Source organism: Nymphalis io, chromosome 7 (assembly GCF_905147045.1).
Source record: "Nymphalis io chromosome 7, ilAglIoxx1.1, whole genome shotgun sequence".
NCBI lineage: Eukaryota > Metazoa > Arthropoda > Insecta > Lepidoptera > Nymphalidae > Nymphalis > Nymphalis io.
The window spans coordinates 12,373,756-12,445,844 of record NC_065894.1 but is presented as its reverse complement, the minus strand read 5'-3'; the positions used below and the strand labels follow the sequence as shown (position 1 = coordinate 12,445,844).

At 34.6% G+C, this 72,089-nt stretch overlaps 2 protein-coding genes and 2 pseudogenes across 2 annotated transcripts; 2 read left to right on the top strand and 2 right to left on the bottom strand.

Annotated features, from left to right (window-relative positions):
- Window positions 1-987: 987 nt before the first annotated feature.
- LOC126769781 (hepatic leukemia factor-like) lies at window positions 988-22,563 on the top strand (annotated as a pseudogene).
- A 56-nt stretch (window positions 22,564-22,619) lies between these two features.
- On the top strand, window positions 22,620-23,203 carry LOC126769780 (hepatic leukemia factor-like; annotated as a pseudogene).
- A 20,905-nt stretch (window positions 23,204-44,108) lies between these two features.
- Window positions 44,109-53,451, bottom strand: LOC126769544 (uncharacterized). The gene is made up of 7 exons (XM_050488407.1): window positions 53,406-53,451; window positions 51,280-51,322; window positions 50,091-50,155; window positions 48,736-48,857; window positions 47,769-47,901; window positions 45,806-45,866; window positions 44,109-44,234 (listed from the first exon to the last, which is right to left on the bottom strand). The coding sequence occupies exons 2-7, from the start codon at window positions 51,282-51,284 to the stop codon at window positions 44,123-44,125; spliced, it is 498 nt and encodes a 165-aa protein (XP_050344364.1). The 5' UTR covers window positions 51,285-51,322; window positions 53,406-53,451; the 3' UTR covers window positions 44,109-44,122.
- A 1,994-nt stretch (window positions 53,452-55,445) lies between these two features.
- LOC126769543 (uncharacterized) lies at window positions 55,446-64,239 on the bottom strand. The gene is made up of 2 exons (XM_050488404.1): window positions 64,109-64,239; window positions 55,446-55,990 (listed from the first exon to the last, which is right to left on the bottom strand). The coding sequence occupies exons 1-2, from the start codon at window positions 64,115-64,117 to the stop codon at window positions 55,496-55,498; spliced, it is 504 nt and encodes a 167-aa protein (XP_050344361.1). The 5' UTR covers window positions 64,118-64,239; the 3' UTR covers window positions 55,446-55,495.
- Between the last annotated feature and the right edge of the window lie 7,850 nt (window positions 64,240-72,089).

Genomic DNA, 72,089 nt, shown 5'->3' with positions numbered 1-72,089 from the left:
GAGTCTTTACCTAGCGATTGTTAAGTTAGGTACTTAAGTCCTGTGTTTGACAGAAAGTTACTGTCTAACACAGACGGGTTGAAAAATACTTATCTAATTATGTATTTAAAAATATAACATTTATGTTACGTTCTTATAGATCACTTCTCACACATACTTTTATCACCGAAATTTAGTTGAAAAGGTTTGATTTTTGATTTTTTATGTGAAACTTTGATTTTTAAAGACGTATAAATTCGTAAGTACATATTTTTTAATTGTTAATTTTAAGGCTTAGTGATAACTTGACGGTGTAATTATTTCAGTAAATAAATAAAATAAACTCAATTCACAAATATCAACGTTTAATTTGTTCTTGGAGTGATGTTTAAGATTTATTTACTGATAGCTTTTGCGTCAGTTTCGTGTTAAGCAGAAAACTCGGATGATGTCACTATTGTTTACAGCGACCGCATTGCGATAAATTGAACACAACTCGCTCAGTCTATACAAGAGCAAAAAACAAAGGTTTCGAATTAAGATAAAATTGTATAAAAGGCAAATAAAGGTTCTCAAATAACAAAATGTACTCAAGTTCTCGGCTGTAGTTCAAAAGCTGCTGTAATTTATACTAAGTAAACATGTCGCACGCGACTTTGTTAACGCTAACAATTCATAAGGACATTTTTTTGATCCCGCTATAAATATATGACATTAAGAGACTGTAACTGATTTAAATAATTACTAATTATATTTCTTTGCTTATTTTATTCCATTGGACATTCCTAACTGTAATATTTGACTTACTCCCAGCAAAAAAGTAATAGAATCCTATTGTTTAAGGGGAAATTTAATATTTATGTCGCCTACAGTCCCGTTACGAGTCCCGCAGGTAGAGGATTACCCCTTCCACAACACCCTTTTACGCCCACAAATGAGACAGACGCGTTAGAAAATTGCATTCAGTGTTTACTGACTATTTGTTCAGAAAACAACACATGCTAAAAAATGGCTTTGTGGACCCCCTACGCGGAGGAACCTTTGGACTTAACTACAAATGTTAAACAGGAAGTCTCACCAGACAGTACCTCAACACCTGGTTCCAAGGTTCCTGACTATAGATATTCATCAGAGCCATCGAGTTTAGAACATGAAAATAGATCTTACAATTGTTATGAGTGCAACATCCCGCCGTCCCAAATATCTCCGGTCGAGAGTTAGAACTACAGAAACGCACCTTCAACATCGCAATCAGAGGACTTAGATGTCGACTCGCTGTCTGATGATGCCGAGTATCAAGCCTTTTCAAGCAGGATGCATTTCGAGCTATGGCCGAGAAGAATGGAGGCAGCTTACTTGGAAATAATCCGAGAATGAGGCGAGCGGTCCAGAGGAATCGAGACGCTGACGACTCGTACAGGAAGCAGAGAGAAAAAAACAATTACGCGGCGAAACAGAGCAGAGACAGACGAAAGTTAAGAGAAGTTCGTCACGCGTTTCAAGTGACATATCTAAAGAAAAGAATTGCGAAATTAAGGCCCAAGCTCAGAGAACGAGTATGTCAACCTTGTCAACATCGCAAACAAATACGGAGCTTCCACCGCATCCGTGTATAAGCACAGTGCAACACAGTGTTGAACCGTACCCATACATCGGGTATGTCCAGCCCATGTACGTGCCCGTTGTTGAACCAGCGTCTGCGTCTTCGAGTACAAATATGTCGCAATCGATGAGTGTCTCAAGGAGTACGTGCGTATTTTCGCCACCCAAGTCTCCGGTATCAGACGAAAAAAAAAAGCGTCCAAGTTATATGATAGATGTAGACGCTTTATCAGACGATCCGGACTACCTTGCGTTCGAGAGGGAAGCCCTCAGAGCAATGGCCGAAAAGAAAGGAGGGTCGTTGCTCGGTAATAATCCGAGAATGCGTCGTGCCGTGCAAACTAATCAGAACGCCGACGATTTTTATAGAAAACAGAGAGAGAGGAATAATTTTGCTACAAAGCAGAGCCGTGACAGGAGAAAACTACGAGAGATCCACAATTCACTCAAGGTCACTTATTTGAAAAAATACCTGTCTAAGATCATACGTCTGCTGTCTTCGAATAGGTGTATAGTGTGTGACCAGACGTTCCTTTAGAGATTTAGAATTATAATAGTGTTTAATTTTTTTTATTTTGAACTATAAGTTCTAAACTCTAAGGTGTTTGTGCAATGATGTTTGTGCAATCTTATAAATAGTATACTTGGAGTATTACAAGGTTGTACATAATTTTCCGTGACTGCGTTGTCGGCTAAAACTTAATATATATAAAATTAAATACAGTTACATCCGGAGAGGAGCCATACGGTGTCATTTGCTTCCTGTTCTTGCATGAATAACATTTATGAATCGTTCGAATTATCTTTCATTATTCACGAATGGTTTAACTTCTATTTGACCGAATGTTGCAACTAAAATCATATTCTCCAACAATTTTTTCTGCAATGGTTATAATAAATTACTTAAATTAATATCAGTATGAAACCAAAGAACACGTAGAGCATCGTACATACAATAAAATGAAGAAATTATTTGAAAACATTTCGCGATATTGTATCAGAAAATTGTGACATCATGATATCATTGTAATCAACCTTCACATTTTTCTATCTATTGTGTCAAAAACAAGCAAGCTTGAGTAGCAAATTAATAGCAAACGCAAATTCTACGCAACTCTCATAATAGACCGAAAGTCACCCCATTGTTCTTCCGATGTGTCCCGTTGGTTCAGGTAGCGGAAGTAACCCGTGCAGCGGGGTGGGGGTGCCCTGCACAATTAGACCACACCCCCGAGAATAAAAGACCGGGGCGACCAACAACATCATTAGTTACTCGCAGTCAACCGTAACTACTAACCGTACTAACTAAAGTAATCATGGCTCTCTGGACACCATACGCTGAGGACTCAGCATTAGATCTATCTGTAAATAGTACACGTGAAACGACATCGCAAACAAATACGGAGCTTCCACCGCATCCGTGTATAAGCACAGTGCAATACAGTGTTGAACCGTACCCATACATCGGGTATGTCCAGCCCATGTACGTGCCCGTTGTTGAACCATCGCCTGGGCCTTCGAGTTCCGGGTTGCAGCAATCGACTAATAATTATATAAGTACGTGCTTGATATCGCCACCCAAGTCTCCGGGATCAGACAAAAAAAAAAAGCGTCCAACGGAGCTTCCACCGTATCCGTGTATAAGCACAGTGCAACACAGTGTTGAACCGTACCCATACATCGGGTATGTCCAGCCCATGTACGTGCCCGTTGTTGAACCAGCGCCTGCGTCTTCGAGTACAAATATGTCGCAATCGATGAGTGTCTCAAGGAGTACGTGCGTATTTTCGCCACCCAAGTCTCCGGTATCAGACAAAAAAAAAGCGTCCAAGTTATATGATAGATGTAGACGCTCTATCAGACGATCCGGACTACCTTGCGTTCGAGAGGGAAGCCCTCAGAGCAATGGCCGAAAAGAACGGAGGGTCGTTGCTCGGTAATAATCCGAGAATGCGTCGTGCCGTGCAAACTAATCAGAACGCCGACGATTTTTATAGAAAACAGAGAGAGAGGAATAATTTTGCTGCAAAGCAGAGCCGTGACAGGAGAAAACTACGAGAGATCTACAATTCACTCAAGGTCACTTATTTGAAAAAAGACCTGTCTAAGATCATACGTCTGCTGTCTTCGAATAGGTGTATAGTGTGTGACCAGACGTTCCTTTAGAGATTTAGAATTATAATAGTGTTTAATTTTTTTTATTTTGAACTATAAGTTCTAAACTCTAAGGTGTTTGTGCAATGATGTTTGTGCAATCTTATAAATAGTATACTTGCAGAATATTATTCTCTAAAGAATTGTAAGTTGAAATAAATTTAATAAATGACCAAACATAAATTGACCTTTTAATTATTTAAAACCTTTTAGTTTTGTTACAAAATCATAGAAAGTTATAATCAATTTGAAGTTTACACTAACAATATCTATATCGAGTCAAATATCTTCAATAGATTTTTCTATCTTGTATCATAAAGATAAGTTGGACTACCGAGCTTAACCCCATTCAAGTCCCCATTGAATAAAAAGTTAAGTACATACCATTAAGTTACAATAGAATGGGTGCGGCTTGCGCAAGCGCCGCTTTTTGCTTCTTTCCGACCAATCGGGTTCAGAATGAGTGTTTATTGTGTATTCAAAGATGATCGATAGATATACATAATTTACTTTTATATTTACTTTAAATGGGTTTAGTGTATTTTTAATTTGTAGATAATCAATATAAAATGTTTAAAAGCAAATACGAAACCGTTCAATATTTTTTTTGCCTCTGTTCATCAAACGATTTGTGTTATGTTTATTAGCTATTAAGATGCACACGGAATGATATCAATAAATAAATGGAAATAAGAGTGAAAAAATAACAGTACGAAACTTGCAAATTCATATATGTACTACTCAAATTTTCAATAATCCACCGCGCGAACATTAGTGTTATATTAGCTTCTTAATTAAAGTTATTTTTAGGTTAAGAAATCTAAAAATAAAACTAATTCCTGTACTTAAACTAGATTTATTTCGCTACAAATAACCTTACACAACTGGATATAACAGACTACTATACTTTCTGCTTGATGACGTGCGGCAAGTCGAATTTACCTCGGACGCATTTCAGCTTCACACCGGGACAATCTTTAACTCTGAAATTGATAACCAACCCAAATTCATCATACATTATTGGTGGCAGACGCAGCAGATACTTGTTAAGTTTAATATTAATCCATTTGGTTTTTGGTTAGTTTGATGGATCGCTTATAAAGCTAATCACAAGGTTGATAAGTAGTCACCATCGCCCATGAATTTTGAAAATATTAACTATTCCTTACATCGTCAACGCACCAATAATGGGAACAGAGATATATATCTTTTGCCTGCATTTACACTGGCTCACTCACCTTTGTAATTGTAAAAAGATCTATAGCTAAGTATATTTATAGTCAAGATGTGCTGCAGTATTATGGCGACTGCTCCATTTGTCATGATGAACCACATCACTCACCTGCGATATTGTGTTCCTGCAGGTTGTGTCCGATGCCCGGCACGTAGGCGATCATCTCTCGCCCGCTGGAGAGACGCACGAGCACGCATTTACGGTTAGCGGAGTTCGGCTTCTTGGGTTTTCTGATCAAGGTTTTCAGTATCACACCCTGAAATTATGTTCCTTATTTAACTAAAAGTAAGAGCCTGTTTAGGGAAACATAACAGGGGTTCTGGGTTATGCTTTAATGAGAAGGTTTGGAGCTTAATTCATCACGTTGCTCCGTCGACTGTTCGTGAATACACACACACATACACTTGTAGGTTTTTCACGTTATTTTACTTCAAAGTAAAGCACTGTATTAAAAACACAAATTAAACACACGAATATTCAGTGATGCTTATATGCTTGGTACAGATTTACTCGATTTAGCTAAATAATCGAGGTTTTGTAAAACACATTGTTAGGAGACTATGTAAAAATATATATCTTAATATTCCGTATGGGTAAATAAAAACCTTCATAATATAAGAGATATTTGTGCACATTGTCTTTTATGCATATTTCTAATGCGCTGTTCATAGCAGTAAGTTTTGGCATCCCTTGTTCATATGTTACAATTACATCCTAAAGTTGAGAGTGGTGTTTCAAAATTTTTTTTTTAATTTTATATTTGTATCGCAGACTGGAATCTAAGATGTAATGTCCTATTTGCCTGTTCCTTACCTAGCTTCTTAACTCTACAAAACAAACGATATACGACACAAAGAACGATACAAATTATTGATATGAGGCGGTAAACTAATGAGTGGTATTCACACAAGCGCGCCTGACCATATTAATAGTGACATTTAACTGAAAATTGTAAATTAATAATTTAAAAAATACCTAATACTGCGTGTATTAGGTATTTTTATAGAATTATTTTCTTCCAATTTTGTTTAATGTTAGTTTAGTATGGAGAGTGTTTCTGAAGGGACAATATTAGTAAAACACCAGTGAGTTTGTTATAGCCCGGTTTCTATATTTAACGAATTATTTTTTTACATCTGTAACCGATAATTTTGATATGACTTCAATACTTACGGAACGTTATTTTTTAAATGTTTTTTATTCATGCATAAGGCAAAACGAATTGTTTTTTTTTAAATATAGTAACCGGATATGAAAGAATAGAAGTATGTCAGCATATCTTGGCGAAAGGATTTCCATTGAGCGGATTTCTTGATTTTCTCTTTTTGATATGTGTAAGCTCCAAACGTTTTTATGTAATATTTCTAAGAATGGAATAAGAAGGGTCGTCACTTGCATTACTGATTTATGTTCTAAATAGCTGCGACTCGCTATTTTATCCACGTTAAATTGTTTTTACGTATATATGTACGTAATCTTTAAGTTATTATAACTTTTGATAGATACAACCGATTTTGTTGAAATAAAAACTAATGTGTGCCTTATTCTTGCCTATATTAACTAAATTACTAACATTTGAATTTAATTGTTATCAATAATGAACGAACGAACGAACAAATAATGCTTGTTTTCGTTTTGACAACTCGGAAATATTCATATTAACTCAATAAATAAGTTATTTTTAATTTTATAAATAAAATTAATTGTGGATACAGACAAAGATGATAAAGATTCGATGTGACCAATATGTATTAGAGGGACAACAATTTCAAATACTCTTATTATTTATTTTGAAACATAAAAAAATTAAATAGGTATTTGTACGGTTTTCTTAAATGCAAAGAATACACATTTGTACGCTCGTTATGTTTTTTCAATACTTTAGACAGGAGCGTTAGACACCGTTTGTTTATCAGTTATTAATCTCTGTTGAGATACCGGAATGAATAATGACCAGTGGTTCAGATTAAATACTTATGAAAATGTATAATGATGGTAAGTACGAGTGTGTAGTGATAGTAATATAGACTGCCTCGTTGGTCTAGTGGCTAGATATAAGGCCGCAGAACCCGAGATCCTGGGTTCAAATTCCAGGTAGGGCCGATAAAAAGTTAGGGAGTTTTTCAGTCAAAGATTCTCAGTAGCTTCCCGGAGTCTGGAAGTTGGAAGTGTGTACACTCCCGTGCCTCAAAGAGCACGTAAAACTGTTGGTCCTGCGCCTGAATTCTTTCCGGTCGTGTCGGATTATGAGAGTGAGGGAATAGAGAATGCACCTGTGTTTGCGCACGCACTTGTGCACTATAATATGTCCTGCGCCGTTAGCTAATCTGTTGAGATTGGCTGCCGTGCCTGAAATCTATTAGGAGGACATCAACATCTTCAAATTTTGGTTAATAAAATTATTTATTTTTTAGCTTTTCTTCATATTGATAAAGAAAGTAAGTTATAACTTGTATACGCTAAATTCTGGATAAAAATTTAAATCTGAATATTATAACCATAATGATCTTATTTTTTATCTTTTTCTATTCTCCATTTATTATATTTGCGTATCATTACCAATGAATTATTCATTTAAAAATATAGTTTTAGAAATTATTGTGATCCTGTGGGTATTTATGCAACTTCAAGTAAGTCCCTACAATTTAAATAACTAGTCTTAAAGTATTAATACAAAAAACTGACAAAATGCAGTAGATAAAAATACAATGGTAACTGGCACAATTGCTTAGTGTATCTTGGTTGACAAAAGTATTAGCCACGTTATCTGTTCTTAATACTTGCACAATAGCGACAGATTAAAAAAATCCTTTACAATACAGTTACGGTGGTCTCGCTCATTCGACCAAATGCTAATTCGTTTACTTCTCTTACAAGGTAGAATTCATTCTCGTCATTTATTATTCAAAAATGTTCAATAGAAATACACTTTTCTAATTAAATAAGTGATAACGAAGTAACAGCCTGTAAAACGTCCCAATGCTCGGCTGAGGTGCAGGTGTTGTAACGACTGGGCCATCTTCAATCTTTTATGATTAATAGGTATTTTTAAAACGTTAGTTATTAAGCTACCTACAAATACTAATATTTAAACTTTCCTCCTTACTTATGTGAAACATGAAGCTTTTGTCGCATTAATTAAACAACGCTATCGTACAATAAAATCTTAATGCTAATTATTAAGAACTCTTTATTAGTTCAAACCTTTTTGTGAGCATACTCGTGTACCTGAATGTATGTAATTAATTATAGATATATATCTTGGTCAATCGGATATTCTAATTGGTTATTTGATTGCAATGTTTTATTCTTTAGCTCCTACGGAATTTCAGTAACTACACGTTAAAAGCCTTCCAGTATTAGATAACATAGCGACAGCTGTCACAAAATTATATTATATAAGACGCGGTGTGATATTTACATTAGATATTAAAATTATGAGGCAACATCAGTCAACGGTAACACCTGCCTGTGTTGCGAATATTAATCCTTTAAGTGTGGGCACTGACCATACTCTACAAAAATGACATGCATTATTCCTTCTTATACATACAGCATCTTTATCCGAAATAATATTATATTGAATATAGATTCTAACGAGAAGAACTGACAACAAACTCAATAGTTAAGTACTCTTTTCCACCAAGTTAGTTTTTTTTTTATTTAGGTATATTAATAATAAAACTTTATTGTTATCCAATACATACATATTATAAAAAGTAGCCCTGACTCCTGAACTGGCGTTACCCGTGCGTCAGAAGTCAGTTCCGTCCCATTCAATTATTAAAAAGTATTACAAAGGGTCTTATTACTAATTATTGGAAGTTAATCCAAACCGTGTGCGCGTGACTGCATAAATGTGTGTATGTGTGCTATAATTGAGCGTGTGATGTGAATGTTCATTTATGAGGTAGTTAATAGTTTCTCAACGTCTTCATAATTAAGTTGTTTCAACCATGTTTTAGTTTTGCCTTTTAATTGGGTAATGTCCTTTATTCTTGAAAATTGAGTATTTTTTATAAAATCTAGGTACGAGACTGTTATATTGTTGCTGTGCAAATTTACTTTTAACTTTATTGTAAGGAAATCGATGGAATATGAATTAAATACAATTAAATTTATTAGTTATCCGGTATGAAAATCAACGGATACTAATGTTTTCTTTATAATCGATATAGTCTTTTATTAAGTAAATAATTTTTCTTTATTAATTACTTTTTGACATGCGATTTAAATTTATTAATAGGTCAAGTAAATTTTTTTTTTCTACTGACTTTGTTTATTTCATTACATCAACTAAATTTATTTAATATTACATTGAAACATAAATATTATATCTAAGTTAACATGTTTTACACGTTAACACAGAAATATAACAATGTCAATTTTTTTTTATTGTTTAAGTCAAATTTAAAATAGTACCACCCAATTCCCACCCGACGCAAAGCTGCCCATAATGCAGACTGCATTTCCGCGCTGTACGTTTTTTTTACAAGAAGTGTTCATTTATTATTATAAGAATTACCGAATTGTGGAATATTATTTGTTGGTAATGTCCCAGGAAGGTTTTCATTTATTAAGTTGGTTACATGGTAAAGTTAATAAAAAACAATTAAATTTGTACCTATCCTGCCTGTAAATAAACAAATATTAACTCGTTGTGGTTGTGGTTCAAGCTCCACTTGGTTCTTCGGATCACGGCCTTATATCTACCAAAGTGCCACAGGCCAAGCTGCCGCCATCAGCGGAATGCAAACGTCGCGTTTGGCAGTATAAGTCGGCAGAATGGGACGGTATGCGCGATTACTATGCGTCAGTCCCATGGAAGGAACGTTGCTTCAGTGGGAATGACCCGACAGCTAGTGCCGCTGTTGTTGCTGATGAGATCATGTTAGGAATGGAATACTACATTCCTAGCTCAGATCTCATCAGTAGGGTACGCGTTACCGTTGGTTAACTCGTGAATGTGCCGACGCTGTATTATCTAAGCAGGCGGCATATCGCGCGTGAATCAACGGCTGCGTTAGCGGGGCATCTAACATTGACACACTGAAAGCAAACTACAATGAAAATTCCAAGTCCTGTAGGAAGGCATACACGAGAGCGGATGCACAGCGCATTGTACAGATTGGTCATGACCTTATTTCGCATCCTAGGATTCCTCGCATTGCAAAACGATTTCCACCGCTCAGAAATCCGGACGGATCGCTAGCTCACAGTCCGCAGGAGAAAGCCGATCTCCTGGCTAAACTCTTCGCCGACAACTCCGTGATCGATGATTGTAGTGCGCTGCCACCAACAATACCTTCATATGGCCACACGATGCCTGACATCAAAATCAGGCAACGTGATGTGCGTGCGGAGCTGCAATCACTTGATATACGGAAAGCTAGCGGTCCCGATGGAATACCAACCATAGTGCTGAAGAAGTGCGCGGCGGAGCTGTCTTCTGTGTTAACGCGCCTGTTCCAACTTTCTCTCTCTTCGGGATGTGTGCCGGAGGCTTGGAGAAGAGCTAATGTGCAAGCGGTTCCCAAAAAAGGGGATCGGTCTGACCCGGCAAATTATCGACCAATAGCTATCACCTCAGTAATTTGAAAGGTGATGGAACGGATTCTTAACAACCAATTGATCCATTACCTAGAAGATCGCTGTCTAATTAATGATCGTCAGTACGGGTTTCGACCAAAACGGTCCACAGGTGTTCCTCTAGCGTACGTAACACACCTCTGGGGTGAAGCTATCGACAAGCATGGAGAATCGTTGGCTGTCAGCCTCGATATCTCCAAGGCTTTCGACAGGGTCTGTCACAGAAGTCTTCTCTCCAAGCTACCGGCATATGGTCTGCCTGCTCAGCTATGCACCAGGATTGCCAGCTTCCTACACAAGCGTAGCCTTCGTGTTTTAGTAGATGGTTGCGCTTCACAATTCTATGTAGTGAATGCTGGGGTCCCCCAGGGATCTGTGCTATCTCCCACACTCTCCCTTTTGCATATCAATGATATGCTCTCTCTTGGGAACATACATTGCTATGCAGACGATAGTACAGTGCATGGTGGATACCACGGACGCGCAGTGGCTGGGCGGACGGAAACTGAGGAGAGGCGGAAGAATCTTGTCATTGAACTCGATAGGACATTAGAGCTCATCGCCAAATGGGGTTCTGATAATCTTGTTGAGTTTAATGCCAAGAAAACACAGGTTTGCGCTCTCACAGCGAAAAAGTCACCATTTTCCCCTCTTCCCTTCCTCTGTGGCACACCGCTGATGATAAAAAGCAAAATCGCCATGCTGCGGATGGACGTTCGCTGCGACCTTAGTCCAAGGGATTACATCGAGGCTATTTTAAAAACTGCTTCGTTATAAATATTGCTCGCACCTTTGGGATGGCTCCGCTAAGTACCCACTGGAGGCCTTGGACCGGTTGCAGCGATGTGCAGTACGCATTATTGGCGACGTAAAGGTCACAAACACCCTTGAACCTTTACAATTGCGTCGCGAGATAGCAGCACTGAGCGCTTTCTATCGACTGTATCACGGCGAGTGCTCTGAGGAATTATTCTCTCTAATTCCTGCTTCCCCCTTCCTTCTTAAGTCCACGCGAGCTGGTTCTCGATGTCACCGCCTAACTGTGACATCAATTCCATCGCACACAAAGAAATTTGGCAACTCCTTTCTGTGTCGCACTACCAAAACATGGAATTCCTTACCAGCTCACGTGTTGCCCTCCTCTTACAACCCGGGTTCCTTCAAACGAGGCGTGAAGAGGCATCTTGCGGGCCGGCAAAGCGGGGACGGCTAGTACAGAACATTCTTCCCGACTGTACTGGCCGTCGTCGCGTTTGGACTCTACTACCACTTACCATCAGGTGGAGTAGTCATATGCCATCCCCGCGCATATTTAAAAAAAAAACTCGTATTGTAATATATGCCTATTTTTAACATGTGGTTTAAATTTATTAATCAGCAAAATTTAAAATATTCGCTAATAAATGCGGAAAGATAAATGAGCTGACGTCATATTTCAGTCATTTCGGCTATCATCATAAAGCTACTGTAATGACAAAACTGTGTACTGTACATAATAGCACAAAAAGTTATATTTTATTAGTATAATATTCATAGCTTTAATTTATTCTTGGTATCCATAATATCCTCTATAATAAATAATAATAGGTCCTTACATATGAAATTAGCGTTTTGTCGTACTGACCACTTTGATCTGAAATATCTCCTTTTTGGTTCCTTCTTCGTCGTGACACTCTTGTCAGAGCGGTCGTGGTCGCCATGAAGTATCATGAATTATTCGGCGCAGATGTTATTCGCCTCACGAGCCTTCGCCATATGTCCCTGTTAGTGGTAAGCCTCGTGCATTCATGCAAGGGACCGCCAACAGTTGTTTTTATTTGGTCGGTCCATCGCATGGGCGTCCTTCCACGTGGTCTGTTGCCATCCACCTTGCCTTGAATGACAAGGCGCTCTATGGAGTTATTTCCTTGCCGGGAGACGTGTCCAAAAAAAGTTAGTATGCGCTTTCGAACCAGCGCCGAAAGACGCTGTTTGATGCCGAGTTCTTGAAGAATGGAGATATTGGTGCGAAATTCGGTCCACGAAACTCTTAGCATTCGTCTCCAGCACCACATCTCCATAGTATCGATCTTCTTTTTTTCGACTTTTTTTCGCCGCAAAGTCCACGTCTCCGCAGCGTATAGAAATATGGGGAAAACAAGCGTTTCTACGAGCCGGATCTTGGTTGCTTTGGTAATGTTTCTGTTCCTCCATATTTTCTTCAGCTTCTCCATTGCAGTTCTCGTAATTGCCATACATCGCTTGACCTCATCTACGCATCCGCCATTATTCGATATTAAAGCTCCCAGATATATATAGGATCGGACGACCTCACAGTTCGCAATCTGAGTGATCTCAGGCGAGTTTTTTTTTGCCCGGCCTCGGTCAATCATCATCTTCGTTTTACTGCGGTTAAGCTTTAATCCGAATTCTTGGCATATGCGCTCCATTTTAAGAAGCAATTCTTCCATATGAACTGCGTCAGACGCAAACAGGGTCGTGTCGACGGCATAGCGCAAATTTGTAATATTGCGCCCACCAACTGCAACACCGTCACTCCAGTCCTCAAGCGCAGTGCGCATTACCAGTTCTGTGTAAGCATTGAACAAGAGCGGTGATATTATGCATCCTTGGCGGACTCCAGCGCTGGGATGAAAGTCTTCAAATAAAACATCATCCGTCCGCACGGATGCAGTCCCATCTTCGTAAAGACGCCTAAGACGATGAACTAAGTGTTTCGGTGTACCCATGTCCAGTAACACCCTCCATAGTTTGGGCCATTTACTGAGTCAAATGCCTTTGAGAAGTCAACAAAGCAAATATAAGTAGGCTTCTCTATTATCTGGCGAACAATGAGGATCTGCTCACGTGTACCCCTTCCTTTTACAAAACCGGCTTCTTCTGGTGCAACTTCCTTGGACAGAAAGTTCTTCAGTCGTTCATTGATTATGTGTAGCAGGATTTTACTAGCATGAGATATGAGGGCTATAAGGCGGTAGTTGCTACACTTCTTAGTTGAACCCTTCTTGTGCAAAGGAACGTAAGCCGTGTGAGACCATTCTGTTGGCCATGTTCCTGAATGCCATATCTTGTTGCATATGTTGTGGAAGATATTGACACATATATATGTCGCCTAAGGCTCTTATAGTTTCGATCGGTATAGCGTCTCTTCCTGTAGCTTTCCCCTTCTTTAGATGCATAATGACGGCTTTTACTTCCGATCGAAGAATGTCTGGCTCTAGGTTTTCATTTCCGGGCTCTGTATCAGGAAAGTTTTTCGACTGGTTGTCCTGGAACAAGGACTGGCAATATCTCTTGAAAATGTCAGTTATGTGGTTTAACTCATTGACTTCTCTACCATCACTATCTTCAATGGCCCAGGTCTTGGAAGGAAGTGTCTTTGTGATGGATCGAATTTTATGGTAGAGATCTCTGGACTCATGTCTATTTGCATGAGCATCGATTTCCTCACATATTTCCTCTTTGATTAAGGAATCCAAATTCAAATTTATAAATTCATTTAGCTGGTACATTTGACTTTTGAAAACAGTCATTCATTTGTTTTTTCCTCATTATTTTTTCTTTGGCGTCGTTTATTACCGCACAATGGAAAACATGAAATATGGGTATATTAACGAGTACGAGTTCTACCGTGGCACCAGTGCTGCAGAAACAGCTCGAAGGATTAATGATGTGTACGGCGCTGGTATCGCAAAAGAAAGCACTGCGCGTTTTTGGTTTTAACGTTTTCTTTCTGGAAATTTCGACCTTCAGAACCAACCCCGTGGACGGCCGAAAACCAAAGTGGAAAATGAAAAATTACAGGCTATTGTGGAAGCGGATCCATCACAAAGTACTTCAGAGATAGCTGCAGTCTTCGGGGTAAGTGATAAAACTGTATTAATTCATTTCAAGCAAATCGGGAAAGTAAAAAAACTTGAACGATTCGAACTTGCAAACACGCGTCGGCTGCTGTGTTACTTTGCTCAACCGACAAAATAATGAAGGGATTTTAAATCGAATCATTACTTGTGATGAAAAGTGGACACTGTACGATAATCGAAAGCGCTCGTTGCTATGGCTGAACCCTGGAAACCCAGCCAAATCCTACTCTAAACGAAAATTGACTCAGAAAAAGTTACTTGTGAGTATTTGGTGGACTAGCGCCGGTGTCGTTCTCTACAGCTTTCTAAAATCTGGCCAAACGATTACGGCAGATATCTATTGTCAGCAACTGCAAACCATGAAGGAAGAACTAGCATCTAAACAACCGAGATTGGTCAATCGCTCTAGGCCACTGCTGCTTCACGACAACGCAAGACACACACTGTGCAATTAAAAACCACTAAGTTAAATGCTACAATTAGAATGTCTGCGACATCCCCCGAACCCCCCGGGCCTGTCTTCAACAGATTACCATTTTTTCCGGAATTTGGACAACTTCTTACAAGAAAAAAAATTCAACTCCGATGCGGAGGTCCAAACCGCCTTCAAAGAGTTTATTGATTCTCGCCCCCATGGTTTTTTTAGTAAAGGGATCAATGAACTACCTATGAGATGGCAAAAGTGCATAGATAACAACGGTGCATACTTTGATTTTGTCCAGAGGGTGGATCTACCAGTTATCTGTCCGATAGCTGGTTGGAATCACTACGGGTACGCGACCCCGGACTGCTCTAGCTACTAGTGGCACATTCCTGTATCTTCCGTGATCACAGTATCCTCACCCCTCTCCTTGTTACGCTGTTTCCCAAAATTATCCCAGCGTCACGCCAAAGAAGAAGGAAAACTAATATTAAACCCGGAGCGGTGCCTCCGTTTAGGCGTAAGCCAGTCACCTGCGGCCAAACCAGCACCACACGTATTGACTCGTCATTCCTGCGGATCCTGCTGGGGAGGAGGAGAGGGTGGCATGGGTACTGGGCAAGCCCGTGTTGCCATAAAGTCGCCTGGCCCAGGCGTAGCAGCATCCACGGAGAGGACACTTCGCTCACCTGTTTTGCAGGTGGAAAACAACACGGAGAGTGGCAGTCACCGGTTATAAGTCAGCACGAATAGGCGTAAGTACGGACGCCAGGGGCCACTCTTGACAGTAGGAGGATCCATCGTAGATCCATTGATCAGTTACCGCCTGCTTTAAGTCGGGCAGCCCCCGATCAATAAGGTACTGATCCGCCTCAGCGTTAACTTGTTCCGCCTGGGTGAACGGAACACAAGCCTTACAGCTAGACGTTGACGCTGTGACATTTCCCCCGCCCATCTGGGGGCGCATACACTTGTCGGAAGTGCGGCCGGAGGATCCTCTCTCGCATTGGTCTTTTCAGTCATGAACGCAAGTGCCTTCGCGATGCCGCTTAAATCATCTGTCAAAGATGCAGAGGCCTATATATATATATACTTTGATTAATTAAATATAATTTACAATAAAAAAATTACTATATATTCCTCCCGTACAAAACGCCAATTTCATATGTTCCTTACATAATATATATTTTATTGTATAAGGTAACAGGTGGGCGAGCGGGCCGCCTGGATGGCAAGTGGTTACCACCGCTTATAGATCGCCAATGCGCCACCAACCTTGTGCCTGTAGTACACTGGCTCATTCACCTTTCAAACCAGAACACAACAATACAAAGAATATGTACTTACATATATGATGACTGTGTGGTATCTACCCAGAAGGGCTTGCTCACCCAAAAGCTCTACCGGCAAGTAAATATATAGATATAGATATAGCTATGAAGAAACGTTTACAAAAGTACGTTTTTATGTAGGTTTATTTAGATTTATAATCTAAGACTTTTATTTATTACGATTATGAAATTTAATTAGCGATTTAGATAATAATAATAATAATAAATAACTTTATTCACTAAAAAAGAAACAAAGACAAAAAAAAAAATAATATACAAAACCATAAAAAAAGAGTTAACAATATCATATTTCATCATATCTATGGGTATGCGAATCTTACAATTCAAAAACAATTTCGTTCATGTCTCATATCAAATAAGCCCCAACCAAAACACAATAGAAGGCATCGGCTTCGACCTTATTTGTCTTAGACTTGCAAGTACAAACTACATTTTACATAATTGTATCGTAAAACAATAAGTGGTTATTAAAATGTCTTTTTGTTATAAACAAAATGTCTAACAAATCGGCAAAGCGTTTTGTTCGTCTCCCGCCGAGTTTTTGGTTTATTGCAGGCGAAGAAGATAACGCAGCTATTGTTCTCAGAGAAAGTAGAGCTGTTTCAGAGAAAACGTCCCGACGGGAGAACGGTTGCACCCTTTGTGTCATTGCGAATATTACAATGCAAATGATACAATTCGCATGAACGTTTCAAATGGTTCGTAATTTCGCAATTTCACCAAACGCTCGACATTATTTTAAAAGTCCTTATTTTAAAATGTTTTCTCTTTTTAAATTTTATTTGTTTTTAAAATGGTGTTTACATAAAAATAATAATAAATTAATTTGCTACGGAAACACTAAATTAGCGTAGAGACTAGCTTACACGACTTAAATTACAATATACCTACCTGTTTACGCCGAACTAATATCGAGGATCAAACGGTAAATGAAACTAAGGAAGAGCTTTCCACTGTTCACACTATAATTTATTTTGTCTGATCATTTTAACAAAATCACCTTTACATTATATATATTCAGTAGCGAATCTAGACAGCGCGATTCAGGAAACTGACAGATTTTATTACCGCCATCTATACATACACTACCTACAGAAGGTATTTTAGTAATTTGAATAATGTATAATTTAGATTATATTAATAAAAGTAAAGACCTCTACATAATATACTTATATATTTCAAAAATAATATAATCCGAAATTTGTTTAATTAGGAATAATTATAAATATACTGTACAATATAATTGTCTGTATTTGGATTTGATTTTGTATATTTAAAGTGCTATTTTATGTAATCGCTTTGAAAATGTTGCGTGTCTTTCTGTGGCAATCATTTGACCGAAACTTAAAATAATATTTGCAAACGACTCGTGCCAATGTGTTTCTAAGCGAGATTCACGTGTGAAATTTTATTATCGATGATTAATATAGATCAATACAAAAATAGCATTACGAAATAACAATAAATACGAGTAGGTAATCAAATTCGATTCCTTTTAGTTTAGCTATTCACGGCTTAAAATTAATTGGATAAGTTTAGCTTATCTTTTCTAGACATCGCATACCTTTATATATAGGAGCTGCCCGTCCAGACGTATGTTCAAAATATTAGGTAATGAAAGATTTATTTTGAAGAACCAACATGTAAAACGGGCAGCAGAAGCCTTCTCGAAGCTATAACTCTTTTACCGCTAGTACCTGGAAATTGAAGTAGGCAAACAAGTAGTAATAAAATTCGCCGACGCACTTCTTTTTTGAATAAAATATAGGCTGGCCATTAGCAATTTACGACATCATTGTTTACATTCTCCGAGAATCTAAGAAGCATTGAAGGGAGCCGAAACAAAACATAATTGATGTAGTTGGCAACTTAAGCTTATAATTTATGATTTTACCCTAATAATAAGCAATAGTTAACGTGATTTGATGTAAAAATATCGAAAATTATCTAAAACTCCGATTCGAGTAAAAAAGTAATATATGGTTAATTTATTGAGAAAGGTATATACTTATAGTCTATACCTCGTAGACAATATATATGTGACGTAATGCTATGACACATGTTTATTAGAACACATAAAATGTAATTATATCTCTATATATATAACTTACCTGTGTATGTCTTTGAGTAAATAGTATGTCACTGATCGCAGAAATTTTAAATACTTTTTTGTTTGCCGGCTGTAGCTTAGATTCCTAGTAGTGAGATCGTCCACCCATATGGGTGCTCCATACAGTGCCATGGAACACACCACTCCGGCGTATATGTGCCGGCATGGTGATTCCGGCCCTCCCACGTTAGGTAGGAGGTGGCTCAAGACGGCAGCGGCATTGATGAGCTACGTGCCCAGTTGCACAAAGTATTGCCCGAAGCTCCATCTTCCATCCAGGATCAGACCTAATATCTCATCTGGGCCTTCACCACGTGGGACATGTATCACGGTCCAGACGTGGAATATAATAAAAATGTTTTATTATAAAGATAAATAAAACTTGTCCACGCGGTGATGATTTATAGTGTAATTACTTTCAATTTTGCTTTATATACAATACTTCTAATATTGATTTAAGTCTTCAATATAAATAATAATAAATAATGTAATATGTAATTATAACGATCAAAACTATGTACCTACATAGTTGATAAAAAGGCGTGGACACAGTATTATTTAGCTTATTCATCATCCCCTAAAACAAATGCATCGATTTAGTTATTATTAATAATAAAGTTGCATTTAGAATTTTTAAAATTTATTAAAAGTTATTATAACTTTTCTTTTAAAATTTCTAAAATAAATAAAAATGTAGTGTCTGTCTCTCAGTTTGCCGGGTCTAATCGCCAAAAAGAAAAAAATAATTATTATAGAGAATATTCTGATGTACTGTTTGTCTTTAAAATTATCATCCAAATCCGTTGTATACCTATATAGGTAGATAAGTATAATTACAAAAATTATTTTCAGGAAATCATTGCAATTCTTTCGAAATGTGATAAAAAGCGTTATTTTTCTTCCGTTAATATTTTTAGGCTTTAGGACTTGGGCTTTAGGTTATTGCTTAATGTGTAATATAAACTTAACGCGGCTTAAACCGTTGGGCACTGTTAATAATAAATACATGTATAAAGATGTATCCTGCACGTACTGCTTATTACTTCATTGTATAGTAAATGTAGTAATCGATAACTACCGCATTGTGTGATTGATACAGTTGCAACGCGGAAATAAGATGCATCTGTTATTTCGGAACACATTATCCAAAATGAACTCTATTGTATGAACTCTAAATAGAGTTAAAAATTGATTGTGCCGCGTATGCTTTGCTAGAATTACATTTAAGGTAATATAAGTTTTATTATATTGTGTTAAAGAATGAATTATAATGGCACAGGTTACGTGTGAATGCCCACGCGCCTGCCATTTGTGTTAACCCTTTACAAAACTTAGTGGTCTGTTCGACCATTTTGTATTGTTGACATATTTCAAGATGGATGGTATAACTGTTTCACAATAATGTGTGTTTGATATCTATTTTATTTTCCGTTAGTGTTTTTTTGGACGGCAGACGATTTAAATTCCATGAATTTCAATTTGAAATAACTTCGAAGAGATACACTGAATACGGTTTTGTCACGAACTTTCTATAAATGACTTTTGTATATTTAAATGTGTTACTTCGTGAAAATTAACAAAAATAAATTAGTAATGAGTGTTTAAAAATATTTTTTTTATAATTTGGTTTAATTACTGCAATTAAATGAATAGTAATCATTTCAAAAAGTATATTATTCTATATTTAAATTTTCTTTTTCGGAAGCATAAAGCTTAATAGTCCCTTTCAAATTAAACTTATTTAATTTTTTTAAAGGCCCTAATGGTGAGTTCCCATAACAGATAATGATGTCCAGCGCGTGCTTTGATAAAAGTCATCGAAGCGTCATCAGGGGACCAACTGATGCGTCTTTCTCGTAACTTCCGGTCGAAATTTTGCAATTATATAAATAAAAACCGACGGTGGTCCTACATTGATCCCGTGACAGGAAAGGGTTATAATACCTTAAACGTTTCAAGTGAGACGCATCTACAATTGGTCAAAAGATTATTCAAAAACATGAAAAACCAGTTGTTTGGGTTGATGCATTACTTTAAATATTGTCATTTATTGAACTTTAGCTTCCGATATGTATTTTTTCAAATTTTCAATAACCGATAACGAAATTTCGACGTTCAGAACTAACCCCGTGGACGGTCGGAGACAAAAGTTGAAAATGAAGAATTAAAGGCTATTGTGGAAGCGGATCCATCACAAAGCACTTCAGAGATAGCTGCAGTCTTCGGGGTAAGTGATAAAACTGTATTAATTCATTTCAAGCAAATCGGGAAAGTAAAAAAACTTGAACGATGGGTACCTCATGAACTGAGTGAATCGAACTTGCAAACACGCGTAGACTGCTGTGTTACTTTGCTCAACCGACACAATAATGAAGGGATTTTAAATCGAATGATTACTTGTGATGAAAAGTAGATACTGTACGATAATCGGAAGCGCTCGTCGCTATGGCTAAACCCTGGAAACCCAGCCAAATCCTACCCTAAACGAAAATTGACTCAGAAAAAGTTACTTGTGAGTGTTTGGTGGACTAGCGCCGGTGTCGTTCACTACAGCTTTTTAAAATCTGGCCAAACTATTACGGCATATCTATTGTCAGCAACTGCAAACCATGAAGGAAGAACTAGCAACTAAACAACCGAGACTGGTCAATCGCTCTAGGCCACTGCTGCTTCACGACAACGCAAGACACACACTGTACAATTAACAACCACTAAGTTAAATGCTACAATTAGAATGTCTACGACATCCACCGTACCCCCCGGGCCTGTCTCCAACAAATTACCATTTTTTATATATATATATAATATATATATTATTATATATATATATATATATATATATATATATATATATATATATATATATATATATATATATATATATATATAATAATATATATATATATATATATATATTTATTTATATATATATAATATATATAATTTGGACAACTTCTTACAAGGAAAAAAATTCAACTCCGATGCGGAGGTCCAAACCGCCTTCAAAGAGTTTATTGATTCTCGCCCCCATGGTGTTTTTTAGTAAAAGGATCTATGAGATGGCAAAAGTGTATGGATAGCAACGGTATTTTGATTAATTAAATATATTTTACAAAAAAAAAAAAAAACTTTATATTCCTCCCGTACAAAACGCCAATTTCATATGTAAGGACCTAATAATAATACATTTATTGTTATATGGTTCTTTAAGTAAAGCTTCTTTGGATGCGATATGAATTAAATTTCAATATAGTATAAGAGCAACGTTTCTGTATGTAATGTCTAAGTGAGTTCCAAACCTTCTCTCCTTAATTAATTGTTTAAGTCGAGTCTTTACCTAGCGATTGTTAAGTTAGGTACTTAAGTCCTGTGTTTGACAGAAAGTTACTGTCTAACACAGACGGGTTGAAAAATGCTTATCTAATTATGTATTTAAAAATATAACATTTATGTTACGTTCTTATAGCTCACTTCTCACACATACTTTTATCACCGAAATTTAGTTGAGAAGGTTTGATTTTTGATTTTTTATGTGAAAGTTTGATTTTTAAAGACGTATAAATTCGTAAGTACATATTTTTTAATTGTTAATTTTAAGTGCTTAGTGATAACTTGACGGTGTAATTATTTCAGTAAATAAATAAAATAAACTCAATTCACAAATATCAACGTTTAATTTGTTCTTGGAGTGATGTTTAAGATTTATTTACTGATAGCTTTTGCGTCAGTTTCGTGTTAAGCAGAAAACTCGGATGATGTCACTATTGTTTACAGCGACCGCATTGCGATAAATTGAACACAACTCGCTCAGTCTATACAAGAGCAAAAAACAAAGGTTTCGAATTAAGATAAAATTGTATAAAAGGCAAATAAAGGTTCTCAAATAACAAAATGTACTCAAGTTCTCGGCTGTAGTTCAAAAGCTGCTGTAATTTATACTAAGTAAACATGTCGCACGCGACTTTGTTAACGCTAACAATTCATAAGGACATTTTTTTGATCCCGCTATAAATATATGACATTAAGAGACTGTAACTGATTTAAATAATTACTAATTATATTTCTTTGCTTATTTTATTCCATTGGACATTCCTAACTGTAATATTTGACTTACTCCCAGCAAAAAAGTAATAGAATCCTATTGTTTAAGGGGAAATTTAATATTTATGTCGCCTACAGTCCCGTTACGACTCCCGCAGGTAGAGGATTACCCCTTCCACAACACCCTTTTACGCCCACAAATGAGACAGACGCGTTAGAAAATTGCATTCAGTGTTTACTGACTATTTGTTCAGAAAACAACACATGCTAAAAAATGGCTTTGTGGACCCCCTACGCGGAGGAACCTTTGGACTTAACTACAAATGTTAAACAGGAAGTCTCACCAGACAGTACCTCAACACCTGGTTCCAAGGTTCCTGACTATAGATATTCATCAGAGCCATCGAGTTTAGAACATGAAAATAGATCTTACAATTGTTATGAGTGCAACATCCCGCCGTCCCAAATATCTCCGGTCGAGAGTTAGAACTACAGAAACGCACCTTCAACATCGCAATCAGAGGACTTAGATGTCGACTCGCTGTCTGATGATGCCGAGTATCAAGCCTTTTCAAGCAGGATGCATTTCGAGCTATGGCCGAGAAGAATGGAGGCAGCTTACTTGGAAATAATCCGAGAATGAGGCGAGCGGTCCAGAGGAATCGAGACGCTGACGACTCGTACAGGAAGCAGAGAGAAAAAAACAATTACGCGGCGAAACAGAGCAGAGACAGACGAAAGTTAAGAGAAGTTCGTCACGCGTTTCAAGTGACATATCTAAAGAAAAGAATTGCGAAATTAAGGCCCAAGCTCAGAGAACGAGTATGTCAACCTTGTCAACAGCAGGGTCGGTTTTAAATGATTGAAAGGCAATTTGATTGTGAAAAGTGCCGTTGAATTACGATTTTATAAATAATTGTAATATAAATAATAGTAAATATGTTTTTGCAGCTTCCTAGTATCTAAAGGCTTATTGTAAATTGTAATGCGATAGAGTTCGATTAATTTTTATGTTTAAAGTATATCGTCTTAATTAAACTAACGTTGTTTTAACGTTAATATTATTATTATCCCGCGGTGTCACCCCCGTCAATGGATTAATACATGACTGTTTCTTTTTTTTTATATAGAATAGGAAGCCGGACGAGCATATGGGCCACCTGATGATAAGTGATCACCAACGCCCATAGACATTGGCATTATAGGAAATGTTAACCATCGCTTACATCACCAATGCGCCACCAACCTTGGGAACTAAGATGTTATGTCTGTAATTACACTGTCTCACTCACCCTTCAAACCGGAACACAAAAATACCAAGTACCGCTGTTTTGCGGTAGAATATCTGATGAGTAGGTGGTACCTACCCAGACGAGCTTGCACAAAACTCTACCACCAGCAAAACATTTTTATACATATACATAATTTTTATTTCCATAATATTTTTTTTATATGTGGTATATACCGCACATAATACTTGTATTAACTAAACGCCAGTACAGATTGTCAAATTTTTAAGCATACAATCTCACGTCAATTATAAATAAGTCATTATTAATTTCTATTACGTATATTAAATAAATTACGCGGTTTTTTTAATCAAATATATATGTATAAGTATTATATTAAATTGGTTCTAATTGTTTTATTAAAGAGTTACCCGCCTAAAAAAAGACTTGTTCCACCACGTTGCTTCGATGCTCGTTGGTGGGTGCACATAGAGCAGATTACCGGTTAAGATTAGTTCTAACCACTGGGCCATATCGATTCAAAAAAAACTAGTAGACTCAAAAGCCGAGATGGCCCTGTGGTAAGAACGCGTGAATCTTAACCGATGATCGTGAGTTCAAACCCGGGCAAGCACCACTGAATTTTCATGTGCTTAATTTGTGTTTATAATTCATCTCGTGCTTTACGGTGAAGGAAAACATCGTGAGGAAACCTGCATGTGTCTAATTTCACTGAAATTCTGCCACATGTGAATTCTACCAACCCGCATTGGAGCAGCGTGGTGGAATAAGCTCCAAATCTTCTCCTCAAAAAGAGGAGAGGAGGCCTTTAGCCCAGCAGTGGGACATTCACAGGCTGTTACGGACTCAAAAGCATTATTTTCAAGTGATATAATCTGTCTGTCTATGCACATATCAATCGGATGTCATCCGTTCAATTGTCATTAATCACTAGACAGACATAATTATATAAAAGTATTTGTATTAATTCATGATTCTCAGACGTTATTCAATAAATTACGTCATCATATCGAATGACACGAGCCGCGGTCGTGTGTAGTTACAGATTAAAATACATCAATTGATCGCTCGTTTTCATTGGTCGCTGAATTATAGCGTGGGTATGTTTTGTTGCCATCTTAACTTTTAATAACCTAACTGTTATTATAAAAGCAAAGTTTATTGTTTTTTACGATTTCATTTCTTAATTACATAATCGATCGTCGTGAAGTTGCATACACGTTGAAAGTAATATTACTTCCTTCTTGCGCTTTATTTTGAATCGATATAAATATATAGAATCTCGCCGATATATATATATATATATTTGTATATATATATATATATACAAATATATATATATATATATATATATATGCACGAAACGTCACTCTCTATAGAATGGTAGTGCTGATTTTAAATCTGAAGTAGATTATTGTGGATCCTAAAATCCGGCAATCAATTTGATACACTTGACCCATTCAAACTATCAATCCTTAACACTGCAAGACAAGTACCTAAATATGGTCTTAGCTATGTATTTATAGGATTATAAAACACACTAATAGGTGAGGTATATTTAACTTTTCGAGTGCGAAGTCATGATCTGTAGTGCTAGTCAAACTCATAATATAAATACGAAATTTGTCCGATGATAATGTAATTTGACACAGAAATAGTCTGGAAGCAATACATAGGTTTGTACTTAACCGATATATACCCAATTTAAGGGATAAAAAGGAATATACGAATTCACGCACGTAGTCACAAGGAATTAATGTTTGTCCTCATTAGTTAATTACTTTAGTATAAATTAAAAACGATTACTTTTATTATCATAGGACTACGATAACGCGTGGCGTCTTCATTAGTATGTTGACTTGTTTGTTTAAAAATATTTTCGCTAACGACTTTATTTTTATTTTATTTAGCTCGCTGACCTTGAGTTCCGGGGCTCCAACACAAATCGGTTAGGGTGAATAAAAAAAAATCGGGTTTCCTTTCGAGAAGTTCTCAGCCCGGAGTCTGGAGGTTAGCAGCAGACGGCGATTCATTTTTAAGCCTGGCTTAAATCGATTAAGAGAATACCATCTAAGATTGAATTTGCCTATTAGGTGTATATATTATCAAATGATTCAAAACTTATAAACGTTTAAAATTAAACCTAAAATAATATAAGGCGCGTGCACACGTGACTACCGGTGAGTCAAGATAAACACGTTGAGATTGTCACGTGGAGATTGTTTTGATTGCGGTCGCAGCTTGTCGTGCGCGTGCGCGAAATAAAAAAAAGTTACCATAGATCAAGTATTTGTGACGCGGGGAGGAAGGATTGTTTAATCTGCAGCTTGTTTAGGATCCGATATGCTTTTCAATACTTGTATATAAAAGTAAGAGCCCAGAAATGTCGTGGCGCTGGGCAAATTACTCCTCTCCCAATGAAAACAATTGAGGCTTATTCCACCACGCTACTCTAATGTCGTTTGGAGGTTGATTTTCCTATAAGATATAAAACCACAAATTATGCAGATGAAAACTTAGAGGTGCTTGTCTGGAATTGAGTCCTTAAACTTCAACTTCATCGCGGTTCTTGCATTCTTGGTTCATAGTAAAAATAATAACCAAACTTTTAGTTAATTATGTATTGGTAATTTAGCTGTATATATTATAAAACGTCTTATTATCGAAATAACTAAAATTTCAATGAAAGATGATACGGGAAAGCACCTGAGGAAAAGTCGAAAAAGTCATTTTATATGTAGCTTTTGTATCAGGAATAGGTATATATAGGTACAGTTCTATTTCGGCATTAAGTATACATGTTGGCATATAATTTTCTTAGTAAATATACTTTTTTATTTCGATTACTAAGTTAATTATTATTTTCATTAACTTAAATATTTAAGTAATCTATTTAAGAAAATATGTTTTTATACTCTTATGTGAATTTATGTTGTGCAATAAGTATTAAAAAATATATATGTTCTTTGTTGTGTTATTGATATCTTAGAATTTTTTTTGGGATATTTCTTGATGGCATTGAACAAACCTGTCTTGGTACATACCCACACATCAATTGCTAAAATAGCAACAGGCAGCAATAATTTGTATTGCTTATTGTTTTGATAGGTGAGTGAGCCAGTGGAATTGCACGCACAAGAAACTTAAATCTTAGATATGTGGTTGGTTGCAGTGCTAGTTTCTATGGTGGTGACCACTTATCATCAGGTGGTGTTTTTTCCTGCATGTCTTCCTATAAATATCATATAACCTCAAGTTTTCGCGTAGAAAAAGATTATATCAGAAAGTATGTCTATTTATATATATTAAAGTCCACAGCCACATCTTTACCGTCTCAATATACATTCACCCCACTCTTATTAACTTGCGCAGGCGAGGGTTCATGGGCGGCGCATAATGAGCGAGGGTGCGACCCCATCCACCCTTACGTTGTTATGTAATATCGATCTCTCCCTTGCTGCAAGGATAACTGTTATATGTGTGATTGCGAATAGAGAATAACGGCGCCTAGATTACAATATAAGAATTGACTTTTAAAATATTCTGTATATCCAAAAAAAAAATTTCAATAAGGCGGAATATTTCATTCAGGGTTCTGACCCTGCAGACGATTAGGCAATGTTAGTCTCCAATTGCCTTTAGGAGAGCTGTAGTCTCGTCTACAACATCAATCATTCAAAAGCTACAATTTCCTCGCCTTGATCAGAAAGAAGGCTACGGATACCTAACGGATGATATGTTCAATGTACGAATATGACACGAATGTTTCAACGAGTCACTTACTATCCGTAAGCAAAACAAACCGTTTTCTGAATATAAAAAACGGGCATGTGTAATTTCATTCGAGAATTGGAGTAATTTATGAATTAGTCACGGCGTCATCGAGTCTGCGTCCGAAATACCACGTGATCATCAATATTTACCTCTTTTCTTGAAATCAGCTGAACATAAATGGCTTTGTTAAATACAGAAAGATTGTATTGTTAGAAAGAGAAGTGAACAGGTACGAAACTTGTAATTCAATTTACGGTATTAAAAATGACACTTTTGAAGCATTTGCAACATGTTTGATTTTTCAACTTATGTAATTCCTTAGAGATTTGGTCCAAACAAAAATGACCGTTAGACGGTTCTAAGAAAATATTTGCCTGTCTTTGTCTTTATCTTAAGCTCCGGGTGTATTGTGAATGTTCTAGTATTTCGTTTTGGGTATTTGTACGTTCTTCGTTTAATACTTTTTCGATTCTCAAATTGGATTATTTTTTATAATCCAATTTGATCGTTAGTTGAGTGTGAGTCCGACAGCTGAAGCTGCATTAGAAGAGTCGGATAATAATTGCGTCACTCCATTTCAGTTTTCACGTAAGAAATCGTCGCGTTTCCCACGAGCGTAACATGAATATAAGGGATTTATACTTTTAAAACTATAAGAAAGCTTGCTTGAAAAGGAGCGTACATTATTTTGTTATATGTCATATTTCAAAAAAAATTAAACGCAAATACAATAGTAATATCTCGCAGAATTCCAGCGACCTGTTATTATAATAATATTCTTACGCAAGAAAATTATTAAATTTTGTATATTAGGCTTAAATATGAAATATCCAATAAATTACTTGTGGTAGTGCTTTAAAAAAATTCAGCTAGTAAAATTCGGTACGGATGGAATAATTAGTACAACAGTTCAACGAATTCTATTTTATTTTTACTTAAATATATTTTAACAGGTACCTAATTTTTGAAACGCCAAGATCAAACGCCACCGGTTGGGTACGTAGACTTTATGGCTAAGAATAGGCGATAAAATCAGTAGCCAGTCGGCTTAGTAAAAAATAACAGCTACACAAGTTATAGCAATAATTATATCCATGCATTTCTTTTCCTGTATACCTATATATGTATGCCGGCCTGCTGAACACTTATTTGAGTATTACAAGGTTGTACATTATTTTCCGTGATTGCGTTGTCGGCTAAAACTTAATATATATAAAATGAAATACAGTTACATCCGGAGAGGAGCCATACGGTGTCATTTGCTTCCTGTTCTTGCATGAATAACATTTATGAATCGTTCGAATTATCTTTCATTATTCACGAATGGTTTAACTTCTATTTGACCGAATGTTGCAACTAAAATCATATTCTCCAACAATTTTTTCTGCAATGGTTATAATAATAATAATAAAAAAATGGTTGCATTTTGCAAATGTCTCACTGCTGTTAGTAGTACCTATTTCCTTTTAAAGATGTTTGGAACTTGTTCGTGTCACATGTGTATCTAGTAACAGAGAAGATTTTCATCCAACACAGGTTTCTTCATGATTGTATCTTTCACAACTGAGACTGGATGACTTTAAACAAAAATTAAGCACACCAAAGTCCAATCAATCAATCAATCAATTTTGCCAGTTTTTTTCAGTTTAATATACATTACCGGCACCAGATTAATAATTGAATTTATTCTGTGAAACGATTAATCACACGGGCTAGTAAGAGCCTGCTTGATTGAAGTACCTATATTTTAGTTTAATTTATGTCTTAAATACTTGAAATTTCCTGGCATTTTATGAAGTATTAAAATCTATGAATTCCAATTGATAAACATTGATAAATTGAATTACTAAAGAATTAGGTACCTACATTGACTTACTAAAAGTCAAAGTAAAAATTACTTTACAAACCGGTGGTTTTACTTGGTGATAGGGCTTTATGCAAGTCTGTCTGGGTAGGTACCACCCACTCATCACATATTCTACCGCCAAATCGCAGTACCTACCTACTTAGTATGATTGACCTGAGATCAGGCAAAAGAACCACTGCGACATTTGTAATGGGTACCTATTTCATATTTTAATATTGTTTACCATTTTCATTTTAGCTAACTTCGATTATTTATCAATACATAGATGTGTTACAGGAATGCAATTTTTGTTTTAATTTGTTTTGACGGATTATATCAACAAATAATTACGAGTTATGTTAACAACTTGTTTACGAGACGAAGCTGATTACGAACTAATGATTGTCTTTGTCAAATATTTTGCAATCGTAACGATAGGTAATTAGTTCGAGAGAGCTTTAATCATTATATCATTATAATGATAATAATATTATTATTATATATCGCTAAGAGTATGACTCCGTTTGCACTAACTTTTTTATACCTATCTACTATAGGTATATGTACATTACGTTGTATGTATTTAGGAAATAGTAGTACATCAATACTACATGTACTTACTAATATTTATAATACTGTATAATATTAATTACTAACTTTTAATTCATTATTGTAATTTTCTTTATATTTAATATTTCGCCTGTAACGCGTGATGTGTCAAATAAACATCTAATTTTTATATTATATATCACATTTAGTTGTTTTTTAAGATATAATATTTTGGTTAATTAAAATTTCTAAAATCAAACTGTGGAATTTTATTGCATAGTTGCACAGCAGACAACTACAGGTAGGTAGGGAGGTATTTTTCTCGTAGTCTGATAATCTCATTGCTGGGCTTAACCTTCCCCTTATAATGAAAGGGAATACTTTAATTCGCCACGACGCTTTATTGGGGATTACTGGAAATATGTATACTTGTTTGTCTTTGAGGTTCTCCCCGTACTTGCAGGCTACCTAACAACGTCTGCGACGTACAGTATTTAAAAAAATACCATTACGTTAAGAGCATATGATGTCCAAATAATACTAATTATTAATTACAAATATTCGTGTGTTAATAAATACTTTAAAAGTTACTCTACTTTCCTTGAACACGGCAATAGAGATTAAAGTAATTTATTAAAGTAAATAATCCGTTTTTATGCTCTTCTGTATATAATACAGTTTTCACACACGATATTATGTTTTAATCATAAACTAATACGAGGCATACTTAAATTAATATCAGTATGAAACCAAAGAACACGTAGAGCATCGTACATACAATAAAATGAAGAAATTATTTGAAAACATTTCGCGATATTGTATCAGAAAATTGTGACATCTTGATATCATTGTAATCAACCTTCACATTTTTCTATCTATTGTGTCAAAAACAAGCAAGCTTGAGTAGCAAATTAATAGCAAACGCAAAATCTACGTAACTCTTCATAATAGACCGAAAGTCACCCCATTGTTCTTCCGATGTGTCCCGTTGGTTCAGGTAGCGGAAGTAACCCGTGCAGCGGGGTGGGGGTGCCCTGCACAATTAGACCACACCCCCGAGAATAAAAGACCGGGGCGACCAACAACATCATTAGTTACTCGCAGTCAACCGTAACTACTAACCGTACTAACTAAAGTAATCATGGCTCTCTGGACACCATACGCTGAGGACTCACCATTAGATCTATCTGTGAATAGTACACGTGAAACGACATCGCAAACAAATACGGAGCTTCCACCGCATCCGTGTATAAGCACAGTGCAACACAGTGTTGAACCGTACCCATACATCGGGTATGTCCAGCCCATGTACGTGCCCGTTGTTGAACCATCGCCTGGGCCTTCGAGTTCCGGGTTGCAGCAATCGACTAATAATTATATAAGTACGTGCTTGATATCGCCACCCAAGTCTCCGGGATCAGACAAAAAAAAAAAGCGTCCAACGGAGCTTCCACCGTATCCGTGTATAAGCACAGTGCAACACAGTGTTGAACCGTACCCATACATCGGGTATATCCAGCCTATGTACGTGCCCGTTGTTGAACCAGCGCCTGCGTCTTCGAGTACAAATATGTCGCAATCGATGAGTGTCTCAAGGAGTACGTGCGTATTTTCGCCACCCAAGTCTCCGGTATCAGACAAAAAAAAAAAGCGTCCAAGTTATATGATAGATGTAGACGCTCTATCAGACGATCCGGACTATCTTGCGTTCGAGAGGGAAGCCCTCAGAGCAATGGCCGAAAAGAACGGAGGGTCGTTGCTCGGTAATAATCCGAGAATGCGTCGTGCCGTGCAAACTAATCAGAACGCCGACGATTTTTATAGAAAACAGAGAGAGAGGAATAATTTTGCTGCAAAGCAGAGCCGTGACAGGAGAAAACTACGAGAGATCCACAATTCACTCAAGGTCACTTATTTGAAAAAAGACCTGTCTAAGATCATACGTCTGCTGTCTTCGAATAGGTGTATAGTGTGTGACCAGACGTTCCTTTAGAGATTTAGAATTATAATAGTGTTTAATTTTTTTTATTTTGAATTATAAGTTCTAAACTCTAAGGTTTTGTGCAATGATGTTTGTGCAATCTTAAAAATAGTATACTTGCAGAATATTATTCTCTAAAGAATTGTAAGTTGAAATAAATTTAATAAATGACCAAACATAAATTGACCTTTTAATTATTTAAAACCTTTTAGTTTTGTTACAAAATCATAGAAAGTTATAATCAATTTGAAGTTTACACTAACAATATCTATATCGAGTCAAATATCTTCAATAGATTTTTCTATCTTGTATCATAAAGATAAGGTGGACTACCGAGCTTAACCCCATTCAAGTCCCCATTGAATAAAAAGTTAAGTACATACCATTAAGTTACAATAGAATGGGTGCGGCTTGCGCAAGCGCCGCTTTTTGCTTCTTTCCGACCAATCGGGTTCACGAATGAGTGTTTATTGTGTATTCAAAGATGATCGATAGATATACATAATTTACTTTTATATTTACTTTAAATGGGTTTAGTGTATTTTTAATTTGTAGATAATCAATATAAAATGTTTAAAAGCAAATACGAAACCGTTCAATATTTTTTTTGCCTCTGTTCATCAAACGATTTGTGTTATGTTTATTAGCTATTAAGATGCACACGGAATGATATCAATAAATAAATGGAAATAAGAGTGAAAAAATAACAGTACGAAACTTGCAAATTCATATATGTACTACTCAAATTTTCAATAATCCACCGCGCGAACATTAGTGTTATATTAGCTTCTTAATTAAAGTTATTTTTAGGTTAAGAAATCTAAAAATAAAAGTAATTCCTGTACTTAAACTAGATTTATTTCGCTACAAATAACCTTACACAACTGGATATAAAAGACAAAGTATAGTATACTTTCTGCTTGATGACGTGCGGCAAGTCGAATTTACCTCGGACGCATTTCAGCTTCACACCGGGACAATCTTTAACTATGAAATTGATAAAAAACTCAAATTCATTATACATTATTGGTGGCAGACGCAGCAGATACTTGTTAAGTTTAATATTAATCCATTTGGTTTTTGGTTAGTTTAATGGATCGCTTATAAAGCTAATCACAAGGTTGATAAGTAGTCACCATCGCCCATGAATTTTGAAAATATTAACTATTCCTTACATCGTCAACGCACCAATAATGGGAACAGAGATATATATCTTTTGCCTGCATTTACACTGGCTCATTCACCTTTGTAATTGTAAAAAGATCTATAGCTAAGTATATTTATAGTCAAGATGTGCTGCAGTATTATGGCGACTGCTCCATTTGTCATGATGAACCACATCACTCACCTGCCGACTCTAACGAGCACGATATTGTGTTCCTGCAGGTTGTGTCCGATGCCCGGCACGTAGGCGATCATCTCTCGCCCGGTGGAGAGACGCACGAGCACGCATTTACGGTTAGCGGAGTTCGGCTTCTTGGGTTTTCTGATCAAGGTTTTTAGTATCACACCCTGAAATTATGTTCCTTATTTAACTAAAAGTAAGAGCCTGTTTAGGGAAACATAACAGGGTTCTGGGTTATGCTTTAATGAGAAGGTTTGGAGCTTAATTAATCACGTTGCTCCGTCGACTGTTCGTGAATACACACACACATACACTTGTAGGTTTTTCACGTTATTTTACTTCAAAGTAAAGCACTGTATTAAAAACACAAATTAAACACACGAATATTCAGTGATGCTTATATGCTTGGTACAGATTTACTCGATTTAGCTAAATAATCGAGGTTTTGTAAAACACATTGTTAGGAGACTATGTAAAAATATATATCTTAATATTCCGTATGGGTAAATAAAAACCTTCATAATATAAGAGATATTTGTGCACATTGTCTTTTATGCATATTTCTAATGCGCTGTTCATAGCAGTAAGTTTTGGCATCCCTTGTTCATATGTTACAATTACATCCTAAAGTTGAGAGTGGTGTTTCAAAATTTTTTTTTTAATTTTATATTTGTATCGCAGACTGGAATCTAAGATGTAATGTCCTATTTGCCTGTTCCTTACCTAGCTTCTTAACTCTACAAAACAAACGATATACGACACAAAGAACGATACAAATTATTGATATGAGGCGGTAAACTAATGAGTGGTATTCACACAAGCGCGCCTGACCATATTAATAGTGACATTTAACTGAAAATTGTAAATTAATAATTTAAAAAATACCTAATACACGCATTTTATAGAATTATTTTCTTCCAATTTTGTTTAATGTTAGTTTAATATGGAGAGTGTTTCTGAAGGGACAATATTAGTAAAACACCAGTGAGTTTGTTATAGCCCGGTTTCTATATTTAACGAATTATTTTTTTACATCTGTAACCGATAATTTTGATATGACTTCAATACTTACGGAACGTCATTTTTTAAATGTTTTTTATTCATGCATAAGGCAAAACGAATTGTTTTTTTTTTAAATATAGTAAACGGATATGAAAGAATAGAAGTATGTAAAATAGTCAGCATACCTTGGCGAAAGGATTTCCATTGAGCGGATTTCTTGATTTTCTCTTTTTGATATGTGGACCCGTTTTGTGCATCTGCGCGAGGGATGCCATCGTTCTCGACAACACTGATGTTGCTTGGAGATTAGAGCCGGTTAGGAAGTCTGTTATGGGTGCCACTCGACGGATTATAGATTGTGTATTGTGTAGCTGAATAAAAGTTTATAGAATAAAATACCATGATTCATGATATGTACTAATATTATAAATGCGAAAGTAGCTCTGTCTGTTGGCTTATTTCTGTCACGAAGAAATCGAGGTAGTCTTAGATTTGGTTAAGGTCTTAAGTATATAATTTACAGGAACATATTTGCTATGCGAACTGAATTACGGGGAAAAGCTATTGCTATATAATAAAACTGATATAAATTGAAAACTTGCACATTAAAAAATAAATAAACAGCATATCCAAATAGGAGTATTGTTTAAAATACATAGCTGACATCTTTTTCATATTTTTTTCGCACGTAGTCAATATTCTTATCTCATAAAACAGCAGGTGCAAAACCCTCTGTTTCGGATTATCTTCCATCGTCATGTAGCCTAGATATTTTACTGTAATTTGAACTCTAACACAAAGACATAAGGATATCGAAAATATGCATGACGAAAAGGCTAAATGTGTACTGTAAACCGCGAATATATTGTTAAAATCAAGGTTTTGAAGGCGTTCTCGCAATTGTATCAATTGTGTGGGCTGTGATCAAATGTTCACATGGTCTCGTGGGGCATTGTGTACTTTATAGCGGTTCTTGAAAGGTATGATTGACAAGTCCAAGGTGTTGTACGATTCGATGCAGCGGGAACATCAAGTGTGGTCCGTTAAACAACTATTTTGGATTAGTATACATTTTTATAGATACGGTTAAATCAACTGTTGTTTGTTTGGATGTTGATAAACTTTTCCTGGTTATAATATATTTGTTGATGTTACTTGCCGCTTTATCGATAACGGGCTTTAACAAGTTTCATAATACTAACAAATTATCGGTTTTGAAAAATACTAAAGTTTTTTAAGCTCCAAACCTCCTCCTCAAAAAGGGAGAGGAGGCCTTAGCCCAGCAGTGGGGCATTTATAAGTTGTTACTGTATTTAATATTTCTTGCAATTTAACGGCTCGGTTTTAATGACATTGTAATGTATAAATTTAACGTATATATATCGCCGTTGCAGTTTTATTATATGTACATATATAAAGTCAAGATTTTTTTTCCCTAGTTACCTAGTCAGAACAACAAATGATTATTATAGATTGTTTTGTTATTTTTAAAATAGATGTTATTTTTTGCAAATTAAAAATATTCCAGGAACCCGAAACATATTCAGAAGTTAAAATTATTTGAGCAACAACTAAAATAACAAACGTATAGTAGAGTCGAAGGCAATATCACGTAGTGTCCGGCTGAATGTTATTGTTTGAGAAAATCGTCGCCAAGTGTCTCCCGGGAGAGAGGCTTGCATCTCTCTAGCGCAAGCAAATATTATAATATCGGTACAAGTTACGCGCTGAACACTTGTTAAACGTGTTTTAAGATTTGTTGATTTCATATGCAATTAAATCAAAGCGACAATTGACAATAGTACAAATACATTTGTAGATATAAGATTTGATTTGAGTAGAATAGAAGAATTAGTAACGTACCTATTTTATCCTGAATTTGTTGATTTGGGGCTGATTTATAGATGGGACTATGTTATTTTGAAAAGTGAACTGGCGATCAAAAAATCGGTCGTAAAAAAATAAAGAATTGAAGTCATTTTTTTTTTCATCAAAAATATTTATACAGAGCGTCATTTACAAAACGCGTATACACTAAACTTGGACTGTGTCTGAAACAGTACCTGCTCTTTTTGCGGATTATAATCCGCTAATAGTGGGCATTGTCCGCACACGACGGACACATAGATTTGAAATTATCCTTTCTGACAACGTTGCTTCGAAATTATTTAGAAAAAAAAGTCCACAGGCGACAATAGGGAAGAGTTGGGCTACGGGAGCATTGTCTGTTCCCAGAAACGCTGTAAATCATATTTGTGTAAGAATAACTTTAATACCACTCACAAATGGTACAACTTCTCATACTATGCGTTCGGTTATTGCAAATAACTGCACATTGTTATCAACAATAATAATAATTCTTGGAAGGATTCTTAAGACTTCTAGAAGAAAACTTATGATATATTTTCGTAACATTAACGAATTGATAGTATAATGTTAAATATTCATAATCTATATTGTTTAAATATGTATTATATATAAAAATGAAGTAACAGATCTTAAATGTCTTACTGCCAATTATGGAGAAGGTATGGAGTATACTTCATCAGGCCAGGTGGAGTATACTCCAATATTTCATGTATTTACTGGTGGTAGGGCTTTGTGCAAGCTCGTCTGTGTAGGTACCACCCACTCATCAGATATTCTATCGCAAATCAGCAGTACTTGGTATTGTGTTCTGGTTTGAAGGGTGAGTCAGTAATTACAGGCACAAGGGACATAACATCTCAGTTCTCAACGTTGGTAGCGCATTTTCATTTTAGATTTATTATTTATTTATTATTTATTTAGATTAACATTTCTTACAATGCCAATATCACTGGGCGTTGGTGACCACTTACCATCAGGTGGCCCATATACTCGTCATACCTATATAAAAAAATAAGCTGGTCTACCATGGATTGGTTAGGTATAGTTATTATAAATAGAATTATAACTAACACAAGCGTTCCTATACAATTTTTATCCTTCATCATCACGTTTGAGAAGTGTTATTATAAACACACATCGAGCAAGTGAAATCTTAGATCAAAGAATTCTATACATATAAAGGAAAAGTGCTAGAAAGTTTTACTTCTTCTCAAAGATTCGAATTTTAAGCATGAGCAAAATTTCCGCGTCTTTAACGCTAAAGGATCTGCGGCGGAGCGATCAAAACAGACACAATTGATTCATTGCTACTCGTATTTTCTATGAGAAAGTTTAATATGGGAAGATCCCACGTAGCGTCCGGTCAACAATCATCACTTTTAGTATCATGCGATAAATATATCAAAAATATAATTAGTAATGTTTAAGGATTCTTCACATTATTAAAATATGTAAATTTACAAATAATCAATTAATTTGTAAAGCATGAAAACTGTTTTTACTACAAGTACGTATATAAAAAAAGACATAAAACCATCTTTGCACAAGAATTTGTAAAACATTATAAATGCCGGTGTAAAATTTTGATATCAGCTCGTAAGCGATTTTTAGCTCGTAGAAAATACAGCCATAACAACGTATAACATATATACGTAAACTGAAAATATTTTTGCCGAAAAAACAATCGGATAGTAAAATATTTATACCGAAAATACAATAAAATGCTTATGTAAAATACTTGCATGATACTTCAGGACAACATAATGCATATCAATTGGTATAGTATTTATACTTATATTTTTGTCCATTTTTATATAAGTTTTTTTTTAATTTCAATGCTAATTTAAATTCCCTTATTATTAGTTTAGTATTATTACTTTAATTTAACTAAAGCCGGTTGAGTCGTTATATCTGGTATTAGGCTTGCTGGTCCGTTTCATATATTTAATAGTCTTGTTTTTCCTCTACCAATTTTTTATATTTGTAACCTGAAGTTACCAATAAGTATAGCACACTTTGGGAATGAAACAATCGCCTCCGGGTTATTTCAAAAGAAAAAATATATTTCTGTTATTGTTTATTGTCTATTTTAAAATGTGAGTTATAAAATATCTCGCAGAGTTTCTTTCGCCGTTTCTTCTTAGGCCTGAGGTGTTTATTTCCGAACCGGTGGTAAATTAATGACAGTCAATAAGTAACGCTTCTATATTGACTAAAGATTTTCAAATTTGGAATGTTTAGATATATATTTAAGATTTGTTATTATTAACCTGTTGATTTTCTAAATAAGTTTATTTGTGATATGAAATTTATTTCGACGAGATAAAAATTCGAAGTGGAATGTGCATTTGGAAAAATTTGCGACGTCGAAATTGCGACCAATTTATTTTGTTTTGAAATGGTTTTGCTTTATTATATATAACAGATATTATAGTTTACTGTGTTTGACTTTCAATCACAAATTTTTGTACTATTTTAATACAAGACAACATTTCAAAGGAGCAGTTATACAAAAATTTGCATGAAATAGCCGAGTCATTGTCCGGTAAATCAGTGTTCGGAGTTCGGTGTAGTAATCCCGAATGTGCAAGCAACGTGCGACAATATGCACAAAGCCGAGGTGTGAATGAGATCTTCATCAGCGGTCAGCGCTGAGTCATGCCACCCTTACAACCCTTATTTACGCTTCGAATCGTGTAGCGTTAGCATAATACATTATTTCTCTGCTTGGACGCTTCGCTTCGATGCTTAGACTTTACTAATATTGAAAAAAAACTATAGCCAGCTACTATTTAATCCTTGTACTTGATCAAATTAAAAAAAAAAATCAAATTTCCACAAGATCATTTCAATTGCTAATTTATTTATACTAATATTATAAATACGAAATAACAAGGGGCCCTGTCTGCCAGTCGCGGTAGGGGTAAGGGGCAGTGTTAGGTATAAAAAGCCCATAAGTTTCAAGGTTGCTTCATACAAAATTTCGTCAAAATCAGTTCAGTGATTTATTATTATTATGTATATATGTTTTTTGATGAGCAATCTGACTAAATACTTTACGCTCATTCGTGGCCTATTGAACGACAAATTATTTTTATTATACATATATTATTATAAAATAAGTTTAATCAGTGATTCAGGAACTAGATGGAACTATATGACAAACAATAATAATGGCTTATTTGTAGACATTGCTTTGCTATCCGTACATGTCCCAGTGGACATAATCCGGGTCCACGCGGAAGGGTTCCACGCAAAAGACAGGCGCGATCGCAATCCCCAAACTACGATTGATAACCATACCAAAACAACCCCTATTCTTTATGGCATAGAAAAGCATTTTCCCCACAAAATCTAGGCAGCTGCCAAAATTAATGCAGATGTCGATTTCGCGTATCGAAATTACATGTCCGCTAAATTGACAGTTATATACGGTTTCCTATTTACTATCGGATTTGTTTACGTACGATGTTATTTATAAGGGGCTTACATTGGGGATTTGAAATGCGTAACAATATGTATTTATAGAAAAAATATTACATACATACATTTTTTAATCTGTATTTTTTGTCTTTAAATAAAATGATTATACAATTTCTGACAGCATACGCCGCGGAGACGTGTCTCTCTGTCAGGGACGATAGGTGATTATTACTCTAAAGATTTTTCTTAATCTAAAAATTATTCTATAAAAAACTGTTGTATAAGTTACATTGAGATCAATATTGTTGAAGAATTGCTTTCAGTTGCTTCTTAGTGTTATTAATTTTTTTCTATTAAAGTCCCCATTAATCTAGATCACAGCTGTATTACGATCTGGTCTAAAACACTAATAAGTAATTTTATGTGAACTTTCGGTAACTTTGTGTCTTAATGGACAGTCTTTTTTTATGGTATAGGTAGGCGGACGAGCATATGGGCCACCTGATGGTAAGTAATCATCAACGCCCATAGACATTGGCATTGTAAGAAATTTTAACAATTGTATCACCAATGCGCCACCAACTTTGGGAACTAAGATGTTATGTCCTTTGTGCCCGTAATTACACTGACTCACTCACCCTTCAAACTGGAACACAACAATACCAAGTACTGTTGTTTTGCGGTAGAATATCTGATGAGTGGGTGGTACCTACCCAGATAGGCTTGCACAAAGCCCGACCACCTAGTAGCTTTTTTACAATTAGGTATAATTAAAGCCTAAATTTATAGGCAGAACAATTTATTAGTATGAACACGGAAACAATCATTTTCAATTACCTTTGCACTATTTTAATATTATTTAGTACTTTTATTTATAAAATTCTAATAAGTACGTGATTTTTTTTCATAACATAACCTCAAATTCTATATTTATTTTGGCATTTGAGTTTTGACATAAGGATGACAGAACAGACCGACGGTGCTGCATGTATAATATGTTTTAAAAAATTAAAAAAAGAAATCATTAATAATATTTTTATTAAAATAATTTTAGGTACATAAATATTTTAATAGTGCCTTTTAAATAATATAATAATACATTAATATAAAAGTGACACTGTCGTAAAATTCTCGATAGATGTCACTTTTACCTTTAAGCAAGTTAGCTTACCGCTATTCAACGATAGATGTCACTTTTTGTTATTTGTTCTAATATTTTTTTTTTGATAATTCATGCCATAATCCCCACCTAATATAAATGCTAATGTGTTTATAGGCTTATACTTTCAGGCAGGAACGGAAATATGCCGTACAGCGAATGTTTGCTTCGCAAGTCAAAATATTATTTTTATTATTGAGGGTACTGACGAATTTTGTTAGGTTAAAATATTTATTAAAATTAATATTTATATATTTTTATAAATATATTAAAAAAAATTATATAGAAACTTAAACAAAAACTAAAGTTGCCATATAATTAAATCAGTATAACACTTTAAAGCTTTTAAGAGTTTAAAACTGTTTAAGAGGAAACGTTACCTGGAACGACAGGACTTCATAAGAAGATGAGTGCTTGATATAGTAAGATTGAATTAAAACTTCAGTTAAAATCTCTTCAAGTTTTATGAGCTCGAATACGACTTTACCATTTATATGGCGGCTTTAACATAATCTCCGTAGGAGAGATTTTATTTAATGTTATGTATGAATTTAATATTATTTTGCTTCGTGGTTTTTATTTTAATGATTTGCATTTCATTACTGTATCTATATTTTTCGATTGTTACTAGTTCTTTTAGATAGTATTGCTCGTGTCGGTTTTGTACAGGTTAAATGGAGATTCTGTTAAGTGTAACTGTATTAAATGTATTTATATATAAACATATAATTAAATAAAAAAATAAATAAAAATTAGTACGTAATAAAATGTTATTTCTTTTCATAAGAATTAATACTGCGTGACACATTAATTGATCTAAATTTATAGTAATTTTATTGTCATTTTACTGTATGGAGTTCTACAAATCTATCATACAAAGTTTTCTTAGAATCAGTTATAGTTTTGTCAGAATATTTGACACTTGGAAAGCGTCGGAGCGATATTTTGAATCATATATCGTATATACACATACTATCGGACATATACATATGACACCAACGAAACCATAAAATAGAATAATAATACTTATTATTCTCCTGACATACCTATCAAACAACATACATTTTTTATTTATAGTATTATTATGAAATATAATTTTAATTCCTGTTTTTATGTAATATTTCTAAGAATGGAATAAGAAGGGTCGTCACTTGCATTACTGATTTATGTTCTAAATAGCTGCGACTCGCTATTTTATCCACGTTAAATTGTTTTTACGTATATATGTACGTAATCTTTAAGTTATTATAACTTTTGATAGATACAACCGATTTTGTTGAAATAAAAACTAATGTGTGCCTTATTCTTGCCTATATTAACTAAATTATTAACATTTGAATTTAATTGTTATCAATAATGAACGAACGAACGAACAAATAATGCTTGTTTTCGTTTTGACAACTCGGAAATATTCATATTAACTCAATAAATAAGTTATTTTTAATTTTATAAATAAAATTAATTGTGGATACAGACAAAGTTGATAAAGATTCGATGTGACCAATATGTATTAGAGGGACAACAATTTCAAATACTCTTATTATTTATTTTGAAACATAAAAAAATTAAATAGGTATTTGTACGGTTTTCTTAAATGCAAAGAATACACATTTGTACGCTCGTTATGTTTTTTCAATACTTTAGGGAGCGTTAGTCTCTGTTGAGATACCGGAATGAATAATGACCAGTGGTTCAGATTAAATACTTATGAAAATGTATAATGATGGTAAGTACGAGTGTGTAGTGATAGTAATATAGACTGCCTCGTTGGTCTAGTGGCTAGATATAAGGCCGCAGAACCCGAGATCCTGGTTTCAAATTCCCGGTCGGGCCGATAAAAAGTTAGTGAGTTTTTCAGTCAAAGATTCTCAGTAGCTTCCCGGAGTCTGGAAGTTGGAAGTGTGTACACTCCCGTGCCTCAAAGAGCACGTAAAACTGTTGGTCCTGCGCCTGAACTCTTTCCGGTCGTGTCGGATTATGAGAGTGAGGGAATAGAGAATGCACCTGTGTTTGCGCACGCACTTGTGCACTATAATATGTCCTGCGCCGTTGGCTAATCTGTTGAGATTGGCTGCCGTGCCTGAAATCTATTAGGAGGACATCAACATCTTCAAATTTTGGTTCCTAAAATTATTTATTTTTTAGCTTTTCTTTATATTGATAAAGAAAGTAAGTTATAATTTGTATACGCTAAATTCTGGATAAAAATTTAAATCTGAATATTATAACCATAATGATCTTATTTTTTATCTTTTTCTATTCTTCATTTATTATATTTGCGTATCATTACCAATGAATTATTTAGTAACGACCCACACTAAAGAATTTTAAAAAATCATCCGTCTAAGATGTGAAAGCTCACATCAAGGATTTCGTGACGACAGACGCTTGGGAGACATGGTTTAATTGGAAGAGCACCTTGAGCGCGATGCATCGCTGGTGCGTGTTCAAACTTGGCTGAGTCGCAAGTTTGGTAAACTTTTTTTACTTATATAGAACAGAAATTCATTTTCATATTTTCTTTTTATAATGTTTTCATTAATTTAAATTTAATCTTGTAAAATACGATTCATACGCGCCTGTTCTTTTAAGCGAAGCATAGCACGAATTATATTATATGTAAAATGGAAAAATACAGGTAATTTTTAAATTAAAAATAAAATGAATATTCGAACTCTAATTACTGAGATTCTTGCAGGTTCTACATAGTCTACATTCCGAAGCTGATGGAACTTAAAATAAAGTTAGTCTTGTAAAATGTTGATTTAAAATTGTAAGTCTACGTGAAAATATTTTTTATTTCAGAAATCTGCTTCGTTTTAGTTTTAGTCGAGATGATCTGGTAGTTGGGACACGTGAATCTAAACCAGAGATAGCGGGTTCAAAACCGGACATGAATCACTTCGTTTGTATTTATAATTTTTTTTTTTTATAGAATAGGAAGTTGGACGAGCATGTGGGCCACCTGATGGTAAGTGGTCACCAAACGCCCTTAGACATTAGCATTGTAAGAAATGTCAACCATCGCTTATAGCCAATGCGCCACCAACCTTGTAAACTAAGATTTTATGTCCCTTGTGCCTGTAATTACACTGGCTCACTCACCCTTCAAACCGGAATACAACAATACCAAGTACTGTTGTTTTGCGGTAGAATATCTGATGAGTGGGTGGTACCTACCCAGACGAGCTTGCACAAAACCCTACCACCAGTAATTTAAACCAGCTTGACAATACTGGTTTCCCTCGAGGTAGCTGATCCCAAAATTTCGTGCTCGGCACAGGTAGTCACATTCAGCCACCAACCCACACCAGATCAGCGTGGCATGGCTTGTATAAGTTTTGTCTTATTCTATCGCCCACAGTTTGATTGGCTTTTTTTTGGTTTGAGGAGTGAGGTAGTCAATATATTTACAAGAGATACAACATCTTAGTTCCCATGGATGCGGCCCACTTTCGGTGTAAGAAATAATTTTAATTTTTTTACAATGCCACTAGTCAATGATCGCTTACTTAGATAGACCAATTTCTGTGTCCGAATTTAATTTAAAAAAAAAGATTGGTCATAATGTTTTAATATTTAATTTTTTAAATTAATTTGACAAAGGTAAGGCTGTCGACGGTGGCACCAAAAATCGCGGAGCCAGTGCACGGCGTCTAATCCCGCGCAGTGAGGTTCTTCAGGCGCGTCGCTGTAAGTAAATATATATAAAATTAATAAGCTAATAGTGTATGTCGTCATGTGCATATAATATTGCATAATATATATAAACATTTTAATAGGATTATTAATTTGAGAATATAGTAGCAAATTAATTTCATTAACGTCCTCCTAACTTGGACTGACTGATATTCCAGCAAGCGGCCAAACTTAACTGAGACTAGGCCTCTACGCGTTATATATACGGCGCACAAGTGTGTGTGTGCGCAAATCACAACTGACGGTATAGAAATCTGACATGATCGCAGAGACATCACCCGTAGAACGAACAGTTTTTCAGCTTAATCCGGGTAATGCTAAAATACTCTTAAAAATCAACACCGTATTTTATATTACTGATCATACAGCTTATATATATGAATATTTCGTACACCAGAAGCATTGTTTTAATCATAACATCTTATAACGTCGGTCGTGATCATTATCACTTAATTATCGTTGTATACAGAGGAATATTTAATGTTCGGTTTGTTTTTAAACAAGGGTTAATCGGGAAAGGTCGCGTAGGTCAGTTGGTAAAAAGCGGAATTTCATCTACACCGAATTGAATAAAGCAGAGATATTTTATATATAAAAACATTTTAATAACCGTTAATTTTTGAATGAGACTTCAGATGGCGCAGTGGTTAAATCAAGGGGATATTTATGAAGGAACGCAAGTTCGAATCCGATAAATTCACTCAATTGCAACGAACAGTATATTCGCACTCTAGCAAATACCAAATAATCGTTAATAATATTGTTTATTCATTAGGCTGTTATTATTTATCTAGGAATCAATCGAATGTTAAAGCTATCTACCACAATTCCGTAATGTTGTTGTATTGCGAGGAAACGACAAAAACTTTGTAGTTACTGTTTTTCTCAAATGAAATTACATAGTTCAAAGCCAGCAAAATACATGCTTAGCTTTAATTAAAATACAAACTAACCTTCTACAACTGTATAACTACATACGCTTTCTGTGTACGCATTGTGAAATATAGTCTTAATTTATAAATGAATAATAATGTATTACTTTTACTGAATTATTAATTATTATTTTCAAATAAATAAATTATAAAATATTTTTTTCGAACGTACATTTAAAATACAAAAAACAATGTACTTACAAATCATACATTTTAAATACAACATTTACAACATAAAGTATATTTTTAAAAATTGTCTTTAAAATACAAAAATGAATTCAGACTATTTGATTGCAATAAGTTTTCATAATTGCCATTCTCTAAGAACGACTTTAACTTTAAATTGCTTAAAGTATCATATTAATATATGTTTATTTAAACATGGAATACGGTACAAATGCTAGGAGATTATTGTTTGATTTGTTGTTTTCGAGTCGGATGTGTTTTTGTGAGTGTATTTTAAAATCATGAGTATATGAAATACTAATTACAAAATACATACATCAAAGTCAGTCAGTTATCAATTATAAGTAATTCAACTACTTCTGCCCCTTTCATAGTTCTATTATATTAATAATTTGACTTTATATACGTGACTAACTTAATAATTCAATAAAAATGTAAGCTATACCTGTAACCGAGTCCGTTGCCGGTGGCCCACGTGTGGAATCCTGTTTCGTTTATATTTTCACCTGGAACAAATTAAAATTTATTTTCAGTAAAGGCACCTTTTTGAAAATTGCGGAATCAAATACGGACGCTGAGTTTTCACGAAACATTGGTGTTTGTATCTCTTGTGTTCAGCGGTGCAGAAAAACCTCGTGTGGAAGTCGTTATATGTCGGATGATAGTTATGACATTTTGGCTCGTTTGCGTCTCTTAACCTACAATAAAACAGCATTGTTTAGCTCCAAACCTTTTAGTTAAGAGAGAAGCCATATGCCCAACAGTGGAACATTTATAGTTGTAATTTTTATATATTTAATAGTTTATTAACCTAATTATGTTTAAGTTCCACGAGCAAATTACGATGTGATAAGAAAAACTTATGATGAAATATGAAAGTGATCGCCATAATTGGAATAAATCGTCCAACACCTGCGCCCGAGGTGATATTAAAATTTACTTTTATGCTCATCTTTTAGTGCGATATAGTTTCAGATAGCGTCGTATAGCTCAACCTGTAGTACAATGCAATGACAGGCAGAGTAAAGATGAAGAAAACGTACGTATTTTTAAATTCCATGCGATTTACTAATAGATCAGCTGTAATACAACACAATACCACTTAAATACTTACATCCTTTTTAACTTTACGTTTAAAGTTACGATTACAACTACGAAATTGACGCCATTTTTTCACGAATTCAAAATCTATTACCATATAATCTATTACTATAATACAGAATAACATAGACTATTTAAATATGTCATGTCAATTCATGATCAACGTTATTTCTCTTATCATTTTAATCTAGTATTAACCTCATTCACCGTTGATAAAATTAACGTTCCACGCATTTGTTTGGATGTGGATAATATTAATTATCATGTCTCAAGTTATGTGTTTACTAAATTTTAAGATGATGAATTGTGTACTTATTAGTACTTCTATTAATTAAGAAAAAACAAGTTATTAATTGTACACTATATATATTATATACATTATATGTTTTGTGAGAGTCATAGTTGTATTTATATATGTATATATATTTATTTATATAAACGATATGTTGATATGTATCAAGGATGTCGATACTTTTATTATTAAAAATAAAACTGATAAAAAATATCAAGAAAACGTATAAAATATCTTATACAACACTTATTTGTTTATTTTTATTTACAGCTTAGAATCTGTCTATTGTTGCAAAGTCAATCGAGTTTCTAGCAAGCTTTACAATCGCTATAGATTGTAAAGCTTGAAATAGTATTTTCGCTGAACGGTCAGCCTTAAAGCCTTAAGCATTAAATATCGCTTATCATGGATTTGAATTTTCCCGCAGTAAGGCCTTTGGCATGGGACGCCTATGGTGTAACGAGACGTAATCGTTTATCACAAATATATAAAAGTTTGTGAAATTAAGGTGCGAAAAGAAAACCACTTTCTAAAGATTTATTTAGTAAAGATATGTTACTTAAATAAAATATTTGTGTAATTAAGTTTACTGAAATAAACAATTTACAACTAAATATGGTACTCGAAGCCTTGATACACGTTGATGTTACACGTTGCTGGTCATAGCAATGATGGACTGAGTGTTTTTGGCAGTTACTATCTAAGTATTAATTAATATTGTCAAGCGTTTTATCTCGTACCTCATAGAAACGTAAAGTTGGTTCTGTGTCTGAACTCTCCGAACGTGTTCTTACCGTGGATAAGAAATTATTGTAATAATATTATATACTTATTATGCTAAATAGTAAATAAGTAATAGTCCACTAATGTCCCACGGCTGGGCTAAGACCTCATCTCCTTTTCAGAAGATACACAAGATTGGAAACATGTGGCAGGTTTTCATCGGACGAGATGAATTATAAACACATAACACATATAATGCTTAGGTGTTAGTCTAATAATAGTATTTGCTTACCGTCAATATTCTTCCAGACTCTGTAATCGTCAAGGTTGTTGATGCCAAGCCACACGATCACCTGGTAGTCACTGTCAACGATACTGGGATAGTGCATTCCTCGGACCAGCTTTTGCATAAATAAAAACTCTTCCTGTGAACGAGTAATTATTCTCCTTCGTATTCATATCAAACATGAATGTCATTTTTATATCTTTGGTACAAACAAGCGGATGTTGAATTTTAGGTATCTACATTTTATATACATTAATCTTGTTAATGTTTACTAATATTATAAATGACGAAGTGATGAATTTTGCGTATATGTTTTCAGGGATGCAGAAAAGGACATATGGTACCTATTACCTCCCCGAGTGGCGGAGGTGTTAGGGACACTCGAGCGAAACCGCGCGAGGAAACTACCTGCTAATAAATTAAGACACACCTAGGAAGTTCTGTCAGTATAAAACAGGTATATGTACAAGATATATACCAATTTTAACATAACTTTATTTACTTAAGATCACCAGCTTCTAAATATCGGTCTACTTCGAATCAGATATACATAGTGTGTTACTATTAATATATAGAATAAATCAATACTTTTAAACATATAATTATTAACCTAATTGTAAAAAAGCTACTAGGTGGTCGGGCTTTGTGCAAGCCTATCTGGGTAGGTACCACCCACTCATCAGATATTCTACCGCAAAACAACAGTACTTGGTATTGTTGCGTCCGGTTTGAAGGATGAGTGAGCCAGTGTAACTACAGGTACAAAGACATAACATCTTCAATCCTAAGGTCGGTGGTGCATTGGCTTTTTAAGGTATGGTTAATATTTCTTAGATCGTCAATGTTCGGCCGATCGGCCATTTTGGCCGTCAGCCTAAAAATAAAATAAAAAAACTTGACAAATATAAAAATCTCAGAAATAAGTTAAGCAATGGCTTAATAAACTAAAAGAAAACGTGGTAAGGCAACTTACTAAAGTATTCGGAACTGCTAACTTAGCACCATAATCTTCACATTTGTCTCTGGCAACCGGCCAAGTCTGGGACTTGTAAAATATTCGATACCCGATGTCCGTTGTATTGTCTATGACGTAACCTGAGGATTACAATTTTTTTTACATGCCGGCCGAACACCTTTCAGCCTAAGAATCCAAATCCCACTAACGTAAGATAAAAAAACATGCGCCCAAGCTTTGTGGCACATAGACGATTTCTATAGGTGCTGGTAACTATACCATAAAGAGGCCCATTTACAAGCCTTCATATTTAAAAAAAATAAATTATAATATCAAAGAAAGCGTATGAATGTAGCTAGTATGTTATATAATTTAAAAACAATATAAAATGTTGTTACGACGAACTATAAAAAGTCTAAGCTGAAAGTAAAACCAAACGACGTGCATCTTAGTTTTTAAATGAGTAGTTTTGTTCGTTTTAAGTTCTTAAGTTGATACTTCCATCGTAGGTACAGTCGGTAAAATAGTTTTCACACATCAATGTTTTCGCTTTTGCTTGATTTTGTAAACATATAAATGTTGTTATTGTCAAATAGTACAGTCAACAAAGAATAATACATTAAAAAAATATGTTTATATATATTATCAAATAATAGCGATAAAGGAAAAAAATTATGGAAACCGCAATTGTTGGATAAAATTCAGCCAGATAATATGATCTTCAACCTGCACTGCATTGTGGAATTATGAGCTGCAAATATTTTTTTAAAGATAAAAAAAATGGTGTGGTTGCCAAGGTACTCACGCGAATTGATGTGTAAGCATGTGAGATCATTTACCAATCTCACGCACACAGTGCCGCACTTACAATAACAAATTTTACACTGACGTCATTTGACGCGCAAAATCTTACGCTGACATCATGTGACGCTTGAACTCTCAGTTAGTCCCTACCGTGTATCCAAAAGATTTTTACCCAGCAGTTGCTTTAGGTTTACCTTTTTTTTATTACAAGTATAAGACACATTGTCGAATAGCAGTACCTAAAAGGTACTACCCACTATTAATTATTGTATTTCAGTTGAAGTGCAGTGGTTTTGCGTGGTGTGTTCAGTGGTGTTTAAGAGTGGGCTAGGGTATTTATCGATATGTACAAGGGACATCGATTTACAGCTCACAGGTTATGTTTTTGTTCTAATATCAGTCGATAATTTAGTCGACTGCTTTTTTATAATTTGAAAAATATATATATTAATTCATAGACGCATATGCTGACGTTATTATTATACCACAATGACGTATGAATGAAATAATGGTGACGGAGATTTATAATATTTTTATGAATTCAAGTGTGCTAACCGTACTGTACTTACCGTCAGGCGCGCCGCATCGGATGCAGGGCAGCGCTATAAAGAATGTGACAATCGTAACTCGCCCTCTGCAATCAGACGATGCCCATTATGTCGGCCATTTTGTTTTATTTTCGCTGTAACTTATGTTACGATGTTGTACTTTTGGCGGGAGTTAGAAGCTCAAGGGAGCTTCTAACTCCCGCCAAAAATGTCTAAGAAGGCTTAGAAGGAGTCTCTAGAGTGAACTCTAGAGAGTTTGGAGTGAGTATAGTAGGAGATTAGAGTTGCATTGCTATAATAGTGTGTGTGTTTGAGATATAAGACAATTTTTGTCGAAATTATACCTCGATATATCTATATCTACATTTTTATTTAAGATCAACAGAGTTGCGTTTTGGCACGCGTGTGTCACCTGCGAGTTTTTTTTAATGATTTGCAAGTGTAGGAAATACGAGTTCGCCTGCGCTTGAGCATATGCTTGTGTGTGAGTGCGTGTGTGAGAGAGAGTGAAAAATTAAAGTGCTCAGTGATCATCTGCAAGTTGTGTATTATGAATGTATTTTATGTTAATGTATAATCGCGATGATTTCTTTGGCTAGAATTTCGCTCTACTAGTAGTAGGACTTTGTGCAAGCTCGTCTGGGTGGGTACCACCCAATCATCAGATATTCTACCGCAAAACAGCAGTACTTAGTATTGTTGTGTTCCGGTTTGAAGGGTGAGTGAGCTAGTGTAATTACAGGCATGACATAACATCTTATTTCCCAAGATTGGTGGAGCATTGGCGTAGTAAGCGATGGTTAACATTTCTTACAATGCCAATGTCTATGGGCATTGATGACCACTTACCAACAGGTGGCCCATATGCTCGTCCGCCTACCTATATTATAAAAATAAAATAAATAAAAATATATTTTTTGGCTTTTTTTGGCTACAAAATAACTAAACTCGCGTAATTACATGATGGATATTTAATTTCATTATTGATTCTGCAGTTTTTTTTATATAAACAGTTAACAGTAGTTAAGTTAACAGTATGGGAAGACAAAATCATAATCAAACGGTTTTTTATGATTTTTTGATCATTACAAAAGTGAAAAAAAGGTTAAAAATAAGTCTTCTAATTTCAAATAAAATAATGGAAATGTCTTGTAGTAATGATTATTATATATTGATTTTGTTTGGCTGGTATCTTTATTGTATTACTTACCTCATATTTGGCGGTTGAGTCGCTGCCAAAAGTAATATAATACCTATAAACAATAATAAGTCATTAAAATCCCATATTTTTTGGTAATAGAGTATTATTTTATTTATATACCTAACGTATCCTTACTAATATTATGAATGTAAAAGTGAGTTTGTTTGTTTGTTACGCTTTCAAGTCTTAACTTCGCAATTGATCATTAAATTTTGCATACATGTTGTCAGATGTACAGAAAAGGACGTAGGCTACCTAACACAGATAATATAATATTGTTTAAATATTAAAAATGAGTTAAGTTTAAGGAACTAAAAAAGGGATAAAAGTAAATGTAACTTTAATTAATAAAGAAAAGGTTTTCATATTTATAAAATGTCTTTTAACTTATTTTTCTTAATAAATTTAATTCCCTTAAGGATATGTAAGTATAATTGTATACACAATACACATACATAGTTGACAATGTTTTTTATTTAAAAAGAATTGTTAGTACTGAGTTTCCGTAGGGAGAGATCACGTCCGACCTGCGAGCATTCGTGTCGGCGATGCTCCTCAAGAAATCGGCGGCAATTTCGTAAGCGAAACGAACCATTTCTAGAATACAGTAGTCGGACATAAGGCTACTTGATGCAACAAGCATTTCAAGACGCGGAATGTTTATCACGATTACATCAAGACGTAACTGCTTCGATAATGTATTGTATGTTAATACAAACAATAGAGCTACGTTCGCTGACATTTTGTTTACATATACTCTGGATATATAATTTTATATAGTATTTGTATTTATTTTATATAGTAGCCGAGTTAATCCAGTGTTTAGAACGCGTGAATCTTATGATGATCGTGGGTTCAAACCCGGGCAAGCATATTGATTTTCATGTGCTTAATTTTTGTTTATATTTAATCTCGTGATTGACAGTGAAGGAAAACATCGCGAGGAAACCTGCATGTGTCTAATTTCACCGCCGCATGAGTATTCCATCAAAACGCATTACAGCAGCGCGGTGGAATAAACTCCCCAAACCTTCTCCTAAAAAAAAAGGAATAGGTGGGACATTCACAGGTTCTTACTGTATAAATAATAGAAGTGCTTGGATGGTCTTAGTTGACGTTTGTTCAGGATACATAAATATAATTGATTATTACAAGTGCATTTTTTGATCGATGAAAAAGAGTAACTATTGTGTTTGATGCCGGTTTTCTTGGTAGTATCTATGTTTCGAACCGGTGGTTGCTATATAATAAATCTAAAATGTAAAAAGACGATTCAATAAAGTATATTTCAATTTTGAAACAAAATATTATTCTTCGAATAGATTTTCACTAGTACACTTTTGATTCGTCAATCGTTGCTAACGGTATGCATGTGGAATATACCAAAAAAAATGTGTAAGGAAATCAGTAATTCATCATCTAAAAAAAATACAAATCTATATAATTTTTTTACATAAAACTTCACATGAGATCCAGCAATCATTCAATCAGAAAATAAAATAATAGGATTTACTAATGAGATTACTTCAAATAACAAATAGAGTCCACCTAAGCGGCAGTACAAGTTATACAGCGGATTTTTATAAAAGAAAAATACAATTACTTAAGATAATACATTGTTTTAGATTGTAAATTATTTATCTAATAGTCTATTACTAGACAAAGCATCGTTTTTGCTACCACTGGTTACGGAATGGCAGTTTCTGTAATATAGGAGTTTTCAAAATATATCGAGTATACTAAGGTTTCTTCAATGCCGATAACGCATCAGCAACTCATTTATATTGCAGGCGTCCAGTGACTACTTGTTATCAGGTGGACCTTCTACTCGTTTGCCCGCTTAAACTATAAAAAAGGTTTATTCTCCCCCAGAAAATCGGAATTGCGATTCAAAGGGGAATTGTTTCTAGCATTCTTGCCACCATTCCACACGACCGTCATTTGTACAGTATCTATTTTTTTAAGTAGTTTAATGCTGAAGTTGTATATAAGTGTAGTAAATAAACTTACCGAAACACGTTGACACACAAATAGAATAACTTATTTAATCACTGTTAAAAATCTATTTATGAAAAATACATTCATTGAATTGAAATTTTTATACAATTGTAATAGTTTAAGAAATTGTTCCTTACTTAACAAGAACGATACTCTGTATGATGTGTGTACAGGGCAACGAAGCTGTCGTCACTGCGTATGCGCGATAACGGAACTTTAGTATCGAACGGTACTGATTTTAAAACACAACAAATGTTTTACACTAAACAGAGTTGATAAAAGTGTTTTGACATCATTAGAAAAATCGCAGGTATCGCATTTGTTAAGTAGTAGTATTGTAAGCATAGTATTTAGTCTTTCATTGATATTATACATGTAAAAAGAAGCAGATATGTTACTAGACTAAGACTCAAAATCGCATCAATTTACGTTTTTTGATTAATTGTTATTTATTAGTCGCTCATCACCATAACAGCAACAATAAAAAACTACGCCTGAACCACTGAACCGATTTTGGTGAAACTTGCTAGTAAAATATAATAAACACAGCAGGGATGAATCCAAGCATACAAAACTTCCCAAGGTCTTTGACCAGCTGCGAGACACATATGCACTGAATTGTATTAAGATAAAGTTAATCTTAATATTTATTTAATTCTTGCTTTTAAATATTGTAATTTATAAAAGCAGTCATCATTTGTGTCTTTATCAGACATTTATAAATAAAAAAATAATGGATTTATTGCCTTTGTGGACTTTTTATACTTTAATGTAGTGTTTTTATATTGATAAAATTTAATTTGATTTAGAGAAATAAGAGATTTGATTCTGCTAATCTCAGAACGCTGTTCAGGGTAATGGAATACCTTCAACTCACCGGCTACCGTTAAATATTAATGAGCCGTGGCCTAGTCACTGCAGGGTAGAACACGTGGTTCGTAAGTGCAACGTGACAGGTGCGCAAGCACCAGCCGCTATGTACATTGTTTCGCTGTCGTCCCGAATTTACATCATATGAGTGCTGCTAAACGATCATGTTTCCATACTAGACACACTTAATGTAAGTATTTATTTCTTTAATTTACTAACAATTGTATTTGTAGGAAGGACGATTCTATGTGAATTTGTTTCTATAAATAAATAAATGTGAATTCGCAGTGATGTCCCTGCACTTAAACATTAAATTTTCAATAAAATTCTATCAAGAGCACCAAAAATGAGCCGGGATGACAACAATACCAAGTACTGCTGTTTTGCGGCAGAACGGTACCCAGACGAGCTTGAACATAGCCCTACCACCAGTAAATACCATATTGTGGTCGAACTGATTGGTACTCCCAATGTAAGCATTACCTAATGGCTATAGTACGAGTAACCACTTACAGCTACATGGCTAATTTTTTCGCTTACTTTTAAAAAAAGTAATTTAATTTGTCGTTATCACACAACAAATGTTAGTGAGAATGTTATAAAAAGAATTCTGGTACACGTCGCAGCGTCGAGACGTACCTCGCAGGTAACTTAATGTGAAGTGTTCAGTACATTATCGTAGCAAGTGCATTAGTGTATGGGAATAAAATATTTTATATGTCCGTCGCGTCTTCATGTTAACATATTAAAGAATATACTCAGAAGGTAAGTGAACCTTTGGTCTTATGTATAACTTTAGTCTGTCTTTAGATTATGTATATTTAAAAGATACATACATTTTACAGAGCCGAAATGGACCGAGCACTGTGGCTGACACGTGAAACTTAACAGAAGATTAAGGGTTCAAATATCAAACTACTGGTGGTAGAGCTTTGTGCAAGCTCGTCTGGGTAGGTACCACCCACTCATCAAATATACTACCGCAAAACAGCAATACTTGATATTGTTGTGTTCCGGTTTGAAGGGTGAGTGAGCCAGTGTAATTACAGGCACAAGGGACATAAAATCTTAGTTCCCAAGGTTGGTGGCGCATTGGCTATAAGCGATGGTTGACTTTTCTTACAATGCCAATGTCTAAGGGCGTTTGGTGACCACTTACCATCAGGTGGCCCATATGCTCGTCCACCATCCTATTCTATAAAAAAAAAAAAAAACTTTGTACAACACAAGCTAAATACTAAATATCAATTTATCAAGAAAACTATGAATGTGTGGTTTATATATTAATATGGAAGTGAAAGGCAAAATAAGTATAAAAATAAATAGTTTATTATATTAAAGTAAATTGTTTTTAATTTTAACCGTACGAATAATGAAATCCGTGACCAGAGCCGTGGCCACCAAAACTCCAGCCAACTCCATAACCGCCCAATGGATTCCTGTATCGATCGTTTTCCTGCTCATCATTCAACCGGTACGAGATCTTTTGCTCACTCACTCTGTGCAACGGAATAACTGTCAAGTCGTGAACTGGCACCAAGTTATGAATTGGTATCAATAATTGGATCAAATTTGGGTGTGTTAAATTACCATCGTGTCTCACACTATTATGTTGGACGTTACCTAATGGGATGACATGTAGATTTGGGACCAAGTATTGGTGTTGGAAGTGGTATTGTGGGCCTTTTTTCTTTCTTGTTTTCTGTTCTGGTATGGCATTTGGTTTCGGGTGTGCGATGATTAATGGAGTGACCGGTGTCACGTCTTTTGATGATAATTTCAAATGGTTTGGTAGATTAGCTGCTTTGTAGATTTGGCTCATGAGTAGTAGAAGAAGGAGGAGTGACGTCATCTGGAAATAAGAAGTTAGTGATTAGACATACGACGAAGGTAATTTTAATAACGTTAAATTTAATTTTTTGTATTTACTATTATGATGAATCAAGTACGGCGTTCACTTAATTGATTTTGTTTATTTAAAGATCAAAAACTGATATTATATGATGTTTTCGTGTTTGCAAGGTTTCCTCTTTTTTGAAGAAATGGTTTGCAGATTATTCTAAAACGTGCTAGACATATTTTGTCTTCTTTTTTTCGATATTTTCTTTTACCATCAAACACGATCAATTATAAGATAAAAATTTAATACATGAAAAGTGATGCTTAGGCACGCATTATAGCAGCTGTTATATTTGGTTATGATCTAGGTTTTAGTCAACTGAGTAATCTGTTATTAAAACCTTACCATAAGTTAGCCAACTAACAAGTATTTGCCAAATGTCTCAGCGGAAGATTCGTAACTATCTGTCAGGATAGCACTTACAAACATATAGGGATAAAGAAAAAAACGTTTTTAAGTAAAGGGACAATTAAATTGAATTTATTATTGTTAATGTGAGGTGGAGAAAATATTTTGACAAACGATAATAATTGTTTTCAAATAAGGATTTTTTGTTTGAAGTAACAAGAATTAAGTATTGTTAATATTCCTGTATAATCTTTGATATAAAAAATCGATACATATACATATTTGAGTATATAAGTTATACTACTATTTAACTTCCTCCTTGGTCGAGTGAATAAATAAGACTGCAGATCCTGAGATAAAAAAATATTAGGTTTTATTGTCGAAGAGTCTCAGAGGAAGCCCGGAGTCTGGAAGTTGAAGGTGTGTGTACCCGTGCCTTGGAAGCACGTAGAGCCGTTGGTACTGCGCCTAAACTGCTCTTTATCCAGTCGTGTTTGTGCACACACGTACACTAAAATATATATATTTTTTATTTTTTCCCGCACAATGGGTAAGTTTTAAGAATATCCGCCGTGACTAAAATCGGATAAGCTTCATAAAGATAATGATATACACAACACTTTTTGTTATCTTTTATTTCTCTTACTGTTTAATATTAATTCGTTATGTGTGTTAATAAATAATATAAGGTAATATATGTTAATAAATAAAAACGCATTGTAGTCATATCAATATCAATATATCAAATTACTTTAATTTTGTACCAAAGGAAACCGTTGAAACCGTTTTTTCTTATTTTATATTATAGGTAGGCGAACGGATAAATGAGCCACATGATTGTAAGTGAACACCATCCCCCATGAACATCGGCTCCGTCAAAGAAATACTCCCCTTCTTCTCTTGCCGAAGCGGGGTTTCGAATTCAGGACTACAGGATCTACGAACTTATAAACTAGCTATGAGACCAACGAGGTAGTTTATTTCTTTATTCTAAGATCTATCAAATCATAAAAAATCTGATAACTTAAATGATATATTATGATTTCATGGCGGGCGTATTGCTACTATCGTCCATTACGAAGTAATCCGATTGACTGGATAGGTATTAAAAATAAATTGATGTACTCTGAAGTCGAAACCATTTTAAATAATGAAAAATAATCCGCGGAAAGCCCGAATGGCTTAAATGGGATTTGAAATATATATTTCGCTTATACGTGGTGTAAATAACAAACTCTTAATGATGTTTTTTTAAGGTAATTTCTGAGGTAAGGACATTTATAAATACATTAATATAGCATATATATTGTAATTTACTTACATAGATGTAAACATCTATGTAAGTAAAGTATCTACTTATATAGATGTAAAGAAATAGACTAAGTTAAAACTTAGTCTATTTCTTTTTATGTCTTTATTTAAATAAGTAAATTGAAATTATGGCAATTTAAAACAAAAAAAAACCTTATATCAATTATTGCACACATGTATTATTTGTGTGTACACTGCCCTACTCACCCTTTAAAAAAGGACAATACAGACTATTGGTATTCGGATATAAATTAAATCGTGGGTGGGTGGTATTAATCAAAAGGCCTAAAGGCCAGCACCAAATTTTGGTTTGCAGCAACCTATATTGACGTAGAGTTGACCACTAATCGTATTTAGTCCATTCAATCATTTGTCTTTTTCAAAGAATGAAAATATTTACTTATATATATTTTAGAATGTTCTGCCTTAGACAAGTTAGTCGTGAACTGTCTCCATTGACAGTCAATGCGCGAATTCCTACGTCACGGTGTGACGTGACACGTTCAGCTGACAACTGACAGCTGTCACGCATTGTTATTACATTTATTCCTTTGCGAGTCACTTGTCCTTTATGTTTCTTTACGAGCGTGTTTATTAGCTACGAAGTGAAAATGAAGTACAAGCAATTTGTCTTTTTCGCAAAACACTTTTTATGTTTAGTCAAAGCGGCAAATATTTATAAGATGTATGTTTTGTGTAAATATTTAATTATCTTTAAAGCAAGATTATGTATTCATGATATTACAAACAAATAATTATATTTGCTGACAAATGGTCATTGATGCAATTTATCATAAGCTGCTAAATAGATAAAAAGTAATTAATAAGGTAAATTTCAATTATATTTATGTGTATAAGATACCTAATATTAAAAGTTCAAATTGACAGCTGTCAATCCAATCATAACAGAGGACAAATCGGACCCATAAAAACTGGCTCATCAATAGTAAAATATGATATTTTATTTGGTCAAAAATGATGTTACTCCGTTCGCAAACAAATTACACGCCAGGATCATCATGACATGGTTCATTACGCGAAACCGATGCCTCCACCTGATACCCTGATATATTGATGGCTACGTCGAGATACATAGGCCTGAAATTCATTTATTATTTCTGCGTTATTTGTTAAAAAAGAGTCTCATACTCTTCCGACTAAAACTCGCCTCTATCAACTATGTGGGTAATAATATTGCAATAGGTCGAAAGAAAAGCTCTCCTGAATATTTTAATCACATATATTTAAGAGCATTTAAATAGACATGGGACAATGGAACGTGATTGATAAGATGTCACGTCATCAATTACGTTTAACTATACGTATTATAACATGAAAGCCAGTTAAAGATATAAAACCTAGAATTATTAAAATAACAAACAATGCTAATTATCATTGTGATTAATTTCTCATAATTAGATAATCGATCAAAATTTATTTAAATAATTTTATTTTTTCTAAAATATGATTTTGTCTCAGTATTCCATTTCGGGAAATGATCCGAGTTGATTAGAGGCGCCATTCTCATTTGCCTTTTGACTTTTAATCAAGCCCGATCGGCGATATTGAGGATAAGGTGATTAGCCCTTCTGGTCAAAGGGGTAAAGGTGTTCCGTCGTCTATGAAAACCTTTGTAACGTCATAATGACTCATGACTGCGTTTCCATTAAGCTTAATGAACATTGTATTAGTTTCTTCATCAGGGTTGCCGATTATTATTTACTCGGTTATACTATAATGAAGCCGAAAAAAGATGGCTACTGCTGGGATCTTTGAAAGTAAAGAAACAGCCAGAAAATGGCCCACTGTTGGGCAAGTGTTGCTCATTTTTTTTCGCTACATTAAATAATTTTGTTAATTATAATTTATGTTGTCGTAATTATAATAATATTATTCTTATTGTTGATGTTATAAATACAAAATATATTGTATTTATTATATGGATATGTTTTTTAGTTAGGATAGTTTATTGAGAAAAATTTAACTCGAGTAATTTTGAAAATACGATCAAGATAAACATATTTTTTATTTAGAATATATATTCAATTGAATATATTAATTCGAACATGTTTTTAAGCTTTTGTCAGCTTAATCGACCTGACTGAGGGTTACACACAAGGGCGACGCTTCGGCTGAAATTAGTAGTCAAATAAAGGCTTGTAAAAATGTATGACTATATATTTAACTGTTTCATTATGTTTGTAATTAATATACTTCTGAATACATAAAAGTAACGAATGTACATTACTTACACAATTAGCTTAACTATAACAATGAAAATAATGAGTAGATGAAAACTAAAACGACATGTAAGTTTTTTCAAAATGAATTAATGATAATGATTATCGAGTCAAATATTGTCAAGACTATTAAATAATATAATCGTATTATGTAATTTAGTCACCATATAGTTTATTTGTGCCACAATATTTGGTACCATAAAAATGTATTACAAAAATAGTTATTGACATTTCAATCTGTACTTACGTTCAAGGTTAACACTGAACTAGATACGCCTATTATCGCCTAGTGTTACACTCTGACCCTTATTGAGGTTCAAGTTCATGTCTTATGTGATAATATAACTTATGACGTCATCGGACCCACGGTAAGCTTAAACGTCACGCTCGATTAGACATATTATTCCCATGACATTAGAGAATCTAAGCCCTAGTAACATTTATAAGTTGTAATCAAAACCAATATATCTTTCAAAGCTAACTTTTCGTTTCTATAATTCACAAAACATTCGCAGATTTTTTTAACTAGATTTTATTCATTAATTAAAGATTAATAAAAGTTAAAAATATTAATAGATAAGAATTAATCGACATATTATATAGAAGAATATGCGTGGAATTCGTATTTGTTGTATTTACATACAGGATATATGAATTCACTTGCACATGATCGACTATGTATTTCGTCTGATCAAGAGAAGATCCACTATCTTTATTATCTTGTTGGTTCTTGGTTAAGTGTACATTCGAACGGCTAAGTTACTTTACATTCAATCTAACCCTATAAAATGGTGACGTGGAAGTTCCAAGAGTGTACTTGAATAATTATATTTTATGGACAGACCCATATTGAGCCAAAGATATGTAATAATTTTTATTGATTCTTGTTATTGTGTTGTTTATATGCGTTCCATGTAAATAAACACTGCATATCCTATAATGTTACCATGTATATGTATAATTATAATACTATATATGTTCTTTTTTATACGTTTCTGATCGAATATAGCCCTTTGGAATTAGTCGTGATGATGGCACCAGACGTAATGAACTGACGTCCTCTGATGTGCGTGGGTTCCATCTCTTGACAAGGCATGAGGATCCATGCAGAAAGGAGCATACAATCTACTATTATACCAAATAATGTCTTATCCGTTTGCATTTATACTTTGGACTAAAAGTGCATAAAGCATTTATTTAAAGATAAATAACACTCCGTCTTATTGTCTGCACAGAGATAGGAGGGCTGTATAATCCCACCCCTTTAGTTTGCGATTCATCGGGGAAGTGGTGCGAGCATTCTCGCTGATATTTCTCGCGGTCTTTTTATCCATTAGATATTCTTAATTGCTTTCTATGACTTAATGTATATTCGACGACGTTTTTTGCTATGTAGACAAATTACATGATACTTATTGTATATTTAATATATTTGTTGTTTTATTTATTAATAAGCAGTTTAACAATTTTATCTCCTTAATCGCTTGAATTACCTAACACTAATTATAACAATGGGTTCGTTAGTAATACGGCCTTACTTATAAATGTTGCTTAGCGGCGGCATTATTGATTTCACGTTCAAAAGAAGAAAACAGCATTGTTTAAGTAATCACCCACTTAATAACTTTTATAATGTCATATGATTAAAATATTCGGGAGAGCTTCGACACTCATATTGAGTTACCTCGTAATACGAGTGCTTAAAAAGCCGAGATGGCCCTGTGGTAAGAACGCGTGAATCTTAACCGATGATCGTGGGTTCAAACCCGGGCAAGCACAACTGAATTTTCATGTGCTTAATTTGTGATTATAATTCATCTCGTGCTTTACGGTGAAGGAAAACATCGTGAGGAAACCTGCATGTGTCTTATTTCACTGAAATTCTGCCACATGTGAATTCTACCAACCCGCATTGGAGCAGCGTGGTGGAATAAGCTCCAAACCTTCTCCTCAAAAAGAAGAGAGGAGGCCTTTAGCCCAGCAGTGGGACATTCACAGGCTGTTACGGTTTACGGTTACGAGTGCTTATATGTTTCACGTACTGTTAAAAAAAACGTATGTCGCTGATCGATCGTATTGGTATGTAGTTCTGAAGTTATTTACCAGCTGTAAATAGTTTTCCACAAGTTTTATGCTCCTATTCGTTGGTTATAGGAAATCTATCAAAATTCTTCAGCTATGAAAAGAAATAATAAGTTTCGTTCAAGATGGCAAAGTAAATGTCCCATGAAATTATGTTCAGACATCCGTATACTTCTTTACTTTCCTCTTTCTGGCTCGCATCATGAAACGCAGACGATTAAAACAATTTTTTAAAGCCCGTTAAAGCCATTCACTTTAGTTGAATGGTAAACCCATTAGCTAAGAGCTATATACCTAACACCTATACAAATGCACGGGTGAATTCGCGTACGGTAGGTTGTAGTTGATGTCTATGGGCGGCGGTGACCACTTACCATCAGGTCATTTATCCTATTGCAAATATATATATGAGTAGTGGAGCGTAATGTAATAAGTTTATTCTTTGTTTGATATCAATGTTCTCACTTTCTTTTGTCTGTTGGCTTACAATTAATTTTGTTTGACAATTGACGATAATCAATCCAGATACTTTATTCATGTGCTCTTGAAACGTCAGATCAAATTGAACAGATCTTTCTTACCTTTACAAAAATTTGAAAATTTTACGCGAAACAAAATGGATGTTATGTTAATGCCGAATGTTCTCTCGAAGAAGGCGACGCTGAGTGCACAAATCACATAGAATTTTTAATTAATACATTATATAATATACGGATAAAGCGCTAGGCTTTATCTGCGGCTTCGCTCGCGTCACAATTTAGAATTACTGAATAATCCCATCCCATACACTATAGTACCTTAGGGGTTTTTTTTCTATAGAACTCGTTGCAATGATTTTAATTAATTACTAATATTACTATTATAAAACATTGAGAGTGTTCAAAATTATGACATTAACATTAAATTTAAATTGGAATTAAATAAAACCTGTATCGAATGTAATGCGGTTTCAACACCAGCTAGTGACAGTAACAAGGCGGCCTTCGTCGAGATATTGGTACCGTTTAATCATTTATTGTTACCTTCTATCCACTCGTTTGTCTAGTGGTCAGCTTATGATGCCACAAATCCTGAGGTCCTGGGTTTACCCCTCAGGTCAAATCAATAAAGAACTATTCGGTTTTTGTCTGTTCTCAGTAGCAACCCGTAGTCTGTAAGTTGGAACGGCTTTAACTCCCATACAAGAAACAAAGTAAGGCCATTGTTTCTGCGTCTGAAGTCTTTATGGTCGTGTGGGATTTGCAGCGCCATCGGATTATGTGTGTATTTGTTAGCGCACACACTTTGACTTTGACTATGGTTTTCCCTTTTGGTAGGGTTTTGTACAAGTCAGAATGGAGAGGTACCACCCACTCGTCAGATATTTTACCACCAAACAGTAATACTTAGTATTGTTGTGTTCCGGTTTGAAGGGTGAGCGAGCCAGTGTAACTACACGCACAAGGGATATAACATCTTAGTTCCTAAGATTGATGGCGTGTTGGCAATAGCGTGAATCTATATGGGCGATAGTGACCACTTACCATCAGGTGATATTTATTTACCAACATAAACAGCTGACATACAAATATTTTACCAGATTTGGCCCTCAAAAATTGTACTAACCCTTTAGTTGCAAACGAAAAATGTTTGTTTTTAGTAATTTTTTAAGCTCCCGCTTTTTTAATCGGCGTAAGGTAAAATGTAAGTGAAGTTATCATATTGACTGTTTACGATCAAGTTACGTAGTGTATTTCATTCTAGATTAAGTATTAGGGTTATACATACAAATGTTTAAATACGACTACGTATTTCATTGAAGTAAAGAAGTATACTAGTGAACTGTTTCGCAAATTTTCTTTATCGAATTTACGTACTGAGTCTGTGGTAGCTTTATATTTAATTTGATAATGTAACGAGCTTCATTCAATAAAGAAATTAAACTATAATTCGATTTTGATTTCTCTTACCTTTCGAATTGTAGCAGCATAAAGTATTGACGCTTTGCGGTATAATAATTGACGGGTAATACCTGAACAAATCCTTGCCAATTAAAAATACCTTCAATTAATATTAAACTAAATGTATTATATTACAACAATAATATTACCTTCAACATCCAGATTGTAATCCAATTCTATTCAGGCACAGGTAGCACTAAATCTCCCGCGGACACTAACTGACTAACTCGCTAGATGTGTATATAAGCGACACGCATACTCTCCGACGCAGGCAGTTTGTCTGCACTGCAATGGTAACGCGCGAGACGATATTGAAAACGGTCGCGCTATTAAAACAGCGATTTACATACTTGAAGTAGTTCGTACATCTAATACGATTTTGTCTATACAATATACTAAGACAATATTGATGAGCTCTTTCTTTGTTGGTCTAAATATAGATTTAGACCATTGGTTCTGTCTGTTGTAAACATAGAAAATATAAATAAAATGAAACATGACGTGTCATCTTCAGTATAGAGGAAACATTAGTGTGAGGGCTTATATATTATATGTTTTTAATGGTATAGGGGGCAAGCGGGGAAACGGTTCATCTGATGGAAAGTGACTACTATTTCTCATAGACATCTGCAAGGTGGCCTAGTTGATGCGTTGTCGACCTATAAAGAAATAGTTCTCTTTTATTGAAGGTTCACAGGAGATATCTTAGACACCTTAGTTGGTGGAACATTGACTGTGTCAGACATTTAAAAACAAAAAATTGATACGAGTATTACAATTAAAATTTTCAATACCGCTTATAATTTTCTGTCATTTCACAATAGGGTCCTGCTGTAAGTTTCGAGTAAATAATTAAATAAATAACGGCCTTATTTAAAATCGTTGTTTTGCGAGTGGTTAGGTAAGGTCTTCAAAACCGATTTTGGCCACGGTGGCCAATCTCGAGAGAGATTAGCAAACTGCCCAGGAGACATTATAGTGCATAAGTGAGTATGCAAACATAGGTGCACTCTCTATTCCCTAGCTCTCATAATCCGATGGGACGGCAATCCGACACGACCGGGAAGAGTTCAGTTACAGGACCAACGGATTCCGAACGTGCTTTCCGAGGCACGGGAGTGTACACACTTCCAACTTCCAGATCCCGGGCTGCTACTGAGTATTTTCTGACAGAAAAATCCAATAACTTTTTATTGGCTCGACCTGGGAATTGAACCCTGGACCGGGTCAGCGGCCTTATCTAGCCACGAGACCAACGAGGCGGTCATCGGTTAGGTAATGTCGGTAATTAATAAAATATGTGTGAAATTAATATAATTTCAAATCACTCTGTTAATTTTTTTTATGGCAGGAACGTTTTTATTTTTATTTTAGAATAAAATATATTTCAAAGTAAAATAAAAGGAGTACCGTATCAAATGTTATCGACAAATTTTACTTGGTAAGCACGTAATCATTCTAATGGCCCGACAGCGATGCGAATGAATCACATAATAAATAAGTTTGGTGTTACAAGTTCTAATAAGGCACGTCCATTAATATTTTATTCTAATGCCAGTAGGGTCATCGCGAATTTATAACGCTCATCTTGTGAATCTTGTCACTTTTAATCAACGTCCGACTAGGACCTAGTTTTACGCATTTACATATTTAAAAAGGATATAAGTAACGGAACGTTTCGTGTGCTGATATAAACAACCAATCGCCGCTGCTTCGTCCGTTATATTTGTTTGTCTTCATCTTTTCTGAGAGTCCTATATAATAACGTTAGTGGTAGATTTATATTTAATTAATAATATAATACGATGTTTCAAAAGTGTTAAAAAAATACGTTAATAAAGAATTTTTTGATTTGATTTAAGCATACAGCTCGTGTCAGTAATGTAGACGACAATAGCCATGGGGACAAGATCGAACCTGCGACTTTTACATCTCTAGATTGAACTTTATTCAAGCTCTTTTAGATAAACTAAGCGTAACATCACTATAGCCAATTAGTATATACGGATTGTAAACTATACACAAAATTACTATTTATCATTACACAATTTATATTTATACTTATATATAGATTATATTTATACTTTATAGTTTGCGATGTTTTGAGGCAAATGAAAAAAATATCGATTTGGACGAACGGACGAAACATACATAATCAAATATGTGATTTGCATTTTAATTCCGATATCGATAATAATGCCAACGACTATTAGTCTTTCGAATATATGTGTAGAAAGCAGTTCTTTCCGAAATTATTACCAGATTAAGGACATTTTTCAAGCTCATGCGCTCGGATTTTGATTTATAATTTATTTTAAAATAATTTCTCAAGTGTGACTAAGACCGTTTATTTTATTAAATTTTAAAATTCAAAGATTAAATTTAAAACAAATTTTACGTTATTCAAAACTTGATCTAATAAGTGTCAACTGATAAATATCCCAACGCTGGACATAGTCATCCTCATCTTTTATGGAGAAGGTTTGGAGTGTCTTCATCTACTCAACTTCAGGGTAGTGCAGGGACCACAGGTGAAACTGAATTTGGAATTTGCACTTTATTTGACACATGCATGTTTTGATGACTCACGAGTCGTTTTCAATTCTGTGGACAGATGCTGCCAACGAAAACAGTTCTGCTTGCACAGATTTGAACCGACAATCTGTAGTTAAAATCAACTTGCTTTACTTTATTATAAAGAAATATATATATACCGTATACGTTTGACTGGAAAGGAATCAACGAAAGAATTTTAGCGGGATTTTGTAATGATTAATTAATCTAAATACAAGTACTAAGTAAAGTAATGTCGAGTTAAGATTTGATCTATCAAGACATGTTAGTAAAAAACACGGAATTGTATTTTACAAGGATATATTTAAATACAAGGCTAGCGATATACATTACGTTCAGCCTTTAAAAACTGGCTTTATTAGGCCCAAAACCGACCTCGCTCGCCAAAACCTTAATCAAAAGCTAATCGGAATAGGAAAGTAAAGGCCGAGTAGCCGGAGGTCGGCTCAGATCAGCTCATTTGAATATGTGCCAAACCGTTGAACAGAACGTGCGTGAGAAGTGGCATATCGCTCAAGAAAACACAAGACGAAAGTAAAATATTTAACAATATTTAGTATTTATTTATTTTTCACAAACTAAGCTTTCGTGCTTTTAGTTAGCATAATTCCTAGATACTTATGTATTTGTAAATTGCAAGGATAAATTATGATACTATAAATATAACGGCGAGTGCTCTGAGGAATTATTCTCTCTAATTCCCGCTTCCCCCTTCCTTCTTAAGTCCACGCGAGCTGGTTCTCGATGTCACCGCCTCACTGTGACATCAATTCCATCGCGAACAAAGAAATTTGGCAACTCCTTTCTTTGTCGCACTTCCAAAAAATGGAATTCCTTACCAGCTCACGTGTTCCCCTCCTCTTACAACCCGGGTTCCTTCAAACGAGGCGTGAAGAGGCGCCTCAGTTTGCGGGCCGGCAAGGCGAAGGTGGCTAGTGCAGAACGTTTTTCCCGTCTGTACTGGCCGTCGTCGCGTTTGGACTCTACTACCACTTACCAACAGGTGGAGTAGAGTCATTTGCCCTCCCGGCGAATATAAAAAAAAAAAAAAAATAACACAAGAACATCATACACATTTTTTCTTCTTTTAATTAATAAGCCGTCGTCAGTATCTTTGGTCTATCTTTCTATTATTTAGATTGAGTTTCTTTTTCAAGTGCATGATCTTTTCCAGGCAGCATCATAGTCGAGATTTCACTTTAATTAACTATATTATAAATGCTTCAAAGATTGTTCGATAGAATGCTCCACTCCTACTTGGGGAGCTTCACTGTTGAGTTTCACCTGTATCGGCTTTAACAAGCGCTTCCACTACAGATCACACAATTGATAGTCTTTTAAATATTTCATGTTCGTTGGTGAAGGAAAGTCATGATGTGAACTTTTATCCTGTATCAGTCATATGAAATTATGATAAATAAGTATATCTAAAATCAAACAGTCAAATTTACTTAGTTTAAAAGTATTAGGAAAAATTATATTGTGTACAATTATGTACATATGTCATTTGAGAAAAAAGTTTGGTGAGGGTCATTTCTGATTATGCCTATCATATTGATTTTGCATTTTTTATAACATATTAACCTATATTTAGTTCAACTGTGTCTGTATGTATAATCTATATCACTTAAATCTTCATTAAACGAAACAGTTTTATTGTTTTATTTAGAACTAGCTTTCGCCCGCGTGTAAAGGCGGAGCATGTGTTAGGAATTATAATCTTTAGGTTACGTTCATCTTTGGGGTTCAAGCTTGCTTCCTACTAAATTTAATCAAAATCGGTTCAGTGGTTTAGCCATGATAGCGTAACAGAGAGACAAAGTTACTTTCGCATTTAAAATATTAGATTATATATTTATATTTGTATAAATAGGGAAAACATGTAAGTGAGTAAATGAAACCTTGACTTCCTACGCAAATGGTTACCGTTTTATAGTAAATTTATCGTAAGGTTATCTAAAGTATTAAAATAATGTGTTTTAACACAAAAATGGTTGTTTTTAAGCATTAATCTCTCACTTCAACATCGTCTACATTTTCTTATTTATTTATTTTATTTTTATATTTCTTTATATTATTTGCTTTATTCGTAAAGGTCAATAAATAACTAAAGAGATTATTATTATAAGATTAAAATGAATTAAAATAATGTTTATTTAATTGCCATAAAATTGTGCTCGGCGGACAGTTTATGAGCCGAGATGGCCCAGTGGTAAGAACCCGTGAATCTTAACTGACGATCGTGGGTTCAAACCCGTGCAAGCACCACTGAATTTTCATGTGCTTAATTTGTGATTATAATTCATCTCGTGCTTGACGATGAAGGATGTTTTCGTGAGGAAACCTGCATGTGTCTAATTTCACCGCCACATTTGTATTCCACCAACCCGCATTACAGTAGCGTGGTGGAATAAGCTCCAAACCTTTTCCTCAAAACAAAAAAAGGGCCTTAGCCTGTTACAGTGACTGTGGACAGTTTATATACTACATGTTATGTGTTAACTTCGAGTCGGGTCGAACCGGAATGAACCGACTAAAAATTGGTAAATATTTATCTGGAACATGAAAATGTGTAAATAAAAAAAGTTGTTAATATTTTATAGATTTTTTAAATTTATAGAACAATATTAACGGAAATTTAAAGTTCAACATAAACTATTTAAGAATACATTTGTAACGATTTAAACACGCGTCTTTCAAGAGCTGTCAGAGTAACAACGGGATTCTGTATCGAATCATGGCGTATTTCACACAGTACAGTAACAGTAACAGCCTGTAAATGTCCCACTGCTGGGCTAAGGCCTCCTCTCCCTTTTTTTTTTGAGGAGAAGGTTTGGAGCTTATTCCACCACGCTGCTCCAGTGCGGGTTGGTAGAATACACATGTGGCAGAATTTCGATGAAATTAGACACATGCAGGTTTCCTCACGATGTTTTCCTTCACCGAAAAGCACGAGATGAATTTTAAACAGAAATTAAGCACATGTAAATTCAGAGGTGCTTGCCCGGGTTTGAACCCACGTTCATCGGTTAAGATTCACGCGTTCTTACCACTGGGCCATCTCGACTTACGTATTTTACACACACACAATCTTTTAACAGGATATGAGAAAGAGATGAGATGAGTTACGAACTCGATTCAAGACCATCAACCTTAATGGAGCTTGCTATAATTGGAACAATTATTTAATTAAAATGCAAGACTATCAAATTAAACAAATGAAAGACTTGTATGGCTAACGATAAGCTTTCTCGTCTATCTTTATTTCCTGTACTTGTCTCAATATTATAGGCGTTGGAATTTATCATATTTAACAGTTTTTGTGTGTGTTTTTTTACTTCAAAAATATAAAGATGATCTTATAATAAAAATAAAATTGTATTAAGGTAAGAAGTAAGAAATGTATAAGAAGGTAAGGTATTAAAAAATCTACGGCGCATAAAATAATCGCTTGAATGACATAAAATTTCATAAAATTGTGGACACGTCGGAGGTGCGTGCCGAAATATAAGAGGTTGTTTTTTCCTCATGATTTGAATAAAATAACGAAAGTTATGGAAATTGTGCATGAATATATATATTATAAAATACGTAGGCCGATGGGCAAATGGGCCACCTGATCGTAAGTGGTCACCACCGCAAACATTGGCGCCGAAAGAAATTTTAACCATTCCTTATATCGCCATCGCGCCACCAACATTGAGAACTAAGATGTTGTGTCCTCTATAAGATATAGCACCATTGTTAGTAAATTAACTAATTAGTACCAATTTACAATCACAAAAAGTCATATGTTTCCGTAATTTTTATTTTAAAATCAACATGTGCCTCCATGTTTATTACCAGCCAGAATCACAACCTACGTTTCAGAATTAAAAACTTTTGATGTCGTAGAGTCCAGATGACTACTTCATGACTACGGAATGAGTGCCAATTGACTTTCTTGAAGGGGTGTTAGTTTCTCCATTTTGATCGCAATAATTAGGCTTTAATAAAGAATCTCCATGGTCGCCATTCATGCCCTCTTCACTAGTGTTCCCAAAGTGTCTTCGCTGTCGTCGGTATAAAAACACTTTTTTGACGCACTGTTGCAAACACTGCATGGTATTGTGTATTAGAAGGTTTTATTTTTTTCCATATTAACATTAGACAATTCTATGACAATTGGTATATTTGAATTACACAGTAAGAACAATGTCTGGCTGGATTTGCTAGCGTATAATGTTGGTTTGGTACCAGGGCATCAGTAGTGGGAAGTATAACGAATATATTAACAAAACATAAGGAAATAATTAGCTATTTTTGTTTGTCTGCTCTGCGCAATACGATATAAGGGCGGATATTCGTTGCAATACATCCGGGTTATCTTTGCATCAATCGGGGTACATTTAAGTATGATTTAATTAAAACTAATAAGTGTAAATTTTTTTAGTCTTTCTTCAATGTTTATAGAAAAGGGTTATATTTCATTATGAAAGTACTTTTTTAAAGCCGAGATGACTCAGTTGATAAATGTAATACAAAGTTATAAAATTAAATTTTGCAAAGTTGTAAGCATCAAAATTACCTCAAACATACTCGATCTAAGCCTGGCCCTATTGTTGTAAAAGGGTCGCTTGCAATTAGCATTGGCATATTTTGATGTCATCCCTTGTCCTTCTATGACTTGCTTAGTTTCACTTTAACTTAATATTATTATTTTATATTAGACTTTTTGTAAAATATTTTTTATAGTATAAATGGCCGTTTTATTTAATGGAATTATGTAACATTCCTATTTACCCCTCCAATTTAGTGTACAGCTTGTGTCTGGAGTGGGAACGACAATAGCCCAATGGGCTAGAATCGAACCTGCAGCTATTATATAGCTCGCGGCTCGGAAATCATATCTATGTCGCTGTCATATAATTATATAGTTCACATAGTCAAAGAGAACACCGTCGAACCAGCATTTGCCAATCTGCATCTGCCTATCCACAAACCCGCTTTAGAGCAGCGTGGTGATATACCTTCTAAACCTTATCCTGAAAATAAAATATAAAGGATAAAAATAATACTATACTAACAAAATAAATATAAACGAATTAATATACAGTAAAAGTTTTCAGTAGGTTTATATATTATCATATTACAGAGACTTTTTAATCTTCTTCGTCGATTTCGAAATTTAAAAAGACTCACAAAAGTACAGATCAGGCATAAAACAATCAGAAATTGGCATTGTGGAATAGTAGTTGCTATTTTATTTTTTGTTTTGTAATTTTAATGAATTATTTTATATTATTTTCACTGTTTTCAAGTTAAATAGCAAATGTAAGCAAAGCATGAAGTGGTCGTTATGTAGTAAGGACGAGTGGGCTCTGTTATCTTGGCCCAAGTTCGGGCTCTGAGAATGCGTGCGGAGTATTTTCATTGAAGCAACTATTTTGCTGATTACGGTCCAAAACTCTGAGGTCATTCTGTCAAATATTATATATCATTGTAACTTATTATGATACTTTTGTAAATTTAAAATAAACTAATCGATATATACGAATCATGCATTTGTAAAATAAA

Coding starts and splice junctions, on each gene's coding strand:
- LOC126769544 (XM_050488407.1), bottom strand. Junction 48,858..50,090: donor CCGATGCGGCGCGCCTGACG/GTAAGTACAGTA, acceptor TGTAATCCTCAG/GTTACGTCATAGACAATACA. Junction 47,902..48,735: donor TAGCAGTTCCGAATACTTTA/GTAAGTTGCCTT, acceptor ACTCGTTCACAG/GAAGAGTTTTTATTTATGCA.